General features: G+C 32.4%; 2 protein-coding genes across 3 annotated transcripts; one reads left to right on the top strand and one right to left on the bottom strand.

Moving 5' to 3' along the window:
- The first annotated feature begins 7,158 nt into the window (after positions 1-7,158).
- On the top strand, positions 7,159-28,443 carry LOC124819520 (kinesin-like protein KIN-7K, chloroplastic). Of its 2 annotated transcripts, XM_088097575.1 has the most exons (24): positions 7,162-7,565; positions 7,652-7,919; positions 8,007-8,104; positions 10,114-10,203; positions 10,993-11,045; positions 12,263-12,328; positions 12,413-12,466; positions 12,613-12,672; positions 12,885-12,963; positions 18,583-18,650; positions 19,043-19,105; positions 19,260-19,364; positions 21,227-21,331; positions 21,464-21,571; positions 22,354-22,497; positions 22,802-22,984; positions 23,136-23,294; positions 24,841-25,047; positions 25,781-25,921; positions 26,029-26,142; positions 26,228-26,278; positions 26,606-26,653; positions 26,740-26,943; positions 27,597-28,443. In XM_088097575.1, exons 2-24 carry the CDS (start codon positions 7,675-7,677, stop codon positions 28,113-28,115), a joined length of 2,964 nt encoding a protein of 987 aa, XP_087953701.1. In that variant the 5' UTR covers positions 7,162-7,565; positions 7,652-7,674; the 3' UTR covers positions 28,116-28,443. The 2 variants fall into 2 exon arrangements, with proteins under 2 accessions (XP_087953702.1, XP_087953701.1); XM_088097576.1 differs by lacking the exons at positions 26,029-26,142; positions 26,228-26,278 and having other exon boundaries at positions 7,159-7,565.
- Positions 28,444-40,351: 11,908 nt separating this feature from the next.
- LOC124819534 (uncharacterized) lies at positions 40,352-47,404 on the bottom strand. The gene is made up of 8 exons (XM_047291083.2): positions 47,017-47,404; positions 45,797-46,165; positions 45,462-45,721; positions 44,630-44,771; positions 44,123-44,494; positions 43,897-44,028; positions 43,019-43,147; positions 40,352-42,915 (listed from the first exon to the last, which is right to left on the bottom strand). The coding sequence occupies exons 1-8, from the start codon at positions 47,107-47,109 to the stop codon at positions 40,687-40,689; spliced, it is 3,726 nt and encodes a 1,241-aa protein (XP_047147039.2). The 5' UTR covers positions 47,110-47,404; the 3' UTR covers positions 40,352-40,686.
- Positions 47,405-60,948: the final 13,544 nt, after the last annotated feature.

The raw sequence follows: 60,948 nt of genomic DNA, 5'->3' as shown, positions 1-60,948 counted from the left end.
GATGCAGATGATGAAATTAATAGGTTAGTGAAGATGGTGAAATTGAAGAGATCTTGAATGAACCTTTGCCTGAAGGCGAATATGTCAATGACTCAACTCTTTACAAAGGCAAATTGTTTGACGGTAAATGTTTCTGATTTTTTCAATTGGGGCCAGAGAAAAGGTTGGAGTGAGAGAGATGAAAGAAAAAGGGTTGAGAGGAATGAGAAAGGTAAGTAAGGGTTTGGGTTTTTTTTTTTTTGAGAATAAAAATTATTAAAATAACCTTAAAACTTATAATCCATGATATATAAAGATATTTTTGTCTACTAAAACTTGGTACACATTATTAAAATATACCAACTGATACGTGCGTTAGTAAACCCACGTGTGTGTATATATATATATATATATATATATATTTGAAGGAAATTTATCGCTAATACGAGTTATAATTTAGTGACTGAATTTGTTGATGAAATTAACTATTAAACAAGCTACCAAAACAAATATATTTGTTAGTAATACAAATACTAAATTACAAATGTTACAAATGGATTTTAATAATAAAATTTGTCGATTTATTGATAAATTTGAATTATTTTTATACTCTTATTTCTGTTGATAACAAAAATTCTTATAATGATTAAGTGATATTGATATAAAAAACAACAATGATATTAACACAATACCATGATTAATTCTAGTACCTTAAACACTAATTTTATTTTTATATTTCTTTATCTATAAAATATTTAACTTGAGTATAGGAGTTGATCTAGTATTTATATAATTTATTTGAATTTTATTTTGAATCGTACACTCATGGAATTTAACACATATGTGAATCATTAGAATAAAATTATTATTCTTTCTTATAGAATTGTTATAAAACGATATGCCGATATGTAGAGTTAAGTAATGGGTGTTGCTCCCTCCACCTCCACAGCCTTCTCCCTCCACCTCCCCAATTATCTTTAATTCCAATTATATCCTTAAAGTTAAAATTTTTTATTTTTATTATTTTATTATTTTAATATTTTAATATTTAAATATAAACTAATATAAATATACATTATTAAAATACATTAAAAAGATATTCAAAAATAATAAATCAAAATATTAAAATATCTAATAAAATAATAACAGAAACATAAAATTAAAACAAAGCTTAAACGAATGACATCCTTCAACGGATGTCAACATCCGTTTAAGGCGAAACGGATGTCGACATCCGTTTTGCCTTAAACGGATGTTGACATCCGTTGAAGGATGTCATCCGTTTAGGCTTCGTTTTCATTTTACGTTTTGGGGTTAGAGGATTATTGGAGAGATTATTGGAAGGATTATTGGAAGGGTTTAGGGTTTAGGGTTTAGGATTATTGGAAGGATTATGACTACGTACCTGGAGAGGAACCACGACAAGCACATTACACCACAAACGCACTGCACCACGTACTGCACCGAAAGCAAGAGGAAGATTGCTTGATAATTCTTTTCACGATCACTGAGCTTTGCAGAAAAATATTTTACTCATACAAGGAACTACGTAGGTTATCAGTGAAATATGTTATAAATGAGTAAAATTAAAAAACAATAATTCTAAAAATAAAATTTTACTGAGGGGCAAAATAGTAAAGGGGAGATGGAGGGAGAAGGCTGTGGTGGTGGAGGGAGCAACACCCTTAAGTAATTAACTAACTATTTAATTATTAAATGAATGTGTTATTGGTTTGGGTTTTGTGTATTGTTACTGGGCTGGGCCACAGTGATGTCCAACCCATTATTTTTTACTGTCTTTTTTTGCACCTATCAAATTTCTTCCTGTACCGCACCACGAAAATATAGGCTTCCGGAAATTTGATATATGTAAAAGAAGTAAAAGAACATAAAAACAACAGAGGAAGGAGAGAATAACAAAAATCAATGAATGGGCATAAAGCATTAGCACATTCGAAAATACAAATAAGTTATTCAAATTTCATATTACACAAATAAAAAGTTTCAGGAAGAGTTAACTAAACATAAACACAATGAACCAACTTTCATAACCTACTTATTTGTTTTTATCAGCTGACTTAAAGATTGATTTTATACTTTTCCTTGAAGAGAAACATTAAGTAAACAATTTAATTGATTTTAGCTTAAGGCTAAATCTTCAAAGATATTATTTAATATAATATCCACTCTTCATAATTATAACCTATATTATTAACCTATATTGATTCTTATACACGACTTACAAAGTACAAATACACATATCACCATTACTTCAATGAATATTTCAATCAATCAGTGCTTTGACTATCATGGCAAACAACCAATCAATTTTTTTTTTCAGTCATTTAGAATAAACAAGAAAAAAAATGCTTATATGAAGCAAATTCAGGTATTCAAAACTAAGGTAGTTGAAATACATTAAGCAGGTACAAAAGCCACAAAAATCCTAATTTCTGTTATAAGTGGCAAATCAATCTCTAACTTACTAGCTTTGAGATAATTTAACCCTAAATCATCTATCAATCCTAAACTACGATACATTAACAATAAAAAAAACTAACACACTACAAAATATTGTATAAACAATCGAGAAGAACACATGAATGATCTACCTAAACACATCAAACCCAGTCATTGTTAAATCATTTACCTCATGAAAAAATGGGAATAGTCATCACCACATACTAATGGCGACTTAACACTAAAATCAACTTTGGTAACTTAGTCATTTCTTTATTTCATAGTTTTCTCACAATTATATTTTTTATCACGTTTTCTCTTATATATATCTTTTTTTATGTTTTGTGTTTCTTTTTCAGATTATCTCTTTGATACAATTTGAATATTAGGTGATACAATTTGGTGTCAGATGACATGACCATATTTAGGAAATAGTCCGATTATTTTGGATTTGAATACTTAAAAGGCACAAACAAAAATAAATTAAAGAATAACGCAAAATAAAACACACATAAATATGTCACAATAAATTGATAAATCAATGAAGATTTGTCATAAAGATTAACATCTTTGATAAGAACTAGAGCTAGAGATACCACAATCGAACATATTGATAAGAATTAGAGTTATAATCCAAGAATCAATACAACCTTCTCTCAATCAAAAACCCATTTTCATTTAATGACCATCTAAGTTATATGAAAATGTATTTGGTGTCTTTATATATAGGCACAAATGTTTAATCCATCCAAAAAATCCTAAAAGAAACCCCAAAGACATTGGGGAAAAAAATAACTTGAAAATTTAAAAACAAAAACAAATTATTTGTCTAGCAAAACACCTTTTTTTCCTAACAACTACTCGACATTCTCGTATAAAGTACATACGCTTTAATTGCTTAAAATTTATTCTAAAATTGTGTTCCAAGCCATGAAATTCATGTCTTCAAGTCCTTTAAATTGCAAAGGTTCATCCTCAAGTTCTTATTATATTGAATCAAAAGACAATTATCTATCATACCCTCCTTCTTGAAGAGAATTTGTCCTCAAATTTATATCACTTGAATATTTTTTCAACTTTGTATTGTATTAAGAGATAGTCCTCTATTACTCTCCTTATACTTTGTATACTTTATTTTGTTTGTTATGTTAAAATGACAAAATGATAATTCATAAATTTATTTTATATTGAAGAATTAAATAAATGTAGAAGTGTATGTTTATTAGTTTGCACCCACTTAGCCTTAATTTTAGTCCATGTGAGATCCACCACACTCCATCATGTCGAGACATATACATTTAAAATGTGAAATGTGTGATCTGATCGTGGATGGTACAATAACTCAATAACTCAACAAACAACAAATCTCTCGACAAGAAATGATGCAATAAGTTTAATAAACAATAAATTTCACTAGGATAAGTTATACTTACAACTTTGATAATATGTTAAAAAATGAATTTTAACGGTAATTCAATTTTATAAAATCAATTTGTAAAATGAAGTTTATCCCTAATTATATACTGTAAACTTACATTATTTGTAAAATATCCAACATTAGTACTACATTTTAAAATAATAATTATTGTTATCAAAGTAATAATAATAATCATGAAAATTTAAAGATTTTATTATTACGTTATTTTGTTAAAGAAGTGCCAAAATGTATTTTTCTAATATTTTGCACATTGAAAAATCAAATATGTCCGTTGCTATTGATAGAAGAACATGACATCTAAATAAAGAAGTATTATATCAACCTTATTAATCAATCGATACCATAATATTCTTTTCCACATTTATTCTTTAAATAATCGTTATTTTAAATTATAAAAATTATATTTAGGGTTAAATATGTTTTTAGTCCCTAAACTATTAGCCGTTTCTGGTTTTCGTCCCTTTTTCAAAGTAACGTACAATTTGGTCCTCATTCTTTTCGAAACGTTCATTTTAGTTCTCGAGAACTAAACACTGTTTAAAAATTTGGTCCTCATTTAGCAACAAATGAGGACTAAAACCAAAATTTTGAGGACTAAAACGAACATTTTGAAAAGAATGAGGACCAAATTGTACCTTAACCAGAAACGACCAATAATTTAGGGACTAAAAACATATTTAACCCTTATATTTATGTTTTTATTCTTTAAATAACCGTTAATTTAAATTTATTTATTTTATAAATTAAAATAATTATTTTACTATTTTATCTTTTTAAATTACTATTCATTTTACAATAAAAAATATATACACATATGTATACATGTAATGTGTTTTTACGACATGGAATATACGAAAGTAATAAAGACCATGACTTCTAAATCTTTTAGGTCTTTCAAAATCGGTATACTTTACTTTTCTGTTACTTAAAGTACTAAATCATAATAAAATTTAAAGAAAACGAGTAACTCATACTTAAAAAATTAACGCTCCAATTTTCACGGTGTTACCAATTATTCAATAAGTTTCAAAACTTTATTATAGTACAAAAATATATTTTTAAAACCTTAACATTCAAATGTGTATAATTTATTTAAAATATAAAAATTCTAAAATATTTGTCCAATAAAAATAACAAAGGAAATAAAATAACTTCACTTACATTGTCTTAAAGTTCAAACCTAATAACTTTAAATAAAAATTTCATGTTCATATTCTGTCATCTCTTGAATCTATCATGCTTCACTAACATCTTTAATATCATTTGCTCATATATAACACATTATACGATCATCGTCGATAATACGATTTACAACATACAAACACAAAAACGTATGAGATAAACTACCATTAAAACAATCATAATAACATGATATAAACACGCTGATTATATCAACCATAAACAATCACCCCACACATGGTACTAATAACAATAGGATTCTTAAACCTCTAACATAAACAATTCAATCATAATGAATTACTCTATCCCCGATCCCTGATCCTCAAACCTCGATCCTTCATCACTAACCATTGATGTTATCACTAGCATCTTACACACTGGCCCTTAATCTATCAACTCATTAACACCTACGCTACCTACTTACTATAACCATTATAATAACACCATTATCAAGATAGCATAACCTAAAACATCTTTAATATCATGATCATCATCATAGATACACCATCATTATGACTATTGCAATCATGAATATCACCATAAGCATCACCATACTATGAACACCATAGTGGAAAGAGTTAGACTCACTCTTGTACCTTACCTCACCCGCTTATAGCCACTCATACAGACCCATCTGTAGCTTCTCCTACAGATACACTCGAGTCATCCTTCTTTTGACTTTGACTTGTTCCCCTATCACACAAGGCGGAACATCTATCCCCCACCAAAGAAGATTCAACACTCGATTACCATTCTCTTTTTTACAACTATTTGCCAAAGAGAACACCACTCTCTTTTCAATAAACAATGTCAAAGAGAGTCACCCCTTTTCAACAATCAATGCCAAAGGGAATATCCCTCCCTTTTCAACTACATATGCTAAAGGGAGCACATATTCGCAGATAAAACTAGAATTTACTAGGTATAACTAGTAGACCTATCCATCACTTTCATGCTCATTAATCACATACTCAGGTACACCCTAACACTCACTCATGCTCCAATCTCAACCACAAGTCAAAATTCACTCTAAACATAACCATTAATCTCATTCTCTGATTATCATCACATTCCACAACTCCTCAAGCTTGGTCCACGTTCATTATTCATCAAAATGCATTGTCTCTAGTAAAAATACTCTAGGGATAATCGATTATCATAAGTGATAATCGATTACTCCTGAAACATACACATGTACACAAATTACCCTGTGATAATCGATTATCACTTAAGATAATCGATTATCTCAGTGATTCCATACAACAAAACACCATAATTCATCACACATGAAGGGATAATCAATTATAATCTCAAATATGATAGTCAATTTACCATATAAATCCCAAATTACGTGAAAATATGCTTAAGACATCATACATGCATTCCATCATCACAAATCATTGTAAACACACTACACATGCTTTACATCCTTTTATTCATCCAATCCCATCACTACACATATTATATCTCCAACAAAACCAAAAACAATGCACATGTTTATCATGCTATCTTTACATCACAAGTTGACAAGGTAAAACCCCGATACTATAACTTTGTTTCCCTTATCATTAATTCTATTATGGGATAACCCAACAAAATCATACATACATTCATATATAAATAAAAGTTTTGGGAAGGAGGGTTGAATTCAACTTTTCAACATCGTTCAAGTTATAAAAATTGTTCTGAAATTTAAGTCATCTCGCAATTATTTATTTAAAATTACAGTTTAATTGTAAACCATCACATCTTACTTCTAAATTAATTAGTATTAAAATTAATTATTCTAATTACTTACCAATAAATCTATTTTTCTTATCATCTTTTAAATGAAAGTTCACCATTCCATTAACAGAACAATCATACTATATATATTTCAGTTGACTTAACTAGAGGCGAAATTTAAAGAATTGAGTTAGTTAATTAATTTAATTTAATTATTGGTAAACATATGTCTCCACCCACACATTCTATGTACCATTAAAAAAAGAATAAAAGCCCCATTATTTTCTACACAGAACCAAGACAAAACAAAGCCCCACCAGTCTCAAATTTTCAGTTCCCACTTTCTATTATGCCGCAAGTTCGCCACCACGCTTTTTATCGGCTAAACATTCATTTTCTATCTGTCAGAAAAAAAGAGCCATTTGTTATAATCCATCTTTGACGTTGACTTCTTACCACCCAACCTTAACCCAATGTCAATGCCCTTTTCGCTTCATCACTTCCAAGCCAAGACTAATGTAGCTTAACCCATTCTTAAATAAAACTCACCGTTTCACACACACTCTCTCTTCCCTTTTGTTTAAGAAGTTGATGACCGATTTTTTCTTCTCCACTCTTGAATTCCTTCAGAGCAATTTCCCTATTTGTTCCCCTCTCCGATCCGTCTCCGATTAACCGGCTCCTTGCAATGCCCCTCTGATTTTCTCTCTTTCGAGAATTCCGGCGAAAACGTTTCTCTGGATTTCCTGCTGCGTCTTCATCTTCTGACTGTACCTGACAACAGGTTGAAGTAATTCAGTGATTCACCTAATTTTTCTTTATGGTTTTATGAAATCAATGTTTTCGTTGAGTTAACTTGTTTTTGCATAGTTTGTGAATTGTGGCTTGGAGTTATGGCGATGGCTTCGAAACGAAGCGCGAAGTCCAAGGGATTACGATTGAGCGGCTCCAGAGCTGCGAATTCGCCGACTTCTTCAACGACGTCGTCTTCAAAACAGTTTCTAGAAACTTCTGTGGATGGTCTGAGCTCGCCGGCGTCTTCTTCCGCTCGGAGCAAGACGCCGTATTCGTTTTCCGAGAGCGTGCCTTCGGACGCGAAGGAGAATGTGACCGTTACGGTGCGGTTTCGTCCTCTGAAGTAAGAGTTTGCGTTTTGGACTTCTGCGTCGTGGTTTTGGGTTTGTTTGGGTTTTAGTTTGATCGTGGTTTGTTTGTGGAATGTTAGTCCCAGGGAAATTCGTCAGGGAGAGGAGATAGCGTGGTATGCTGATGGAGAAACCGTGGTCCGGAACGAGTATAACCCGTCCCTAGCGTATGCTTACGGTAAATATATGCAAATTTGACGTTCATGAATAGGGTTTTTGTTGTTTTCTCTTGTTTGGTTGGTATGGACTGTGAAATTAGAATGTATGTGTTAGTAATTTACGTAGTTTAACTGATGAAACCAAAGCCAGAAGTATTAGTATCTTTTTTTGGGTTAAGAGGAATAAGCTTTTATAAGAAGAAAGGAATATTACTATTAAGAGAGGAAGAATGAGACTCATCGTATGGCAAAGCTAATAGGAAAGCCAGACACTATACATAAGCAAAACAACTAATCATACACAATAGCTCTCCAATTCCTTTCGAAATGTAGAATGGGAACTCCTGGGAAGAATCTGTGTATTGAACACCAAAGAAAGGCTAAGCAGATACATTAACATTCTAAGCTTTGGTTATTAACGACAGGTACCAAAGTACAGTGAGCATGTACTACTGAGACCTCTGAAATTAATGATTAGGAAAGGACAATTTTTCAGGACACATCGCATACTCAATTATCAGCATATGCTCCCAAGCAAGCCTCCAAATTTAGCATGCTGTTAGGCAATGTAGTAAATATTTTCCACTTTTTTGAATTAGAACAACACATTTGATTGCTAACCTGGGATTAAGCAAGTGTATTTTAAAAGGAAGTAGTTGGGCTTCAGCTGGAAGGGCCCATTTTGGGGTATTTTTCTGTTATGAACTGTATTACTAAGGGAATAATGGAATACTGTTAGGGGAGTTCTTTGAAACAGAAAGCTGTGAGGAGTAGACCAGACTTCTTAAAATATCTGGAGTCTCAAAGGGGAGATCTTCCCAATTATCCAATAAATATTGGTTTTTATTGCTATTTCTTTTGAGACTTTTACTAAAATCCGACACATGGTAATGGTAGGTCCTTGCAAGATCCGAGTCTGTAACATAACGTTAGCATTTATCTTATTGAGTACCTGATGAACAAAGGACTTGATCTAAGGAGTTGGACTTCTACAGGGTATGTCAAGAAAGAGATTTTTTCTTTCTTTCTTCTAGGTCTTTAGATGTGCGATATTGGTTGGGGGATGAATAAACTCATAAAGGACTCCAATTCAGAAGCCTTCTGCTTAATCCTAGTTAAATACATTTCCTAGAATTGATGGGGACCTGACTACTGTGACTGCAATGATATGGTGATGATCAAATGAAGCAATACTGAAGAGGCAAGGAAAAGCCTGAGAAATAAATATGCTCTACGTCTATTCTTCCAAAATCTATTAAGTTTCACTGATTCCTACTCTTCTTTTTTTTCAACTAATTATTGAAAGTGGGAAATAAGTCGAAATTTTCTGACGAAAAGCAAAACTGTCTTTTTAAACAGAAAAGCCAAACTTGCCCTAACCTTCCAAAGACCAGATCCCCCATTCTTTTAAGACCTACATCATATTTTCCAGCTGGTCCAATAGCCTCTTCCTTTATATATGTCGCCCAACCAAAGAAACTCTTACCTAAGCTTAATCCTGTGTTATCCTTTCGGAAATTATCAGAAGATGTTAGAAAGAGGAAGGGGGGACTGCACAACAAGCCTGAATCATCTTAATCTGACTTCCTAATGAAAAACAAAGGCACCTATCCATTATTTTTCTCTTTTAGATCTTTTATTTTGATAGGGTCTTAAAATAGTGTCACTTGAGGATTTTCTTCCCTAGAAGGGTCCTGAAATAAGAAAAGGAGTCCAACTGAGGAATGGCAGTGGGACCCACCTAACCATAGTAGTCCTGGAATTGAGAAACTGATTCCCTACTTTAATTCTAACTGACCCACTTTTGGTTCTGTTAATTTCAAGTAAGAATAGTTGACGTAATTTGAAGTTAATGATATAATAAGCCTATCATGATCCTCTGAGAAAAGATTCTAAATATCATGATGTTGTACAATTTTTGCAAATAAAATAATTTATTGTATGGATTTTTTCTCAGGAAATTATCTTTCTCTCCCTCTCTTTATTTCTTGTCAATATTGTTTATTTAAGTTTTTCTTGTTACTTGTAGATCGTGTCTTTGGTCCCACAACTACAACTAGGCAGGTCTATGATGTTGCTGCTCAACATATTATTAGTGGTTCTATGGAGGGCATCAATGGTAATTGACAGATTGAACTTATTGCTTCTATTTGATTGGCTAGATTAAAGTATAAATATGGTCTTGCTATGATCAAATTATCCTTGTTATGCAGATTAGTTTACGAATGTATGCTGTAGAATAACACTAAACACTGTTATGCCAACTAATTTAGAGTCTATAATTTGATTTGTTTGGTTTGGTATTTGCAATCAGTTGTTTGTTTGATACTAATGCTCATTAAAAATCAAGTTTGATATTTTGACTTTGGAACGTGTCAATGGTATTGACATTTGATGGACCATTGACAAAAGTTTATTAAGAATTGCCATCGAAAAAAATTTGTTCAATATGTGTAGAAGCCATATATTTTCTGGCTTCAATTGTTCACTTACCTTATGATTGTTGATAAAATAAGATTGCAAACTGCTCAGATTCTTGCTTAGGGAGGTAGCCAGATCATGATGTAACCTCTAGAGGTTTGAGATTCAAGATCTTAGCAACTGGTTTCATATAATGTTGTCATTGCATACAGTAATCAGTTGGCTTGGACCTTCACATGACCAATGCATAAAGAAAGTGAGGTAACTTGATCATTTGGACCATGGAGCATTCCCCCTATGGGTGATACACATGCAATTTCATTTATATGACAACCTATTTATAGTGGCTCTTTCTTCTTTAAGTTGGTCATTTCAACTAGAAGTAATCACGCATAGTGACTTATGTCTCCAAGGAACTAGAATTTTTGAATTGCATATTGGCTTATTGAGTAATTTACAATTGAACCATTCTTTGATTTTGTTGCAGGTACAATATTTGCATATGGTGTAACAAGTAGTGGGAAGACTCATACAATGCATGTAAGATCACACTTCAAAAGTTTTCTTCCCTCATCTTGTTGATCTTTTATTGGTAGAGATCAAATATATTTTGCATTGGAGAAATCCTAATTGAGTCAGGTAAAACCACTATCTGGAATTGTTTCCAGTGGAGGATACCTGTGGTCTCTTCCAAAATAAAAGAAAGAAATGTATAATAAGTTTATTTATATGCTTATTTTTATATGGCCTTTCCATGGGAAGGCATTTGCATATGGTGTATAGACATTGATGATCACCAATATTAATTATGGGAACTGTCATCCTCTTTCTTTCTCTTTCCCACTTAAATCCCTTATCACTATGACTATATAAGTTATAACAGACATCGTTTACAATGGTGATTGTCTGTGGTAAGCACGCATCATCATCACTAGTGCTGTGCATTAATAATCTCATCAGTCTCTAGTGTAGTACAACTAGTGTATGTCTGTTACAATTAGACTGGTAACATCATAGTATGCCTAAAACTTAAAACCACAAGATAAGTTTTTTGTATTCCTTCTTAGCTTCATAATAATTTATCACGGTACAATTTTTGATATAATTTAATTATTATCTTTTGAAATAAGAATAAATAATTTGATTGATCTTATTGACTATTGTGTTACACGATGATAGCACTTAGTAAGATAGGAATTGGGGATACAGTGTATAACATAACAGGTCCATTTTATTTACACAAAAACAAGGGACAAACATAAAAGTACATGATTAACCTTTGAATTTAAAGAGTTTTGGGACAGAAAACAAAAGGCGTTGGAGATGACAGAACAAAAACTTTTTGTTATTCTGTAAAAAGGGGGCAGCTTTTTGCTCCAAGTGCTAGATCCTTAAAAGAAAAAATTATGCATTCTCTCCTTCACTCTCACTCCTCTATTATATATGATAATTGATCAACAAACATAAAACAGCTCTGTATTACTACTTAAAATATATATGCTATATCATTTTATAATAAATAATTAAAATATATAATAATATACTATTTTATAATATTGAACAATAGTATAAGTTGTATTAAAAGAATTAATATTAACAAGTGTATTATGGTATTTTACATTATTTTGCTTGTGCTTTCCATTGTTCATCAAATGATGCTTAAGATAGAAATTTGTTCAAAAACTTAAATTTTTATGTTGTACCGAAGTATATACTAAAAACACCCAATATGCTTATAAAGCTCGTATTTTTCCAAGGGTGATCAAAGATCTCCGGGAATTATACCTCTTGCTGTGAAGGATGCTTTTAGCATTATCCAAGAGGTATGTTGAATGCCAATTTTCTGTTGCTTCTGTATTTTTGCTTCTTACTCTATACATTATAAAGTCGGATGATCCTTTCACCAGACTCCAAACAGAGAGTTTCTTCTTCGAGTTTCATATCTGGAGATCTACAATGAGGTAGTCCGCTTCCTGTTCTCTATCTTCTTGCTTGTCTTCATGTCGATATTGTCTTCCTCAAACTTTGTTATTTTATTCTGAGCTGTGCATGAAATGAAATTTAATGAAATGTTATTTCTACCCCCAAAACTTTGGTTTTATTTCAGGTGGTTAATGATTTATTAAATCCAGCTGGACAGAACTTAAGAATCAGAGAGGATGCTCAGGTGCTGATTTTATTTTTTTTCTTACCAAATTTTAACATATTCTGTCTTTGTTCTTGATAACTGATTGAGATTAAGATGCAATCAATATATTATTGGATACTTCATATATTCAAACAGAAGCACTCCCATTCATTAATTTCTCTCTGGAAAGATTCTGTTCTCTCTTTCTCTAAATTTCCCCCTCGAAGTTTGACTTGTTGATTAAAATGTAGGGAACCTTCGTTGAGGGAATAAAGGAAGAGGTTGTACTCTCCCCTGCTCATGCACTGTCCCTTATAGCAGCCGGAGAAGGTATATATGCCAGCTATTTTTTCTTCTGAATTGTTCTAGTTTGTTTGTTGGTTTGCATACTTTATAGTAGTCATATTTTGTTTTCTGCTTGTTTCTTTAGTGGATAGTTTTTGGAGTTTATGTAATTTTTAAATTATCACTTTTAAGACCCATAAGAGAGAACACATTTTCATTGCTTTATCATAGACAACAATATGGGTAAGGGCACTAGAGGGACTTGCACAGGCTGTAACAAATTTTCATGTGGAACGAAGTGTGGGAGGCTTTGAAGTAAAGATAGAGGCTGACTGATGGTTAATGGGAAGAGGGGGCAAGTGAGCGGTAGACAATCAATTCGGGTAGTTTTGGGTGGTTTTTGAAAATGGGCAAACGAGTTTCTCTTCTACATCTTTATTCCTAGCTCTCTATCTACTGCATTTTCCCTTTGCAACCAGAACACTTTTCTCTGCCATTTTCCCTATTAATATTCCATGGTAAATGTGAGAAATAGAGAAGATGGGGAGAAAATATCCCTTGTGTCTTTTGCATACACATAGGGTAGTTTATTTATAATGTAAGATATGGGCCAATGCCCTTAATACAGAATGGGCTAAGCCCAATTAACAGAAACACACATCTTAACATCTAACACTTCCCCTCAAGCTGGAGCATATAAATCATATGTTCCAAGCTTGTTACAAAGATAATCAATTCTAGGTCCTCGTAAGGACTTAGTGAATATGTCTGCCAACTGGTTGCTTGAGTTAACGAACTCAGTCTTGATATCTCCGGATATGATTTTTTCTCGAATAAAATGACAATCAACTTCAATGTGCTTGGTTCTCTCATGGAAGACAGGGTTAGAGCTAATATGGAGAGCAACTTGATTATCACATATAAGTGTCATGTGAGTGACATCTCCAAATTTCAATTAACTAAGTAATTGTTTAAGCCACACAAGCTCGCAAGTAGTTGATGCCATAGCTCTATATTCTGCTTCTGCGCTGGACCTTGCCACAACACTTTGCTTCTTACTTTTCCAAGATATCAGGTTGCCACCAATAGAGACACAATATCCAGAAGTAGACCTCTTATCAGAAGGGGAACCAGCCCAATCAGCATCTGAATAGCAAACGATTTTTGTATCATTGTTAGGACCATATAGCAAACCTTTTCCAGGTGATCCTTTAATATACTTCAGTATGCGAACAACTGCATCCCAATGGTCTTCACATGGGGAGTTTAGGAATTGACTCACCACGCTAACTGCGAAGGAAATGTCAGGACGTGTAACAGTAAGATAGTTTAATTTACCAATTAATCTTCTGTACCGTTCAGGATCTGAGAAAGGCTCCCCCTGATTTGGTAGGAGTTTGATGTTAGGATCCATAGGTGTCTCAACAGATTTAGAGTTCATTAACCCTGTTTCCTCCAAGATGTCTAACGCATACTTCCTCTGAGATATGACAATACCGGTATTGGATTGTGCTACTTCAATACCCAAACAGTACCGGAGTTTGCCAAGATCTTTGGTTTGAAAATGATGACAAAGGTGTTGTTTCATCTGAGAGATGCCAAGATAGTCGCTTCCTGTGAGAACAATATCATCGACATACACTATTAAGTAGATACATCCAGCACTTGAATGACGATAGAACACTGAATGATCCGCTTCATTGCGAGACATACCAAATTGTTGAACAACACAACTGAATTTACCAAACCAGGCCCGAGGAGACTGTTTTAGGCCATATAAGGATTTGCGAAGACGACATACCAATCCATATGACTCCCCTTGAGAAACAAAGCCAGGCGGTTGCTCCATATAAATTTCTTCATGCAAATCACCATTAAGGGAAGCATTTTTGACATCAAGTTGGTGAAGAGGCCATTGGCGAAGAGCGGCCATGGCAATGAATAGGCGAACAGAGGTCATTTTTGCCACTGGAGAAAAAGTATCACCATAATCCAAACCAAAAATCTTTGTGTAGCCTTTGGTAACCAGTCGAGCTTTCAGACGATCAATAGTGCCATCAAGGCCAACCTTGATAGCATACACCCACCTGCAACCAACAACAGACTTTCCAGATGGTAATTGGACAAGCTTCCAAGTTCCACTTTTCTGTAAAGCACTTAATTCATCCAGCATAGCTTGACGCCAGCCAGGGTGAGTTAAGGCATCACCCACAGACTTGGGAATTGACACAGAAGAAATGGAGGAGAGACATGTATAAAAAAATGGAGATAATCTATGGTAACTAAGAACAGTATAATGGGGGGAAGGGTTACGGGTAGAGCGTATACCTTTACGCAGGGCAATAGGCAGATCAGACTCATTTGCTGGAGTCGGAGGAGACACAGGAGGCGGCACTGGAAGTGAGTCATGAGGGAGACAATTGCGGCGACTATAAACCTGAAGGGGTGGTGGTGAAGGACGATCCTGTGGTGAATGAGAGTCTAAAGAAGGAGGAGACAAAATGGGTGGAACATCACTAGAAGGATCACAGAAAATAGGAATATCAACAGTAGTAGGTGGAGGTACAAAACTAGAAGATAGATGTGAAAAGTAAAAAGAAGATTCATCAAAAGTGACATCAGCAGAGATAAAATGACGATTGAGGGAAGGGGAAAAACACTTATAGCCTTTTGTGACTGTGGAAATCCTAAGAAGACACATTTGTGAGACCTAGGAGATAACTTATCAAGACCAGGACTAAAATCATGAACAAAACATGTAGACCCAAAAACTCTAAGAGGTAATAGATGTAGAGGGTCTTGAGGAAATACGATAGAACGAGGGATTTTGTTATCTAGGACGGAAGATGGCATGCGGTTTATAAGATAACATGCCGTGAGAACTGCATCACCCCAAAAACGTGAGGGTACTTGACCATGAATTAGAAGAGTACGAGTTGTTTCAATAAGGTGTCTATTCTTGTGCTCATCCACCCCATTTTGTTGAGGGGTATAAGCACATGAGGTTTGGTGAAGAATGCCATGAGAAGCCATAAAATGTTTAAAAGGTTGAGAAAGGTATTCACGGCCATTATCACTACGTAAATTTCAAATAGAAACCCCAAACTGTGTTTTTATTTCATTGAAAAATGATTGAAAAATAGGAAACAACTCAGAACGATTCTTCATTAAAAACAACTAAGTACATCTGGAATAGTCATCAATAAAAGTAACAAAATACTGAAAACCTAAAGTGGACTTAACACGACTAGGTCCCCAAATGTCAGAATGAACCAATGAAAAGGGGGACGACGCCCGTTGTGAGACACTACGAGGAAAGGAACTACGAGTATGCTTTCCTAACTGACAAGACTCACACGACAAACTTGATAATTTTGACAACCTCGGGACAAGTTGTTGTAGTTTGCCAAGACTAGGATGACCTAACTGAGCATGAAGAAGGGATGGTGACTCCATGATTACGCCAACATGTGGAGAAGGGCGAAGATGATATAGGCCATGAGACTCACATCCTGTGCCAATCATGTGTTTCGAACTCCGGTCCTGCAACCAAACAAAATCTTTAGTAAATGAAATAACACAATTAAGGGTACGAGTTAGATGACTTATGGACAATAAGTTGAAGGGAGACCCAGGAACATAAAGTACATGATCAATGGATATGGACGGAAAAATATCAACAGTACCAACACCATGAGATGAGACTCTAGACCCATCAGCCATCGTTACCGAGGGTAAATTATCCGGACATGACAAGGAAGAAAACAAGGACTTGTTACCAGTGATATGATCGGTGGCGCCTGAGTCAAGGACCCAAGGTCCGAGGGAGTGAAAGTGAGTCAGACCAACAAAAGGTGCACCTGTACGTGCAACAGATGCAGATGTAGTGGAACTAGAGTGCTGACGATCCTCATACCATTTGAGAAATTCGTTAAAGATTGCAGGTTTTTCAACGGTATTAGATGAAGTAGGATGGTCTGCAGACGGTGATCGGGGAGATGAATAAGAATTAGCCATTGCTACAGGTCGAGGAGGACGCCCATGAAGCACATAACATCGATCAATTTTGTGGCCTAACTTGCCCCAGTGGTCACATTTTGGACGTCCTTTACTTGGCTTGCGAGACCGACTTCGATCATCACGTTGGATAGCCATAACTGAGGAATCATCAATATGAGGAGATGTCTCAGTGACTGGATTGCTCGGTATACGCAAAAGAGTAGAACAAGTTGAAGTAAAGTTGGGTATGACAGGAGAAACTAAAATCTGATCACGGACATGAGAGACATCTTCAGAGAGTCCGTATAATGCCAACAACATGAAGAACTTTGATCGTTGTTCCAGTTCTTCAGCAGGAGTGGAAGCAGGAGGTAATATATCATTAAAATCATGAAGAAGGGCATGAATTTTACCCAAATATTCTGCCATGGGACCATGATTGCGCGGACCAATAACAGTTAATAGGTCCTGACAAACACCATAAAGTCGCTGAGTGTCACTTGTGTATAACAACTTCGCTTGTGCCCATACTTCTGAACATGTTTCATATGATCGAAACATTTGTTTCAATGAGGAGTGAATGGTGGACTTTATAACAATGCATAACTGAGCATCAATTTTCATCCAGCGGGAAGTGTCATCTGTGGTAGCAGTAGTCACATTTTGAGTAAGGTGATCTAAGTACCCCTGATTCTTCAACCAAAGTGTGATGTCGGACGCCCATGTTGCATGATTTGTGCCATCTAACTTGTCAATGGACAAGTGTACATTCACATAATTGGTGTATATTGAGGGATCAGAAGATGAGCCACCAACAGAGGTGTTTGTAGACTGAGGAAGATGCCATGGAGAAGGAGAAACCCTAAAAATCCAAAGTGCTCCGATTGACGCAACGACCACAGATCCAGAAAGAGGACGAGGAGGCGATCACGGCGGTTCTGATCGGCGACGGAACTCTCCAGCGACGCGCCGGCACGCGCGGCGGGAAGCGGCGGCCCCGGCGACTGTTGCCGCGGTGCGTGGATGGTCCGTTCACCGCGATTTTTGTACCACGGTGGTCGCCCGCTGAGACGATTCCGATGGTGTGGTCGTCGGTCGATTCTGGAACTCCGACGACGGTGGCGGCTATGGCGGTTGCGGTGGCGACAATGGCAGCGGCGACAGCGACGACGGCGACAGCGGCGATGATGTGTGCCGGAGACCGTGGAGTTGGCTGGAACTAATCCTATGCTCTAGATACCATGTGACAAATAGAGAAGATTGGGAGAAAATATCCCTTGTGTCTTTTGCATACACATAAGGTAGTTTATTTATAATATAAGATATAGGCCAATGCCCTTAATACAGAATGGGCTGAGTCCAATTAACAGAAACACACATCTTAACATCTAACTGTAAATTCTGTTCCTATCACTTTGTTTGAAAGTTTTCTTTTGTAAAATTTGTTATGCATTTAAAATACTAAGCATATTGATGGACAATTTTTAATATGATATTATCACTTAACACATTATACAACACATACAAGGCTTATGGGTGGGTGGTTTGTAAATCCTAATCAAACCTGTTTAACCTGTCCTGTTAATGATCTTGTGAATTGGATTCCTCTATAACACTACTTGGTGGTGTGCCACTGCTAAGTTATGTTATTTAATTTGATAACAGAGCACAGACATGTTGGGTCCACAAACTTCAACCTACTCAGCAGCAGGAGCCATACAATATTTTCCCTGGTGGGTTTGCGATACATTATAGGGTTGATATTATATATATATATATATATATATATATATATATATATATATATATATATATTTATTTATTTAATTGGCATCAAATTTCTTTTATTGTGTCCTAGCTTATTGACATTGATACTTGTTCTGTGTGTTTACATCTTGACACATACTTTCATGTAAGCATGTAATGCAGCCCTGTAATTAGTATTCCGTTCCTGCACACATTACTTGATCGAGTTACATTGGAGCAACTCTTGATGACTCATCCAAATTCCAAAGCTTTTTTATAATGCTCCTTATTCTTGACATTTTCTTTTCCTTCATATGTTAAGAGTTGCTTTTATTAAGAGATGATTTTACTGTTTCAACTTTTGGCTGTCTTGTGACAGACTGTAGAGAGTAGTCCATGTGGTGAAAATAGTGAAGGAGAAGCAGTAGCACTGTCTCAATTGGTAATTATTGAATTGTGTTTTAGAAAATATTTCCCATTCCTTCTCATGCACAGATGTTATATTGCAATATTTAACTTTTTTATTATTCATGCCTTACAATTTGCTATTGTAACTTACTTTTCTTTTGAAAAATATATTTTACTTATATATGCAGAACCTCATCGATCTGGCAGGTTCTGAGAGCTCAAGGGCTGAAACAACTGGCATGAGAAGGAGAGAAGGATCTTACATCAATAAAAGTCTTCTAACTCTCGGAACTGTGAGATCTCAAAATCTGTTAGCTGGTTCTATCAGATTCTCTGTTTTATTTGAGATATCTGTGTTTTTTCACTAAATTTTGCACAATGTTCCGTGTCTGTTGGATTTCTTTTTATTTTTTGTTGTTGTCTAGTTACTCATTTGTTATTGTCAATCATGAACTAGCATAGAATGTACCGGAATGAGATAGAAAAATACCAGAATTTAAGTTAAATCAGCCATCTGTTTAAATATTGAATCCACCAAAACTTGACAATTTAAAAGATAACGTGTCTAGAATCAACTAACCCACAAGTTTAAGCAATTGGGTGAAAATACATGAATGGATTTTTATTACATCTCTAACATACCCCTTAAACGAGCTTGTTGGACTTGAAATATTGATAATGCATAGGCTTACCTAACTTATGCTGAAATTCAAGTTTTCATTAGAAGAACAAAGAAGTTGAGTATTGAAGTCTAGATCACCTCGACATTAAGGATTTGAGACCATGTCTTGAACTAACTCTCTCAAGTTTAGGCTATTAGGTCATCATCATGTTTGCAGTTGTTGTGCTTGCTGAGGAGTTAACTTCTGAAAACGGTTATGAAATTTTTCTCAAAGTTCTTAGGTGTGTATGCAACCTAAAAAATTCATGAGAATCTTAGATGACAAAGATGATTGCAACCATGATGAGAGCATCATTTGATCCTGTTTTCCCAAACAATATCGTCAAGATTCAAGATTCAATTGGATTGATTGCAAATATGGAGAGGAAATCTGAAGCAACAACAATGGTTGTTTGGTTTAAGGGGAGGCGATATAAATAAGGATGATGGAATTAATTGGGTTGTCTGGGTAGGATAGAGATACAAAGGAGAGAATGAATAAGCGAGTGCCCCCAAACCAGTACTTTTGCATTCTTAGTCCCTTATGTTGCTCTTTCTATCTTTCTCACTTTTACTCTATTTCCATATTTCTTTACCTTTTTTGCTTGGGTCCTTGTGTGTGTAGTTCATCAGTTGATGTATCATACATCCTCCTTTCTTTCTTTTACCATTGGTCCCTGTTGAAAGCCCCACACTGACTAGAGATAAGACTAGTTTAGAGTATATAAGTGAGTGCAAACCTCACCTTACAAGTCGGTTTTATGGAATTGAGTTAGGTTGAAAATCCACTTCTTAACATGGTATTAGAGCCATTGTTAAAGCCTATCCTAATGAGGTTTATTGTTTGTTAGGCATATTGTTCCATCTACTATTGGGCTGCTATCGGCCCATTAATGTCTAGTCCCACGCTCGAGATGTATATACCTTAGCGGGAGGGAAGTGTTTGAAGTCTCACATCAACTAAAGATAAGACCAATTTAGAGTATATAAGTGGGTGCAAACCTTATCTTACAAAAGGTTTCGTGGGATTGGGTTAGACTTAAGTTCACTTTTTAACGGTCTCATTACCTTCATACACCTTCCTTTTTCTATATTCTTCTAGGATTTGGACTTCTTCTTTGCATTGATATGTGTTAGAAATATGATTTGTTTACATTAAATAGGGAGATGTGACATGATTTGATAGGGAAATATCTTACCAACTATTTTTGCATCATTAGATATTGATTTTGTTCCCTACTGTATCCCCTCTTCATTATAAATAAGAATACTCATGTCTGTATCTAAGACACGAAGTTCATTACATTCCTTCTTAGTTTCTCTCTTTTCAACATGGTACTAGAGCAATATCATCCTTCATGGCTTGTTTTTCACTCATCCTTTCAACATGTTTACTCAGTACATGTTTTTCATCCAAAACCTGTATATATACAAGGTTTTCCTGAATGTGCAATTCTTTGTATCTTTGTGAAGTGTGATTAATTCATTGTGCAGGTTATTTCAAAATTGACTGAAGGCAGAGCTAGTCATATACCTTACAGGGACTCCAAATTAACTAGACTACTTCAGTCTTCTCTCAGTGGTCATGGACGTATATCTGTAAGGCTTTACTTTTGTATAGATATCCAGAAATGTGATTATTTTATTAAAATAAATATTACTATGTTGATCTTTGTGGCACAAAACATGAAACATGGTTATTCTTACATTTTGAGGTCATTTAAAATACAGCTCATTTGCACGGTAACACCTTCATCAAGTAATGCTGAAGAGACACATAATACTTTGAAGTTTGCTCACCGGGCAAAGCACGTTGAAATACAAGCAGCTCAAAATACGGTATATTGAAGGTTTTTTTTGTTAGAATTTTATTTCTATACAACTTCACAGTACAAAATACAAATGCTGCTCCTAATCAGGGTATATTAGCATGCTCCCTTTGTACAATGCAAAGTACAATATACACTGTATTCAATCAGCCTACTAAGTAAAACACTCACACATGCAACACTCCACTTGCAAACCTGTTGTGTGATCTCTCCTCGTGGTGGTTAATCTTTGATTCAAAGCCAACCTTAAGATGAAGTTATTCTTGAGAATAGGAAAATAATTTCATTAAGTTTCTGTCAAGTAGAATATTAAAATTTACCTAGGGTATCCCCTAGTAGTGGATTACTTGAATATTACCTGTATTATTACCTACAGTGAGGTGGGCACATGTCCAGAGAACCTTATCCATTCTAGACCTGTCTAGCTGCATGCCAGAGTGCTTAATTGAAACTGGTTGCAAGTAATTTGAACATGAAGAATTTATGTGGGATGGTATTTTAGAATATTTTCTATGTTGTTGGAAGCAGTATCTAGTTGGAATGAGACGCATTAAATTCAGTCGAAAGCCATTTCATGTAGTTTTGAAACAACATTTTCTTGACTTTTCACTTTGTTGACCTGCCTCCTGCATTTCTTGAGGAATTATACCCTGTAAACATTTAAAAAGATTAGAAGTCTCTTTTATTTGATGTTTTTCTTTTAATGAAATCCTTCTATCTGGGAATCACATCCTGTAATGTCGTAGCATCTCTGCTCCCCCAACTAATTTACATGTTAAATTGAGTCTACAGATAATTGATGAAAAGTCACTTATCAAGAAATACCAGCATGAAATTCAGCGCTTAAAGGAAGAATTGGAGCAAATGAAGCGGGGTGTTGTCTCTATTCAGCCGAAAGAAACTGGTGAAGTTGACTTTGTGCTCCTAAAACAAAAGGTAGAAGATGTTATATTATTAGACTGTTTTTTTATGTATCTTTTCTTGGCTTAAAGATGGCTTTCAGAATTTGATTTTTCTATAATTGTTTTCTAGATATTGATCATACAGGCAATATAAGTAATTAGTTTTTAAATTGTTTTCGCTCTAAATGATATTATAATTATAGGTGGAATTGGAAATGCTGTAATTAATTATGGAAATTATTTTGAACTGAACTTCCTTCACATTGAGTTCATTGTTATTCTACAAAATTCAATATTCTGACTTTAAATAGTTACCTATTCTTGTGTGATATATAAAGCTAGAAGATGGTCATGTCAAGTTGCAATCAAGATTGGAGGAAGAAGAGGATGCTAAAGCTGCTTTATTAGGAAGAATTCAACGCTTGACTAAGTTAATTTTGGTCTCCACTAAACCATCACACTCAACTAGATTTTCTAACCGTCCTGGTCCTCGTAGAAGACATTCTTTTGGGGAAGAAGAGGTATTTCTCTTTTTAGATTAGCTTTCTCAATTTTTTCTTCTCTTTATACCAAGAATTTAAATTGTTGTTTTACAATTAACATAAGATGACGATACACTGCTTACTTATTTACTCGTATATACATTTTTCTAATTATCAATTTTGTCTATAGTTGGCATACCTTCCATACAAAAGAAGGGATTTAATCTCAGACGACGAGAACACTGATCTGCATGTTAATTTAGAGGGGAATGTGGAAACAGCTGATGATTCTTATAAGGAGGAGAAAAAGACAAAGAAACATGGGTTACTAAATTGGTTGAAGATGCGGGTAAGTTGTCTTTTGATTCCTCTGTTAACTTTGCTATCTATATATGCTTTGTAAAAACTAAATAAAGAATTATCTTAATCTGTGGTGAATATTCTCACTCTCAAGCTAAAGCTTACAAAGGTTTAAGCTTGTATGAAAAATTAGCGCTCTTAAAGGAAAATAAAGAACTACAAAGCGCGCTTCATAAAACATGGATGAAAAGAAAAGTCAATACTAGAGTATGATAGATGTGTATTGCTAGAAAGATACCGCAGTAGGGTGGTTGAATTGATAACTTTTTCTCATTATTTTTCTTTTTGAGAAATTTATCAAAACATTGCCTAAATTGATACGTTTTTTATATGGATATGGGGCAATTTGTTCTTTAAATTGTGGATATGGGTCATTTTCTTAAAAAATTACAGAGACAAATCGTGTCAAGCTGGTACAACTTCATTGTGAAGAACTTGTCAACAAATGACACGACTTTTGACTTGGGGAACTGAAGTCATGTACGCATAACACGACTTCTATGTTATTGATGAAGTCGTGAGGGTTAACTATGACTTCAACTATAATTAATTATGCTTAAGTAAAGTTGTGCAAGATGTGAAAAACTTCTATGCATCGTTGTTTGACCTAAAGTCATGGAGGCATGAGGTGAATTCTTCAAAACTTGAGTAATATTGAAGTCTGGAGGGTATTGACGACTTTAGTGTATTTTTCATTTAGTTAAAGTCGTTCATAGATGATATGACTTTGGTGTTTTTAATTTTGTACTGAAGTCCTGAGATCATCACATGACTTCACTGGTTCATATGTTTGCCTAAAATTGTGCAATGCTGGCATGAGTTTTTAATGTGTTATTTTTATAATTTATTTTTAAGATGCTTGGTTTTTGTTTTGAAAAAATTTGGGAAATATAATTGTTAATTGTGAATGCGTTAGAGTAGAGTTTGTAAAATTGTAACAAATATTTATTAACTAAATATTTATTTAGGGTTTGTATGAGGATATCATAGAAATATTAAGAATTCTAAGTACATTATATCTAACAGTTTAAATCAGATTCAGTTAGATTTATTATTTCTTTACTTTAGTTAATAATACTTTCCTATTGATTTTTATTTTGGTTTCCCCTTAGTTGTGAAATCGTGATTGGGTCTTCTCAAGTTTGTCATTTTTGCCTCTGATTCATGTTTATTATTTCTCATTCTAATTTTTGGAAGCACTTTTTTCTTGATCAGGAATTATTTTGAAGTTCATTTTGTTGGTTATACTTCACAATTGAGAATTTTAATCATCATTCATGAACTTTGTTGGCTGCATATAATCATGCAAGATTATAAGCCTTCTGTGCAGCCATGCATTTGTAACCTGAGTTTAACTTTCTAGCAAATATTTTAATCATGATTTAGCTATATAACATTTCTTCGTTGCATTTGGAAGTTCTTTGTACAATTGATATTTCTCAAAGTGGTATAATGGATTTATTTTGTTGTATTCGTATATGTTAAAGTCCTGTTTCTTCAAGTTCCTGCATTTCACTATTTTTTCTTTTATTCAGAAACGAGATACTGGGTTAAGTGCCTTTTCAGGCACCAGTGATAAATCATGTGGAACAAAATCTGTTAGCACACCTTCTACTCCTCTTGCAGAGTCCAGACATTCCCATTCTCTACCTGCACAAAGCTCTCCGGCAGATTTTGTATCATCAACAAGAGAGGACAAAGAAATTCACGAGGATAGAGTATTGGGACAAGAGACACCTTTGGTATGTTCTTGACTGCTTTTATTGTTTCTTTCTGCAGCTTGAGAAAAATGCTATTTCCTATGTCATTTGAATTTGATTATTTTAGTGAAATAATTGATGAAAGATTTTCGTATAATCTAAATAAATTAATGCTAACAGAGCTGGCAGTTGAAAAATCTCACATTCGCTTTGTTTTGCGAAAACCCATTAAGCAATTTGTAAGTCATTTCAATACTCTGAAAAATCACCTAAACATATCTCAGTTTTGGTAGCATTGCGCACAGGCACATATAGATGCAGAATCACATATTTTTAGTATCCAACTTTTTACTCAGTTAAAATTTGTGATAAAATGTTATTTGTATACTAGGAAAAAAAAAATTTTAGTAAATTTTTATTTTTTATTCCTGAGTGATGAGTATTGTCAAACATTGTTTATTTGGTTTTGGCCAGATTCTAGTATTGTAATGATTTTTATCTATTGATCCTTTTGCATATCTGAGCAAGTGCTAGACTTAGCTAGCTAAAAGAGTAGTATAGTAGTCATTTGTTAAGTCCCGTTTGATGAATCTTTCTTAAAAGTACTTTATTTGTGGGAACCTATCCCCTTTTTGTCGTAATCCAAATTGATGAAATATGGATATGTACATTTAAGTTATTGAAGTTCTTGCCATAGATGTGATCAGTTTTTGTATGCTATGGCCATATATACTTTTTCCTTGCTAGATTATAGTTTTTTTCTTCTAATTTGTAGATAAGCGTTAAATCAATTGATGAGATTGATCTATTGAGGGAGCAACAAAAGATTCTGTCAGAAGAAGTAGCTCTTCATTCAAGTACTTTGAAGAGATTGTCTCAGGAAGCTGCAAGAAACCCTCAAATGGATCAGATTCATGTACGTTACTATTTCAAAATCAATGTTTGTCTTGACTAGTATTATAACTTTCACTAATATGGCAGTATATCTGAGAGTTGATCTTTTTGTGCTTAATTTATACCAAGGTGGAGATGGAAAGGTTAAAAGATGAAATTAGGGCTAAGAAGGAACAAATAAATTTTCTGCAAAAGCAAATTGCTGATTCTATCATTGCCTCAGATAAGTTGGATGAATCAGGGGTATTGCCAGTGTGTTCATGTGACATCAATGTTGGTTTTGTTTCACTTGTTACTTTAATTCAATGCTGGTTGTTTTGTCCTGCAGAATCTCACCGAGCTAATGACACAATTAAACGAAAAATCCTTTGAACTGGAGGTGACCATATATAAATCTTGCTATGTTTAGTCTTTAATTGAAATTCAAGTATTCAACACTCAATATGTCTTCTTGTGGAGCTTTTTGATAGTTTAAATTTAAATCAGTTTTTGGTTTGTAACCAGAGTTAGTGTTGTTCAGATCAGAACAAAAAGTACGTATAATTAAGTTATTAGTTATAATAATTGTTTTTGTAAAATCCATGGTCTGATCACCCAAGAAGGCGTTGCTCTGATTATATTATTAGCATATGCAGTGTAGCTTCCACGATAAACATACATTGTTTTCTAATTAGTCTTGCGTCACCTAACCTTTTTGCTAATTCAGGTCAAAACAGCAGATAACCATATAATCCAAGAACAGCTTAATCAGAAGGTGAAAATGCTTAAATAATTTTGTACGAAATTTCTTGCCGTCTTGTTTTTGTGTTATTAGCTAAGCAAAAAATTTGACATTCTCAGATCCGTGAATGCGAAAGCCTTGAAGAAACAGTTGGCTCTCTGAAACAGCAGCTTGCAGATGCACTGGAGTTGAGAAACTTAAGGCCTATATCCAATCAATCTCAACATTGCTCTGTAACCAAAGGCTACCATGATGAACCTTACCTTGAAAAGGAAACTGCCACGATAAACAATTCTAACGAAAAAATTCTTTTGCAACGGCAGGTATATTTTTTCTTCATTGTGGAATCTACATTGAGTGGTGCTATTATAGTTTGGACAGGCTAATCCCATTAGATTTCTTAGTGTCACATTCCACTCCGTGAGTGTGATAATTAGCACTATAATTTCACATTAATCCAAAACCATTTGTCATTCCATAAACATCTTAAAACTAGCATAAATGTGTTTTTGAATGGAAATATTGACCATGTAGTCAGCACCCAATCTTGTTTAGGTTTTCTAAAACCTTCCACGCAAAATATGCGTGTTTGTTACTATATACCATATCAGTTTTCTTTCTTCTCTCCATTTTTGGTAATGAAATTAATCCCACAGTTTTAGTCATCATTGAACCGCTATACTTCTGAAACTACTTCCTTGTTTGCGAGTCATCTGATACCAAAGGAATTTTAACATCAAATAGAAAACTAAACTCGTGACTTGATTTAAAATTTTCACTTCGAACTTCCTTACAGTCAAGGGGAAGAAAATACAATTAGGCAGATAGGAAGCGTCTTCTATCTGAAAATCGCCAGTACTTGCCATCCGTTCTAGTGGTGCAGTTCTTTTTATATTACCATCGTCAACTAACATTTACATTTAGTATTTGTCATGTATTCGAGCTATTATTTCCATTTAACTGTACAATTGGTTAGGCAAGCGAGATAGAAGAGCTAAAGCAGAAGTTGGCGGAACTAGGAGAATCAAAAGAACAGCTAGAACTTCGGAATCATAAACTGGCAGAAGAGAGTTCATATGCTAAAGACCTAGCTTCTGCTGCTGCCGTTGAGCTTAAGGCGTTGTCAGAAGAAGTTGCGAAACTAATGAACCAGAATGAGAGATTATTGGCTGAGCAGGCTGTATTGAAGAACTCTCCTGGCCAACGTAGAAATAGTGGAACTGGAACAGTCCGAAGTGGAAAAAGAGAAAGTCATGTTAGAAGAAATGATCAGGGTGGATTAAACTCTGATATAAAGAGAGAACTGGCCTTGAGTAAAGAAAGGGAACTTTCATACGAAGCTGCTCTTTTAGACAGGGATCACAAAGAAGCCGAGCTTCAAAGGACGATTGAAGAATCAAAGCAAAGAGAAGCATACCTGGAAAATGAACTTGCCAACATGTGGGTTCTTGTAGCTAAGCTAAAAAAGTCACAGGGAGCTGAAACCGATGTTTGACATTTCATATGATCCTGTGTTAGTGAGTTTGAGTTACTATCCATTACGACAATTGGAGAGGATTGGAGAGAGAGAGAGAGAGAGAGAGAGAGAGAGAGAGAGAGAGAGAGAGAGAGAGAGAGAGAGAGAGAGAGAGAGAGAGAGAGAGAGAGAGAGAGGGGTGTGCAATGATTGGGATCAGGAAAGTCTGGTTTTTGGCATTCGTCCATGAAAAGGGGTTTCCAACCCAGTTTGTGTATACGAATGATGATTGCTTCCCACCTAGCTATCTTAGTGATTTTCCCCCTTAAAAGCCATTCTTAAAACAAAATCAATTGTTTTACTTTCACCTCCATAATTTCTTTTTTGCACATTGTAGCGTGTGTTTTGATAAAAAAAATACTTTTAATAATTTAAAATTTTTAAAACGATGATAAACTATATTTTAGTCAATGTTATGAATCTTTTATTGATGTTACTGATTTTTTTTTTAAGTTTAAGCAAATTTGAGTTTTCAATCAATATTGATAGAGAATATTCTGTAATTGATATTGTCAGAATTATTTTTCTATCAATGATTAATGTCATGTTTTGGAAGATGTTGATTAGGGTTTTCGTGGCCATTATTGAGGGGAATATCGTATATTAATGTCTTAAAAATGATCATAGCACACATAAGAAGATTTGTCAGAGAAAGAGAACTATCCTTGATCACATGGCATCACTAGCTAAGACGTTCAAGATCCTTAAATCTAGTCTAAAAGATATACTTAGAGATTTAAACAAATAACATTTTAAGCTTAATTTAAAAATAAAAAAAAGGGAACAAAGTAGAAATAAGTGATAGTTGCATGCTCAAATTTTCATAGCGTGATTACTGGCTATGCTGTTTTTCATATGAATTTAGTATAATACTAATTTGTTCCACTACTATTGATGTGGTGTTTTTTCGTTAATTGACCATGTCTATGCTAGTTTTCTAGAACTTATTAGTATTAATGTGGTGTTTTTTTTGGCTAAGTGACCATGACCCCGTTGAGTTGCATAACAGAAACGGTTGACGGTAGTGATACGACATAGATTATTGAACTTATAATCAATTTTACTTGGTGGATTCACTCTTTTGTTGCGTTGTGTAGCTTCTCTCTTCTAAACTACTTTTAACTTGTCATATCTTTTGCTCATATAAAATTGGAATTTGGCAATCATGATCAACAAAACCATCATAAAGTGTTTGCAATACCTTGTACTTGAAATTATGTTATTGAAGCATAACTTGTCATTTCAGCCTTTTGCGATAAACAAATTGGAATAATTGAAATAAGGAGTTGAAATCAACTATCCATCTGCAGACATAAACAAATGACTATGCAACATAAGTAGTTAGTTTCTCAAATGCCTACTTTTACTTGTCTCATCTTTAGGGAAGCACTTAGACAGACTGCCATTAAATGAGATGGGCCAGAGGGTGAGGAGGTGTAGGATTTCAAGGTGATTTTGGAAATTAGGTTATTAAATTTGCATAAACATTCATCAATGCCATTATTATGTCACTCATTTCCATTATGCAACTTAATGACATATGGAAGAAACACATTTTCATTTTATTACAAGTTAGTCTCTATGTTTAAACTTAATATTAGTCTTACAAAAACAATTAGCCATTATATATTTTGTATGGACGAAATCTGTGACTTTTAATATTAATTATGTCATTAAGTTTATATTAATATTAATTATTATATATTTAATTGAATTTTGGTTTATCCTTGTATTTTGTTATATTATGATTATACTATAATATATTTCGATAAAAGAAGAAATGTTTTTTAAAGTACACAATGCCAAGTTATTCTTAAGAATAAAGTGAGTTATAATTAGACCTATATTATGTTTTATTTATATTTAATTGAATATATTCGGTTTATGAATAAATAAATAATTAATGTGCAATTAAGAAAATATAATATAATTTCTATGTTGTGAATGTAAGAACCTAGAAAATAGAGTAATAGAGTAGATATGTGTATTAAAATAATGAGACAGAGCTTTTTACTTTTAAAAAAATAATCTTATAGAATAGATAGAATTTTCTAAAGCTCGATTCATTATCTAAAACACTTCATCTCTTTAAAACACTATTCTCTACTCTTTCTCTTGCTTCTCTCTAGGATTTCTCTCTACCGAGTTGTTTGATTGATGATCAGGAGGTACCCAGACGTCCACGACATAAAGGGCTACATAACTAACCGATCAGTTTCTTGATTTTAGTTAGTAAGTCGTTTTCCCTCTTTCTCTGCATGTTCTTAAACCTGGATCATGCAATTTCTGCTGGTTGCATGTGTCTTGTAGTTTTATCCTTCAATTCTCAGCTCGACTTAGGTTCTAAGAGCTGTTTTCTATCACTAATTGGTGATTTGTAGGTTTCTTTGAGTTCCCTTGCAGTGCATGGTACTGTTGGAGTGTTTCTGTGAGCTGAGCAGTTTATCTCTAAGGTAAGGGGAGCTAGATACTTTCTTTAAATTGGTTGTATGATATGTATGTATGATAAATTCTGAATTGGTATGTGGTTTGGATCACTGTTTATGTTTTGATTAGATTAAATTGTATGTGCTGGAATGTTTAATCTGTGAAACTGTATTGTGATGCTTATGAACTGATTTGGAGGAATTTAATTGTTGTGATTGAACATATTGGAGGTACTTGATGTGAGAAATCTGTTGTATTATTAACTAAATTAAAAGTATAGTGAATTATGCATGTTTTGAGTCTTTTTAGAGGAAGTAGAGTAGTGAATTGGAGAGTTAGGAGTTATGGACTCAATTAGACTGTTGGGACAGCTTGGGGAAGTCCATTGTGACTTGTTAGAGTCATCAAAATGATCAAAAACAGGTTCAAAGTGGTAGATTTGATTTTTGTCCATAAGCTGATGAATTTGATGTTTTAGAGTAGAAATTGATCCATAAACACTTTAAATTGATGTTAGGAATATTTAGAATCACTTAGACAAGTATAATCAAGTATATAAAACAATTTGGGAGTGTTAGAAGTTGGGAATGTTAGAAGTTGGGAAAAATAGTTAGAATTGGTAATTGGTGGTTGAGTTGCTTAATTCTGCAGAATTTCGTTCTACAGATTATGCAGACTCGTTATGCGAATCCATTCGCATAGCGAGTCACCCTAGCGAGATGCTCTCTGCCAGGGCATTCACACAACGAATGGGCACGCTGTGCGAATGGGTTGAGAGGGTTTCTCTCTGTTTGGTGATCTGCATGGCGAATTGGGGCGCTATGTGACTGGTTGGGGTCTGAAACTATTACCATTTATTCGAATAGCGAAAATGGGCGCACAACGATAGTTTGGGAAGTCTGAGCCACTGTTTGGAGACTCTCGCATAGCGATTGGGGCGCTATGCGAGTGGTTAGGGTCTGATGCAATAAAAGGGTTTATTCGCACAGTGAATTAAATCGCTGTGCGAAGGGTTATGAGGGGTGGGTCTCTATTTGAGGGTTCGCATAGTGAGTTGAGTTGCTGTGCGAGAAACCTCTGGACTCGTTATGCGAGAAGGTGCGTTGAGCGAATTGTTCAAGTCTAGTTTACTCTTTTCTTATCGGTTCATGAGTGGTTTGAATGATGGTAAATCATTGAATGCTATGTATGAAGGTGTATTGAATTATATGAGTATAAAAGGTATAAAATGGAAATTCAAAGTGAATGAAAGTATGATTTCAATGTGGTAAAAGTGAGTTTCAAAGTGGAATCTCTCGGTGAGATGTAAGTGTGTTTGAGAATGAATACAAGAAGCTCAGTATTGGGGGTTATCCTAACACTCTAATGAACTTTCGTTCTTACATGGAGATGATTGATTCATGTGGCGAGAGTAGTAGGAGGTCCTAGTGTAGACGTTACTTGGAGGTCTATTGCACGGAACAGACTAATCTTGTGTGTGTGGTAGGGTGAAACCCATGGCAATGGCTTTGCAAAGCAGTAGAGGCCACCACAAGTGTAAAACCTGCCATAGCTCGGTATTCATTCTCAGTCCGGACGGTCTGTTATAGGTCTTAACATATTAGAATGTCTAAACTAATTTATCTTGCCTGAGTTAGCATGTGCATAATCTATGTTCTATAATTACATGAATGTTTTTATATCTAGCTTACCCTTCTATTTTGTGTTTGTGTTGTATGTGTGGTGTTTCTCCTTTGCATTAATTATCCTGTGGGTGTGAGCAGAGGGAGATGAGATCTCCATGGAGCAGGCGCTTGATGAAGAGAATCCAGTCGTTCAGTTCGTTGTAGTGTAGTACTGTAGATAGTTTTGAAATAGATTGGTTGTATATAAAGTTTTAAATTCTATAGTTAATCTGGATAACTGTATAGATAATATTTTATATTTTAGTCAGATAACTGTACTATCTTATCATGCATATGATGACTCTAAATTATATAGTTTATACTATATATTTTTGGGATGCCTAAGATGTTACAAAAGCAATTGTTGATAATTTACTCTATCATGCTTAATTAAAAAAAGAAAAGAAAAATTGCATAAGTAAGACCAGGACACACTTACACACTTATAGGTTTGACTTTGTTTCTGGCATTCATGATAGAACCTTCCAGAGTTTTCACTTTCCAAGCTTAAAACCTTCAAATTTGAAATCAACAAATTCCCAGAAAGGAAAAATCAAGGAAACCCACTGAAAGCATCACATAAAATGATTAAAAAACGTAACATCATCACATGTACCATACTTCAGTCTTAAACTTTGGTAGATGTTGTTCCAAAATCCTCTTGTGCCACTTTAAAAGAATTACATTCAAATCATATCTAAAAATCATTAAGTGTAGACTAAACTTTCTCAGGAACTTTGAGAAAAAAAGAAGTAATAAAGAGGGATATTTACCTTCCAATATGTCATTGTCTTATTCAAGTTAATTTTATGATACATCACACCTTTAAATAGAAGCTTAAATAACTAAAAATACTGTTTCAAGCTCAAAAGTTTTCAACATTAGGCTACCCGTGGTAACATTGCCAAGTATTCAAGATTTAAAAATTTTATACCCTTTCACAAATTATATTTAAAATTTTGAAATTTATTTTTGATGAGAACAATACGAAGAATTTAACAGAAAATCTAAACTCAAAATTGTGACCATTTTATTATCAAGGTGACAAATGTTTCATGGTGTGTTTATGGTGAATAATTAGTAGAATGGGTTTTTGTGAGAATAAAGTAAATGGGCTTCTCGTTCTATTTCCATTAAAAAGTCATACTTTAATTATCAACACAATTACTTAATAAATGGATAGTTATAAGTTGAATGAATTTAAATGTGAAAAAAGGATTATATATAGATATTTTATTGCTCATTTTCCATTTGAGCTTTCAGAAGAATTCCAAAGAAGAAAACTCATAATATGTTGAATACAAACAAAGTTTTCTATTAAATAAAATAAGATATGAAGATAAGTTTATATATATATATATATATATATATATATATATATATATATATATATATATGATATTTTGATCATTAGTAAGAGGCTTTCTAGAGTGATATAAAAAACAAATCCGTAAAAACTTAGTTGAAAGCGGACAAAATTATTTAATATGATGATATTTTAGAAGAAAGAAACAACTTCAATTTTCTAGAATTTTTCTATTGAGTGGCTTGTACTTTTGAGTGTTAGGAGTTATAGATTTGGTGAAGCTTCATTTATATTTTTAGGTGCAGTTTGAGTCACACTAGTTATTCTTAAAGGAGAATACTACTATTTAATGTCAAAGTGTAATCAAAAGAAATTCCGGATGGGATACTATATTCACTTTATTAGTATCTAATTCATATGGGAAATTATAATTAGGTGTAAGAATTAAAAGAGTTGAAAGAGACTTCACAAACAGTATAATTATAAAAGAAGATTATATACTTATAGAGTTAGTGAAATTAATCTCCGAATACTAAATAAAGTATATAATTATTTTACATGAGTTATTATTAAAGACCAGAGGAGATAAGAGTCAGATAAGTGCAGAATCTTAGGAATCCATTTAATAAACTAATTTTCAAAGTTTAAATGAATTATGATAATTATATATTTTATCTTTGGTTTCTTATTGTTTAATAGTTTATATATCTCAAATGCTTATTTATATAATTTTTGTAAATCATTTAATATATTTAGATTATGATTTATTCTTATAAAAATTAGTTTATCTTTACATTAGTGTGTCTTTTTTTTTATTTTTTTTCCTATGATTATTATATATTATATAATGTACGAGAAGAAAGATAGGAGCGGATGACTATAAGACCACTAAAAGTGGAACTCGCGACTAAAAGAGTAGTATAATATGTTTTATGGTATCTTTCAGCCTTTTGAAAAATTGTATTTAATTTTTAGTTCATATTTTGTATTATGTTGATCATATTTTGAAATAAAATGTTCTCTAATTTAAAAACTGTAATGAAACTCAATTTAATTATAATTATTGATGTTAGTAAGGTGCTATAATATTATTTAAAATTAGTATGAGAATGTTTAGAAAAATGGATTGTTATTGTTAATTTTTTGTATAATGAAATAATGATAAAGTATTTATCTTGATATGTGATTAAAAAAGAAAAAGCAAGAGGAGTTTGTTAAAAAAAGAAAAAAAGTTTTCCTAATACTAAAGAAGAATTACATCTTTATTTACCCACATAGATATATAGTAATTACTAATATATATAGCCTATAATTAGCAATAGCTAAGGAATTAAAAGTTTTAGATGATGTTACATGTCAATGAATTGAATTTCAACATGTACTATTAGTTTGATCTTCATTTTTTAAGCTTAAATTAAATTAAATTTACTTGATTAAGGGTTGGGATACTTTTATCCTAATATCTTGTTCTTGTCAAACTAGTTTTCTTTCAGGCTTTTCTTATGATTCTATAATATAATACCGTTATAATAAAATATCTTATTTTAAGATTGACACACATTTTTTAAAGCGACACTCCTTACTCATTTGAGAGTAAAATTATAGTTTTAGTAACAATTTTATGTTCAAATAAGAAATTAAACTTCATACTTTGATTAATATAAGATATTAATGAGGATGCTATCAATCTAAGAATATAGTGCCATTTATTTACAAGAGTATATGTATGATTATGAATTTTGGTAACAATATTATGAGAAGAACGCACGAAAGCAGAAAGCAGTACAAAATTTATTGGATGTTACCAATCACCTTCGGTTGGATCTTGTATGGCAAAAGAAGAATGATAAAAAAATATTGTTTTCAGTAAACTTATTACACAGATAAGATTGACTTTAAAGTATGGTATAAACAAGACTTTGTGAAGAATAACATTGCTATTCAATTTAACAATCGATGGCTTTAATAGCTATTCAATTGTTTTCATCTTCTAAATTGCTAAAACAAACATAATTATCCAAAGAAGATGTAAAATATAGTAGCCCCTCAATCTATTATAAACATAACATAATATATAATTAAGAAAACTAACAAGAGTAACTAACAACTCTACATAATAAAAAAAATAGATTTATAGGTCTCCATATTTTTATTTAATGTAGAAATTTACGGTCACATAAATGTATTCCACATTAAAAAATTGATACTATCTTCAAACTAAAATTTTAAGAAAATAATTTTTTTTATCATCATGTAGTATTCAACTTTCTTATTTTTAAAAGCTTATACTCATAATTAGGTTCCTTTATTGTTTTAGCTATATAATTATCTATCTTGAGCTATTTTTTATTGGTGCTAAACTATGCATTGTAAACTTTTAGAAATTAAGGTTTTTTACCATACAACTCTTTTATGCCTCTTATTTATACTTGAAATGAAATAATTTCTTTCTGGATTTTGTTGTTGCACATATGTTTAACAATCAATCCACGAGGAAATTTAGTGAGTTTTCATTATAAGTAGTAAGAAGTTTTACTTCGACTAAAAGCAAAATCAATTTATAATATAATATATAAGTGAGTGTAAACCTAACCTTACAAACTAGTTTTGTGGGATAAAATTAAGTTTAAAATTCACTTCTTAACATGATATTAGAGTTATGACTTAAATCCTATCCTAATGAAGTTGATTGTTTGTTGGATCTATTATTCTATCGGATATTGAACTGTTATCAAACCACCTGTTAATATTTGGTATCACGTTCGATATGTATATGTTAAATAAACTTAAATTATGAAAGGGGCTTATTTGTAATTTTGAGAGAACTTTAATGAAGTGTCGTTTTGGTTAAGTAGATAGTTATATTTTTTATTGATATATTTGGCCAACTGTGATATTTGTAAGGCTTAGTTATTATTTTACTTATAGAATTCGGCTTAATAGATAAGTTTTTATTTATTTTGCTTCTAGTTATTATTATTTGGCATTTATGTGGCTATTAAAAGTCATCAATACTGAATAAAAATCAGACTCAATTTTACGAAAAATATTAAAGTGTGTGTGACGTGAGAATTTTAACAAAGTGGTATCAAAGCTTTATGCTTTGAGTACCGAGAGACAAAAAAGAAAGAAAGAGAGGAGAGAGTCAAACACCGTGAGAAAAATAGTGAGTGCTTGAGTTTTTTGTGAGAAAGGTGACAAAGGTTGTCAATGGTATGGGTGTGTCACAAATGATGAGAAAAATCAATTATGATAACTGGTGCCTATAGATGAAGATGTTATTCTGATCCCAAGACATTTTAGATATGATGGAAGACGGGTACATTGAACCTCATAAGGACAAACATTAGACAGTGGCACAAATAACCGCGTTGAAGAAAACATGTGCAAGATATAAGTCAACATAGTCTTTTCTCTACATTGCAGTAGATGAGTTGAGATTCAAAAAAATAGCGAATGTCGCATCAACAAAGGAAGCTTGGGAGATATTGGAGGTTGCATATAAAAGTGACAATCGCATCAGACAAGTCCGAATACAAACTCTCAGAGGAGAGTTTTAACAATTAAATATGGGGTCCAAAGAGCATATAACTGAGTACATAACTCGGGTGGAGAAGGTGGTCAACCAACTCAAATGAGAAAAAATGCCACCTAGCCAGGTTGTGGGAAAAATATTAAGACCAATCATAAAAGATTTTTGAAAGCATCGTGTGCGCCACTGAAAAATCAAAGGACTTGTCAGTTCTCACAATAGATGAACTTGTTGGGTCATTAGAAACCCACGAACAAAGGAGAAGAAGTTGAGATTATCAGATTGAACCTCTAGATCAAGCACTACAGGCATAGTTTGACTCGAATGAAACTCGAATTACTCAGAGCCAAGGTCCTAGCGGTAGAGGACGAGGAGGCTGAGGATGAGGTGGACGTGGTCAAGGTAATTTTGAGAATGTAGTGAAGAGCAAATCGATCAGCATAATTGACGTGATTGAGAACAAGGGAGAGGTCGAGGAAACCGGTCAAGAGTGGAGTGTTTTAAGTGTGACAAGTACGGTCACTACGCAAATGAGTGCAGATCGAGGAAGTGCTACAACTATGGTAAGGCTGGCCACATTACAAAGTATTGCAAGGCTGAGACAAAGGGGGAGACTAATCTCCTTACTGAAGATGCAGAAGAAGAGTGAGGAATCTTGTTGATAGCAAAGAACTCAGATGAAAAGGGTATGGACATGGAGAGCTTGGTCCCAACAATGGATGAAGTGATCTTGGTAAATGACGCGATAAATATGGAGAAGGCAAACCTGAAGAAGAAACTCAGACAAAAAGAAGAGATTCAGCGGATAGGGAAACTTCTAGATGAGGATAATGAGATTATGATAAACAGAGGGTTGAACTTGAGGAGCTGAAGAAGACAATAATTGATAAGGAGGAAGAAGCCTCTAGTGTTCTTGAACCAGATAAAAATAGGGAAGAAGAAGATGAAGAAGAGATGAGAATTTTGTTGTCATCAAGGATCTTAGAGTCGAAGGTGGAGAACTCAGATGTTGGATCGTGTTTGAGATCAGAGGCTGATGAGATTTCTACCAACTTGGTATGGTATCTAGATATTGTGGCAAGTAATCATATGTGTGGAAACGAGAACTTTTTTTATAAACTCACCAAGGTGGAGGCCAAATTTGTATGTTTTGAGAATGACTCCAAGGTGGCCATGAAAGGACGTGGAATAATCTGGCATATGCAAAAGGATGGAAGAGTTGAAGAGATTAGGGATGTTTATTATGTTCCCGAACTGAAGAGCAATATTTTAAGCATGATTCAGATAATTGAAAAAAGTAATTCAGTTTTTATGAAGGACCATGTATTGTATTTAAAGGATAAGCATGGTCGTTTAGCAACCCAGGTAAAAGCGAAGAAGAACCAGTTGTATGAACTAGAACTGAAGATCTTGCAGAAAAGGTGCTTGAAGCAATGTATGACTATCAAGAATTCGGATAACTCCAACTTGAATTTGATTGAAAGAAGCAAGTCCGGTGCAGAGTGACGCACATGGAAAGTCGAATAAAGGAAGAAAAATTTTAAGTTTATGGGATAATTTTATTAAATAAACTTAAATTATGAAATGAGCTTATTTGTAATTTTGAGAGAACTTTAATGTTGTGTATTTTTGTTTAAGTAGATAGCTATATTTTTTATTGATATATTTGGCCAACTATGATATTTGTTAGGTGCAGTTATTATTCTATTTATAGAATCCGTTTGAATAGATAATTTTTTATTCTACTAGTTATTATTATTTGGCATTTATGTGGCTATTAAAAGCCATCAATAGATAATTTTTTACTCTACTAGTTATTATTATTTGGCATTTATGTGGCTATTAAAAGCCATCAATACTGAACAAGAATTAGACTCAATTTTACGGAAAACATTAGAGTATATGTGTAATGTGAGAATTTTAATAGTATATACCTTAACATGAGAGACTGTGTTGGAAGTCTCATATCAACTAGAGATAATATCAATGTAAAATATATAAATAAGTATAAACTTCACTGTTACAAAGAGTGAGTTAAGCATAAAAATCTAGGTTTAATGTCTCAATAGGTCCCTATTTTTGTTCAGAATTTGAAATAGGTCCCTTTATTTTTTGGCGTCTCAATTGGGTCCTTATTTTTGTTAATTTGATGCAAATAAATCCTTTCCGTCAATTTCATCAAACGGCGTTAATGAATGTGTGACGTGGCCTGAGGACAGTATTGACACGTGTAAGGCCACGTCACACATTCATTAACGCCGTTTGATGAAATTGACGGAAAGGATTTATTTGCATCAAATTAACAAAAATAAGGACCCAATTGAGACGCCAAAAAATAAAGGGACCTATTTCAAATTCTGAACAAAAATAGGGACCTATTGAGACATTAAACCTAAAATCTACTATATACAAACCTTACACTAACCAACACTTTTAATTTTGATGAAGAAAAATAATATTAAAATATGAGATGTAGTTTTGTTAGTTCAGTTTGTAGTAACTCGAGTTTAGAAAGATTTATCAACAAATACATGAACACTTTATAATTAGATTATATAGTCTTGAAATTGTTGTGATAATGAATTTTATCGATATTAGAATTTATGTTAAATTCGTAATATGATTTTCTTTATTATATGAAAGCGTCACTTTTATTTTATAGTTGAAATAGTTTAATTTTGAAATATATATATATATATATATATATATATATATATATATAAATTTTAAATTCTATTATATATTAGAAGCTTTTTAATCAATAATAAATTTAATTTTATTTATTTTATTTTATTTCTACTGTGTATACGTATATTATACATATACATATAAGTATATACTATTATTAATTAAAATTATCTTATGAACTATAAAATCATAGAGACAATAACTAAATATAAAGTTAGGTTTATGAAAAGAAAATGGGATTTTTAGTACAATTTGATTAATAGAAGAGTGCATTATTAACATTTTCTTACAGGATCACAATTTTTTGACTCTCTTCCTTTACTAAACTATAAAAAAAATAAAATGTAAAAGAGTGTAAAGAGTAAAAAGGCTGGATATGTTCAAGTGAAATAGCTTATAGATGAAAAAAAAGGTCGATTTTATAGCCATTTACAATGAGATATATAGTGTAGGATAATTTTTTGGGGGTTGATGAAAAATAATTTGTTGAATTTAAAAAAATTAGTAAGAAAAGATAATCCGTCCAATAGATGGTTAAAAGAGGAGATGTAAAAGAAAAGGATTTAAATATGAAAGGAAAGATGATAGAGAAAGAGCATTTAACGAAAGTCGAATCAACATTGATGATGTCCACTCAAAATTCCCATTACAGCTTCCATTATGAAGCAGGTTTGGTTGAAAGGTATTTGGGGAAAGGGGAATTGTGATCTCAAGCAAGGGCGAAAAAACCCTTCAAGAAATCAGCACTCGCAATCTTTCTCTACATCAAAGAAAAGCACAAATTTGGTAACAATCGACTAATAAAACTATGGGCTAAAACAAGTTGTTGAAGGAAGCTTATTGTTTAGTGAATCACAGAGTACTCAAACCTCCATTATCACATGAAGGTAGAGACTGAATTCCTCAACAGCCACCTTGTACTTCAATTTCCTTTTAGAAAATTGAAAACCTCAAGGATTTACTTCCCGCAAACAAGTTGTACTCCTCCATCACACTCGTCTCGTTTTCATTCTGAACTTGATCTACAAAACTCTTTTTGTTGAAATCTCCTACATTGTCGCCGTCATTTGAAGATGCATTACGCAATTTATGACATGTTGAAAGGTCTGCAGGGCCACCAAAATGAAACAAGGAGAAACCAGTGTCTTGTGACTTGGCAGAATTACCATGTCCAACTTCCCCATTCAATGGTGCTTTTTGTGAATTAGCTCCGCTTAGAGAAACCCTTCCCACTGCAGATATATTAAGATGCTCTTGCAGCATGGATGTTTGCTTAGCTCTGGCAACTGGCTGATAAACTGGAACGGAAACGGGGTTAAATAAGGGTGTTGGTTGCTGTAAGCCACCATATTGCAAGCAGAATCTCGGATCTTCGTTTAAGCCATATCCAAAAGGGCTACTATATAAGTAGGGGTTTGGGTGCGGGATAGGCACCAACCCATTTGTGGGAGCAGCTGGCCATGAAACTGGATTGTGATGGTAATAGCCCACTGCCGAAGGAGTCTGAAACACTGGAAATTGTATATTTTGGTTTGGCACTGGAGGGAGCATGCTTTGAGATTGAGAACACACATTAAGAGGGGAAAAACAATTATCAAAATTATGGGCGGCCATTCTAACCACAGGATTCCCCAATACATCACCTCTTGCTGCATCCAAGGATGAACCAAATGTTGACATGCTGGTCAAGCCCTCATCATTTGCATTATGAATTTTCTCCATTCCAGCTTCATGAGAACCAGACAATCCGTTGTCAATGCAGGTTGATCTTTCTCTTACTTCAGATTGTTGGCTAGCATCTTCTGAATCAGATGTTGAGGATTCTGTATTCTCCTCACGGTTTGAAGAGGTGGTATTGTTATCACCCTCACTTAGGCATGATGAACAGTTATCAGAACTAGAAGTGCTACCATGATTGGGATCAGAAGAATTATTCAAGGATGACCCACCCATCAGAGATGTTCCAGGTTCCTCAGACGTAATTTCAGTGGAACTGCAAGATCCTCCAGCTTCAGCATCAAGATCATTCTGATAGCCTTCATCCACTCCGCTTCTTTTCAAATTACAATCCACATAATCAACTTCACCTGTACCACCAATATCATCGATAGATGACCTTACCATATCAAACTGAAATACTTGACCTGTGGACCCCAATGTAACATTAGAGTCTGAATTACTACGAGCATACTTCTTGTGGGACTCCATAGGCTCCCAAACTTTCTTTGAGTAAGGCAAATCCCTACTAGAATAGTTACCTGAGATGACCCTGCTTTTGGTTCTTCCATTACTCTCGGAAATGAAGTCTACATGATTATACTTGCTACCACGGTAAAATTGCTTAGATGAATCTACTGTGGATTCAGACTTACTAACAAGTTTTGTCTCCCAACTAACCCTATTCATTCTACTATTACAACTGCATGAATGAAAATCATATCTGTCGTTCACCCAGCTGTTGGAACTATAAAACCTCTCACTACACTTATGACCAATATTTCGACCATTGGATTTTGCAGCACTTATTCTAGATTGCCTGTTCAATCCATTGATTCCTCTGGAATGCATCCCAAAATTATCTTCACAGTGTACTGGCTCTGATCTTCCACCCACCACACCATTTTCTGAAACAACTGCATTAGGGCGTCTGTCAGACCACTTTGTTGGCGGATCCAGTCGAAATTCTTTCCTATATCTAAGTCTTTGACAATAAAACTTTGATTGCTCAACGGTAGAAGTATCATTCCTGTCTTGTGCATTTGCAATATCTCCATCACAATCATCGTAAGAGTGGTGTTGCACATTTGCAATGTCTCCCTCACAGTCATCGTAAGAGTAGTCTTGTACTCTCAAATTACTACCCTCTCGAGTGAAGTCTTCATCTTGGATTTTAGGATAATCATCTCCTGTTACAATGATTGAATTACTGCCTATAATAGAATTATTTTCCTCTACATCTGCAGCAGGAGACAATTCGTCCTTTGAGAGTTCAGGAGATCCAGGAACATCAATTGATTCAGAACACTTCCTTTCTGTATCTTTCTCCTTTCCTTTAAGTCTTTCCTTTCTCCGAAGTTTTTTCTCCCTTTCTTTTGTCCTTTTCCTCTCCTTCCGTTCTTCTTCTTCACGTTTTTCCTTTTCTTCTTCTTCAAGAAGTTTCATCTGTAAGAATATCGTATGTTTACGATTTTGGAACTAAAATTCTCAAAATGTAGGAGTTCAGTTTGTTAAAGCCTGTTCCTAATAAAAGCATAATAATTAAGACCTGTTTTTCTAATGTAATGATTTCTTTGCAAGCTACATGAACTCGTTCTTCCAGCAGTTTCAAAGCAAGACAAACGAATATGCTGTGTGCATTTTGACGTGCTGTTCCTTCTCTGAAAGCCTTTTCAACCTGAAAGGATAAGCCCTGGTTAGCAATTAAACAAGATAGACAGAAACACACACATATAGCACATGTTTGACAACCAAACGAAATAATCCAAACAACCAAAGAATATACTTTCACAGTTCCAAATAGCTTTCTCGGGTAGACTGCTAAATTTCAAGCATTGACATCACAGATTTTGAACCCATGATCCCTCCAAACCTTACCACATATCCTTTCATTGTAATTAATTAATCTAAACATTTATCCCATTAAATGGCAAGTTCATTTTCTATATTTAGAGTTGGACTACCAAATTATCTCCAAGGGAAATTTAACCAAACAATACTTATGCACAGCAAAGCAAAATCAATGGGACTTCAACGTTCACTATTCCACAACTCTCCGCTTCTTCTGGGAGTTATAGAAGAAAATCACAGGAACATTAACTCGAGTAAATACTCAAATTTTCTGTCACTATATACGTTTGTTAAGCTAAAATACCAGACGATAAAATTAAGAAAAGAAAACATTGTGTGTGGAAAGCACAAGAGTCCAATAGTAAGTTAAACACACTTAACACCATCCTATTACTTTACCAATACAAACATTTCATTCATTTGTCATATTGATTTCTAATTCCCCCCCTCACTGCACCAATCATATTATTTGCCTTGCGACTAAAGACACCATATTATACTTAAGTAATTAATATACAGATATCACAGGCATAAGAAATCAAGACTATTAAGCAGTAACAATAAAGCAAAACATGCCTGCTCTTTAAATATAACACTGGCGGCATCTAGAAGAAATTCTCGAGCAAGTTCAGGACTCTTTGCATGTTTTTGGGGTCGGGAACATTCTCCATCAAGCTCATTTCCATCTTCATCAACGAGATCGTCATCCTAGAGACAAATGTTGCATAATTAACAAATGTACTTTGACACAATCCCTCATACATGATTTTAAAATGAGTTTCCCTAATGAATCTTTAATTACCTCTTCTTCTTCTGCCTCTTCGGCATGTTCAAAGAATCTTCTAATACTTTCCCCTTTTGTAATTGTAACATAGCCATCCCCAACAATAAGCCTGCAATGTACACACCTTTGACCCTTTATGGCATGAGCTTTAACAGAATGTTCAGTACAGCGTCCGTCTAGCTTCCATGCTCGGAGGGTGATGAAGCATGCACTCAAACCACCAAGATCTAGGCCACTAACTTGTACACATCCATTCATTCCAACATTTTCAAATTCCAAAATGTCAGATTTTCCTTCAGTTGTCCCCACAGCCCACTCAAAGTGATGATACAATCCCACAGTATCAGCAAATGTCTGGCGCCAATCAGCTTGAATTGAGTCATCAGATACCTGACAAGAACAAATTTATTGAGTTTTGCCCTCAAATAGCTTGAAAACTAACATTTTCAAAAGAATGTCGGTATAAACTCTCATTGAAATACCAAATATAACATAATTCACAACACATAAATATAGAAGTCACACCTCGTACTGAAAGGTAGTATCAGCAACACAAAACCAGTTAGTGCATCGAGGTTCTCTTCGCAAGCGCTTCAACTCTTTTAGTTCCTTAAATTCTCGAATAACATTTCTTCTACAATCTCTGCAAAATCTCTTGCTATCGAACCTGCCAAAGGGAGTAACCTTTTAGTCAAATCTAATATATGACATGCTACACAGACAGCCCTAAAGCATGCATCATAAATAGTTTAAAATAAACTCATTCCAAGATTAAGGAAGCATTGCTAATATGTATTTTAATTAGTATGAGAGATGGGAAAGAGCTCACTCAAGAATAAAAAAAAATTCTTTTCTAAGTCTCATAGCATGAAGAACCCATGAGGTGACAAGTTTTCTAAGGAATTATTACAATTGTCTATTGTCTATTTCTAATCTGTCCTAATCAAGATTCAGGACAAAACCTTCAAATGGAGACAGGCTTAGACAACTCATGAAACACCGATCCAGCCACTGGCTTCCCCCTTGGTGGTGAGCTCGAGGACCAATTTGAACTAAGCTTCTAATCAAACCTAACTGAACTCCATGTCTGGGATAGTGTTTCACAATTCAACCTTTTAACATCTAGCAGATAGCAAATCCACTACAAATCAATTGCGTACCAATGGTTTGATTGTGGTGAAGATGCCACATTCAGTATATTTAAGCTCTTTCTGATGCATGTATCATATTTTCATCACTTGTATATCACTTTCAACTGTATCACTGCCTCTAATACAAGAATTTATATTATTAATCCACTTATAACAAGCTATCACTTATCTAAGTCTAACACAGAATGAGGAGTTAACAAAAACACCTGTACATTAGTCTCTCAATAAAATCCTCTTCCTTCATCCTTAGAAGAGATTGCCTTGTCTCATCTCCTAGTGCTGCCCAAAAATCCACTAGTGTATCACATGAGAGTCTGGCAGTGTGCAGGGCACAGGTTTCCCTGGTTCCATGCCCTCTGCCATAGCTCACAATTCCTTGGCTTATCCAACCACGGCCACCCCCACCACAAGCATCTGGATAAAGAAGTTCTCTTTCCCGCTCCCTAGCTCGTGCTCCATCAAATACCTAATAAGGAAAAGTTAAGCTACCAAATAGGGAAAAGGACTGCATCAGAACAAAATACAAAGTAACAACACTTACAACTTGCAGTCCTTTCAGAGACTTTGAATACAAGTAGCAATCCAGAAGTGTTAGTGCACCCTCACGCGTTGTGGTCAAACCACCCCAAGGATGGACACTTGGATCTTGGATTTCATCCTGGACCACATTACAGATGGATGATCCACCGTTATTTTGATTTTTCAAACCTCCAGCTCTGCTACAAGGAAAATGAACGACTGCTCCCTCTTGTTGCAAAGATTTCCCATATGTAACAATCTGCAGAAATCCTTCAAGAAGTAACCCATTGCACCTGGAGCAGTACATGTTTTTTCGTGCATGCTCAAAAAGGGTTTGTTTGTCTATCCTCAAGAGCTCCAACCGAGCTTGTGGTGACAGCTCACACCAAAACTACATCACAAGAAAGCAAAAACACATCCAGATCATTACAAATTGCAATTTAATCCAAAAATAAATTAAAGAAAACAAAACTGATGACATGCACAAAACATCCTCGTATCAAATTCTCTCTTTAATTAAGGTCGTATTTGAATAAATTTCTCCATGAGAATTTCTGTTAGGAAAAAAACAACAAAGTAAAATTTAGTTCCTCTCATAAGTACAAATGAACCTGTGTAAGTCAATTCTTTCTACCTTCTCCTATGAATAATTTAAAAGAAATCATCAAAACAAGAGTATCCGGTTCTAGTGGACACTCATTGCTTCCCCCTTTGTTCCCACAATTTCAGTGATGGCGCTCGTTGATACGTCATTTCATCAGTTTAAAAAGCATCAGGAATCTCAACCATGGGCAAGCCAATGCATGTTTACAAAGTGGCACATATAGAATATTGCTCAACTCGAAACATCAAACCCAAGTAACATAACATCAATTTTAACTTCTTTTATATACCTCCACCAAGCACAGAGACGCTCACACACAGTGATGTGAATAAAGAATCAAAACATTCCACTCGTCAAACACCAACAACCAAATCAGAAAAAGCAAAACAGTTGCATCCAACAGTCATAACACATCCCAACCCCAAAAAAATAAATTCAATCACCGAATTGTTTCGCCCGCAAGATCCAATACACGGTCTAGCCATTCACCATTAACAACACCACAGTCACAACTCACAACCAATACCAAAACAGTGATCCAGCACCAATTAACAAAACAAACAAAAGCCTCGGAAGCAATTAAAACGAACATTAACATCAAAATAAAATAAAAATGAAACAAAAATTGGATCCAGTACCTTGAGGAGTTGATTGTAGCCAACATCGTCTCGATTCTTCGACCAGAATCCATTCGCACAGAATTGATGATTCCCGTTCGGTAACGCAGGCATTTTCCCGTTCAGACTCCACAAGATTCATCCACTAACCACGCTCTCATTCCCTTAGGATCCGACCTGGTTGATTGAATTTCGTTTATCCGCAACGGATTAACAATTCACAGATCGAGGGAGAGCGAATTGGAAGAGATTTAGAGAGAGAGGGGTTATTATTGATGCTGATTGTGACCACGATGATGATGATGGTGATGAGATTTGGTGTTATGTGAGACCTGTGTTTGTGCTGTGTCATGTGTGTATATGTGTGTGAGATATATATATATATATACACACATATAATATATATATATATATATATATATATATATATATATATTATATAAATTGTAGAGAAGGAGAGAAGAAATGGAGGAGGATGAGAATTGCAAAACGGTAATGGTAATGAAATGAATGAAAGTGTGGTGTGGTACCAATGGCACTAGGCTTCACACCTTTAAAACTTAACCAGGCCTCTTTTCTTTGCTTTCTTCATTCACTTCTCATACAAATGCTACCAAATCTCAATTAATACTAATTATAATATAATTACTTTTATAATTTTTTAATTTTTTTTCTATCTTTGATATTTATTATTATTGTGTCAAAATGAATATATTTTCTTTAGTATTAAACTAGAAGTTATTGTTTTTCATGGAAGCGACAAGGTTAACCTAATGGCACGATTCTAGTAGGTTGGAAAAGATTTTTAGGTTAAAAAATAATAATCAGTTTTATTTATCTCACAATATATTGCTTGTAAAATAACTCATTTTAAAAAGAGTAAATCGATGAAAAAAGAAGAAAGATGTAGAAAGTAAATTTCAGACAAGTTATATTTTGTGCCAATATAAAATATTTAATCTTAATTTTTTTTCTCCATTTTAAATTTAAACCTTTTTTCTATTTATTACTTTCTAAAAACTCATCATTTTAAAAAATATTATAAATGAGTATCATCAAGTGATATAGTAGTTTCTACATGCTTGAGGAAGATGACATTTATATTGATTTCATAGTTTTTTGATTTCATAGTTTTTACGTGCTGGAGGAAAATAGAATTTATATTGATTTGGTAGATAACTTTATTTACGGAGATGACAACAATATGGAATTGATAGTGAAGTGGTGAAATATGATATATTATAAGAGAATTGTCTCTGTTTGCTAAAATTAGAGGGAGATAGACCTCACATATATCCACTCAACATATAAAACCAATGTTGTTGAATAACAATGATTATATGATGTTTTGGCTCTCTAAAATCATGGTCATTTGATCATTGTTTATTAGGATATGTTTATTAGTATTAAAAATGGATTATAATATTTCTATTTAGTTAATGTGTGTCATTATAATGAATCACACTTAATAGTTGGACTATCAATCTCGTGTAAACTTTTAGATGATGTTTAGAATCTTCAATAATTCAACCTTTATATTGTATTTTTGTGTTTCTTTTCAATATTGTTCAAATTCATCCATTTGTGTCATTTGTAAGAATGAAAAAAGAAAATAAAGATAAAAAATTGAGATATAACCATCTAGTTTTACATTGAGAAATTCTCTAATGAGAATGATTTCAAATTATATGGAAAATCAAGATGAAAATCATGATATCGCAAGAATGTATTATAATGATAAAGAGGTAGGTGAACATGTCATTTTTGTCATGGAGAAAATTTACATGATCAACAAATCCATTAGTATCATAATTATGTGTCTTGGATATAAAACATTTAGGAAAGTTGTGAAAAAGAAGAGTATTGAATCAATATGGAGGAAACTTGAGTCATTGCATATGACAAAATCGTTTGCACATGGGCTTTGTTTGAAACAATAGTTATATTGTTTTAGGATGACATAACCAAGAGCAATGGTAGACCAACTAATAGATTTTAACAAGAATTCGGATTATCTTAAAAACATTGAAATGGAGTTCGATAAAGATAAGGTTTTCCTGCTCTTAATGTTTTGTCCTAGATGTTTGAGCATTTTAAGAACAATTTATCGTTCAGAACCTTAAGTTTAGAAGAAGTTTAGTCCCAATTTAGAATAAGGAGATTCAAAAGTTTCAAGGGTCTAAGGCAAATGATAATGGACAAAGTTTAACTGTCTCAAAGTCAAAGGACAAGAAAAGAAGGGGAACAAAAATTAAAGAAGTCCAAACATGCATCAAACGATAGGGTAAAAAAGGAGCCTGAGTGTTGCAATTTCCATAAGAGATGTTACTACAAGAAAAATTCGTGTAAAAGGAAAGAAATGAGAGGTGAAGGAATTCTCATTTCCAAGGAGAATATGCAAATGTTGTAGTTACGTATGATAATCATGAGTTTGCTAAAGTGTTGATTACATCACTTTTAGATATGCATATGAGATCACGAACTTAGGTTACACTTACCATATGTGTTATATAAAATAGTTATTTGATCCCTTAAAATTAAAAGAAGTGAAAAAGTATAAGGTTTATCGGTCTAAAAAATGTTTAACAACCTAGAGATTTTATTGGAAGATGTGAGGTAGCTCAAAAGAAATTTGTTTTCTATCTAAATGTTTAATCTAGTGAGTTTAATAACTAAGATTGAAAATGATACTAAAAACAATTTAAAGGGATCTATAATTATAGAGGGAATGAATAGTTTTTACATTCCTGAGGATTCAACAATGATTATACAAGCATTTATGGCTAGTCATATAAGATAAGACAAAGTTGTGGCACTTGAGGTTTAGGGGAGTTATGTAATCAAAATATGCTAAGAGGTAATTATATAGGACAATTGGAGTTTTGTGATCAATGCATATTAGGAATAGGTTGAAGCTTAAATTGTATATATATATATATATATATATATATAGATTATTTGAATGTATTCATGCAAATCTTGGGAACTAACCTGAGCTAAGACTTTTAGTGGAAAGTATTATTTCTTTAATATCATAGAGAATTATTCAACGACAATATGGATTTATATATTGAAAATTAGGACATAAACTTTTCACATATTTAAGAAATAACATACAATTGTCGAGAATTACTGGGTAACCAAACTTTAAAGTGCTTACACTTAATAACGGATTGAATTTTTTAAGATATTAGTTTAGCAAGTTTCATAAGAAAAAAAGGAAGAAATATGCATAAAACAGTTTCTAATACACCTCAACAAAATGGTCTTGGTTAAAGGATAAATAATTATTTTGAAAGAGTAAGACGTAGGTTAATCTTTTAGGGTGAAGCTAAAAATATTTTTGTATATAGGATAAATAGGTGTGCATCATTTGCTTTAAGTTTTAAAACTCCCATGAAGATGTGAAATGGAATGTAGTGGATTATGCTAATTTAAGGATGTTTGATGCATTAAGAATGATAAATTGGAAGCATGGACAAATAATTGTACGTTGAAACCTAAAGAAGCGAGATGTTTCATAAGAGATGTCGCATTTATAAAACTCAAATGACTAAAATGTGTAAAACTATAGAGAGAAAAGAAAGGAGAAAACTCAAATTAAGTGAAGTCTCCTAACTTTGGATTGGATAATCTGGAGTGGTTGAATGATACTCAAAAGGGTAAAACATGCAAAACTTGGACTTCAACTATCAATTTACACTTGACAGAGAGAGGGTGATGATAAAAGCAACACAAAGGTTTTATATCTCATTTGATATGTGTTTAGTACAATTGGAGAGATAAAAGGTTCAAAACCTATAACTTTGGAGAGACATTAAAAATTATAGAAAGTTACAACATGTAATGTATCATGGAAGAAGAGCTTGAACCTTTGAAGAGAAACTACACATGATGCTTGTGGGTCTACCTAAAAATTAGAAAGTGGTTGGATGTAAGTGAATATTTAAGAAAAAGAAAAATTTACCAATGACGGAGGAAGAAGAATCAAGACAAGATTGATGGCAAAATAATTTAAAGAAATTAAGGAAATAAGCTATAAAGAAATTTTCTCAATGTGGTAAAACATTGCTTAATAAGGATCTTGATGTCAATGGTTAATCATTACAATATGATGTTAGAACAATTGGATATTAAAACGAATATTTGCATATGAACTTAGATAATATTGTTTATATGCAACAAGGTTCACTGAAGATGGATTGATGAAAGGTATGTCTCTTGTAAAAATCTCCATATGGTTTGAAAGAAAGTTCACAAGAATGATATAAATAATTGATTATTTATTATGGAAGATGATATTTAATAAATACAATTATGATATTTGGGTCTAGATCTTCAAAAGAAAAAGAGAATGTTGTTCTTATTCTTGTATGTGGACAATATCTTTATAGTTAACTAGTATAAAATTGAGATAAAATGACTTAAAAAAAGCTAAAAGTTTGAGATAAAAAAAATGTAAGTCTTCTTATATGGATAAATAAGATTATAGTCGTTCAAAGAGATCAAAACTAATATCAGTTAATACTACACTAAACTAAATTGTTATAAAATAAATGAACTATAAAAAGAAAATCTAGATTGCACTATTTTCTAATTTAGTATTTAAATTTTAACTATATTTATAATAAATCTAGTTAAGCATAACCAAGCTAACTTCAATTTATTAAATAAAAAAAAATTGAAGTATCATACTAGCTTAAATAATGCTACATTGCACATTACATCACCCATCACAAATTGCAATTGTGGAAATGCGTTAAGTGTTTCTAAAACCAATATATATATATATATATATATATATATATATATATATATATATATATATATATATATATAAAATACAACATTCTAATTTTATCTATATATATCATAATAAAAAGAATCACATTAATATTGAATTGACTCTGTTAAATTAAGAAAAATTAAGATTATGAAGATAACTTCATAGGACTATCGTACATATATATTCATAGACTATTTGATGATAATAAAATTCAAACCTTGTTTGAACCTTATAATTCGTTTGTTTATGGATAAAGAAGCATGAGTTCTTTTATGATTTAGAGTTAAGATAGAGAATTGTAATGCTTTGACTTTAAAATCTTAATCATTTTATAAAGACCACAAAAGATCATATACTAAGATGCGTCTAGTAGTGTTAAGATTATATGATCGTATATCTCATCTAACTAATTAAAACACGTTTATTATTATTGTCTAACACATCTAATGGTTAAATTGTCTACCTCTTATAAACTTTCCGACCCATGTTTCTCCATCATCTTATTTGTTTTAATGATTTTCTTGTTATATATATAAAGTCATGCTAAACTTTTTACAATACATAACATAATACATATATGTTATTTGTGTATATAGTCATCTATAAATAAGAATTCTCTTTCTATTTTATTTTTTTAACCCTATAGGTTTAATTTTAGTGAAAGCTAAAAAAATCTTTCTTATTTTCTTTGTTATATGATGGAGGATAAGAAAGAAAAACTATAGATTAGTTTATATCTAAATGTAATCTATAAATAACTTTTTTCTCTCATGTCCTAAAATATGAAGAAATATAATGAGTTACATCAGTGACATTTTTATTTTGGTCTTTTACAAACAGAACTTTAATTAATCTCTACAAATTCTTATATTATTTATAAACATTTATTAGGAACTAAAATTTTCACTATTAACTCGATGTTTATTATTGTGCTTAATTTAATATTGTTAAATTGGAATTTTGCACACGAATTTGTGGATAGATGGTAAGATTTTAATGGTGGTTTGATGATTTATTTTATCTAGGAAGCTATCTACTTACTAAAGATCTTTTTAACGTTTAAATGAATAAGAGTTGGAATCTTTGTATAATGAAGTGTATCAGTTTATGAGAAAGTGTGAGAATGAGTATTTCTTGAAAAATATTAACTATATTTATATGATTAACTTCTTGTATATTTCACTAGTGCAAAAAGGGCTTTAGACGTATGTTATTTTGGACTTTTAACGTCTGATCTCTTTCCCACGTCTATATTGGTGACGTTAATGAGACGTCAGATGTCTATATAGACGTCTGACCTATAGACGTTTGACCTATATAAGTCAAACGTCTATATAGACGTCCGATCCATAAAGATCAGACGTCTGATCCATACAAGTCAGACGTCTATATAGACGTTTGACACTATAGATCAGACGTCTAAAACGCCGTCGTATTTGATTGGATCTTTTTCTGCTTGAGGCCTCTCAAGTAGCTCTTGGCTCATGGTGATTCGAGTTTACAACTTCTTATTTTAGTTGAAGAGAATGTATTGTACATTTTTTTATATTGGATGGTTTTGAAAACGTAGTGGAAGGAATTGGAGGAGTACAAAACACAAGAAATCGCCGCCCAAGAACGCCGCCCAAGGACACGAGCAAAACTGCACCAAAACCCAACGAAAACACATTTTAATCGATTCAAATGAAATATAATGCATCAAAGAGTGATGTAATTGGAGTAAAATTAATTTAAAACGGTGCAAAAATGAGAAAATGAACCTGAAAAGCATAACCCGTAGAGAGAAAACGCGAGGAAGATGATGAACAATGAGTGTGCGTAACGGTTGTCTCGCGTTCGCGATGTTTTAATGCAGACATTTAGAATTCGGTTCCCCATAAAAAACGTCTAAAGGGCTTTAGAAGTCGGTTCCCCCCATAACAGACGTCTAAAGGGAGTTAAAAAGTGACTTTTTAAATTCCTAGACTGTGTGTTTAGAAGTCGGTTTCCCAATAACAGACATCTAAAGCGCTTTTAGAAGTCGGAGTGGCGGGATCAAACGTCTAAATTGAGTTAAAAAGTAACTTTTCAAATTCCTGGGTTGCGTATTTAGAAGTCGGTTCCCCCAATAACAGACATCTAAAGGGCTTTTAGAAGTCGAACTGGCAGGATAAAACGTCTAAATGGAGTCAAAAATTGACTTTTTAAATTTCTAGGCTGAGTACTTAGAAGTCGGTTCCCCAATAGCAGACGTCTAAAGGGCTTTAGAAGTCTGAGTGACGGGATCAAACGTCTAGATGGAAACAAAAAATGACTTTTTAAATTTTTGGGTTGTGTATTTAGAAGTCGGTTCCCCCAATAACAAACGTTTAAAGGGCTTTAGAAGTCGGAGTGGCGGGATCAGACTTTTAAATGGAGACAAAAAGTGACTTTTAAAATTTCTAAGCTGCGTATTTAGAAGTCGGTTTCCCCAATAACAGACGTCTAAAGGGCTTTAGACATTGCTTCCCCCATATCAGATGTCTAAATAGAATAAATAATTAAGTTTGTTTAACTTTTTTGTTTAGTTTTGACATCCATTCGGGGAGCCGACGTATATAAGTATTTAGAAGTCGGACCCCCATAGTCGACGTCTAAATATATATTTTATTTACAGAAAATGGCACCGATCATTTTTTACATTTGATATTCAAGGGTCGGACGTCTAAAGGGTGACATTAAAGACTTTTTCTGCACTAATGTCTATATTCTTTTTAGAATAATACGAAGTGTAATATAATAAATAATAACCTAATGATAAATAATAACTAACATATAAAAGGGTTAAATATGTTTTTAGTCCCTAAACTATCAAGCGAATTTGTTTTTAGTCCCTCTTTCAAAGTAAGGTACATTTTAGCCCTCCTCCTAAAGGAAACCTTAATTTTTGGTCCTCCAAAACTAACAGCGTTAAAAAGAAGGTGAGGTGGCTAATGGTGGTGTGCCAGGTTATTTTTTCTTTTCTGACATTGAGTCAATCTTTGACTGCTTCTCTCCTTCTCTCTTCCTCCATCTCTTTCCTTGCTTCTTCTGCTACATTTCTTTTTCCAACACCATCTTCATGTTCAGTTTCATCTTCTTCCAAGTCTGGTATTCCTTCTTCTTCTCTAACTTGTTTGAGTCCTTTGTATTCATCATCCATTGCAGCATGATCAATACTTTTTGCAGAATAGCCATAGCTGTCTAAAGAAGAAAAGGGGTTCCAAAAGAAATCTCATTGGGAAGCTTGAGGTGAAGGGGGAGGGATACTAGGCCTATTATTGGGAGAATAGGCAAAAATTGAGGGATTCACCAGTGAGGATTGCAGGTTGAAAAATCCATCAAAGTTATACTGCTGCATTAGAGGATAATATGTCTCAACACGTACCCTTTCTGGAGATTGAGGCCTTTCCTCAACTGAAATTGTTGGGTTACCACTAGGTCTAAGGTAATTCACTTTCAAAGTAGAGTTTGGTCTGATCCCAAACTCAATAGCTCCTGTTGTTGCGAAGGGTTTTGTTGATATAGGAATGAATCCCAGGCTACTTTTCTTCTTCACAAGTGTGAAAGGTGGGGTGATGGCATTGTCCAATGAGAACTCGCGAGGTTCATCACCTTCAATGTAATCACGAAGTGCTGCTGAAACTCTTTTTAGAGATTCTATGTATGTTATGTGTCTAGTGGCCAATCGAGTTCTTTACTCAAAGTAAAGTACCAGATGTAGTTAAGGGAGCTTAGAGATCAACAACTGGGGGTTAAGCCAAAATTTACTTACATGTCTCGTGATACGAATAAATTAAATTATGGGAAAGATGGAATTCAGAGTTTATCAGCTCAATCCAGATTGAAGATACAAAAGCATAAACCACAATTAAGATCTATAATTTCTGGGCGGATGGATGGAAGAGTTTTGGGAAAGATCTTGAAGATTCCTTCGGAGTCCGCCAGCTCTATGGCGGCATGCTCGGGCGACGCGTATGCGAGTCGTGGCCATGAAAGGCAGCGTGTTGGTCGTCGATATCTCCTAGACGAACGCTCGGACGATATTGTCGCTTTGGAGCTAACGTCGGATGGACGAATGGATGGAAGAGTTTTGTGATCTTTGAAAAGAGTTTTGTGATATGGCGGCGCGACGGGAAAAGTGGAAGAAGGAGGGCGAGAAGCTGGGCGTGAAGAAGAGTGGAAGAACAAGGGAGAGAAGCTGGGCATGAAGATGCAAGAAAAGAGATGGAGGAAGAGGGAGGGACAGTGTCAGAAAAGAAGAAAAGAGAAAATGACATGACACACCACCGTTAGCCACATCACCTTCTTTTTAACGCGGTTGGTTTTGGAGGACGAAAAACTATAATTTCCTTAAGGAAATAATAAAATGTACCTTATTTTGAAAGAGATACTAAAATCAAATTCTCTTCATAGTTTAGGACTAAAACATATTTATCCATAAAAAATTATCAAGATATTAATTATAATAAGTAAATATGACGTAAATAAATATAGATTTGAATTGTTTTATAATTAATAGATTTAATAATTTTATTGAAATGCGTTCTTTAATATGGTTATTAAATGGAGTAAAACAATTACTATGAAGCTTTTTATTATTTTATTTCCATGAGAAAGAGAAACGGTTTCTATTATTTTATTTCCATGAGAAAGAGAAACGGGTATTTGATTTGATTATCCTGTAGATTTCTTCTAAAATTAATTTAAACATTAGATTTTTCTCTTCGATTTATAGTAGGACTTGAACAGATGAAACATGGATGTTGTTATTCAATATTCAAAGTATAAGTTATAAATAAAAATATAAGGATCGATTTGATACCTTGTTTACTTATTTTTCCTATAAAATATGAAATTTTTAGTGCAAATAAATTTTAAATTATAAAGAATAAAAAATTATAAATTGTTTATTATTTTTCTTTTATTATATTGTATATTGAGTTTAAATAACTAGTTTATATGTGTGTGTATATTTATTAACTTTAGGTAAATTAGAAAAATATTTTTAACTTTTGAATGCCTGTTATATAATATATTTTGAGTATATATATATATATATATATATATATATATATATATTAGTAGTTTATGTAGTATTTATATAGATAATCATATACTTATCTCATTAGCATACTTTAGAATTTTACTTTGATTAATAATAAGGTTATAGTAATGTTATAATGAGGTGTAATTATCAATTTATTTTTCTCTGTAAAAATGTAATTTTTATTATATAAGCTAATTTTGTAATTTGAAGTAGACACAAATCTACTTCTTATAATTAAATATAACTATTCATTTAGAGTTTATTTTAATTAAGTACTTGACACAATTATGGTATTTTACGCTTGAGATATTCATTTTTCTTTAAGTTGAAAATCCTTCTTTATTAAGAATTGTTAGATTATGACATGCAAGTGAAATGCAACATTCAATTTAAAATTAATTTTATAAAATTGAATTAAACATAAACTTATTTCTTTAATAATATATATTAAATGTGAATAAATACCCAATAAATTCTTTAAATAGAACTTAATTCCTATATGAATAGATAATTACTTTCATTTGAAAGATGTAATGTAAAGTATGAAATTGTAGCATTATCTAAAGTATAAAATGGAGATAATGACTAGGATCACGAAATATTTAGAAAATAGTAAATTGTTAAATCGTAACATTAATAATAAATTTTATATTTTATCTTTTACAAAATCGTAATTTTTTGAGTTAAATATCAATTTTAACTAATAATATATACTTTTAAATACATAAAATAAAATATTCATTATTTGATTTTTAAATGATGTATTTTTATTAAATTAAATATTACTATTATTTTTATTAAATTAAATATTAATATGATAATTTTTAAAATATGTGTTTTTCATTACATTAAATATTAATATGATAAAAAGTAAAACTTAATGCATAAAATTGATAAAAGTTTTAATTTTAAGAAAAAGGTAATGCTTGAAATTTGGTGCAAGGATCAGATGACTTATCTATAAACCTGTATTCATTTTCAATTTTTTTTAAAGTTATAAATTGTTTGATAAAAACAAGAGAAACAAAAAAGTAATAAGTAGGTTTAATGTCTCAATAGGTCCTTATTTTTGTTCAGAATTTGAAATAGGTCCCTTTATTTTTTGGCGTCTGAATTAGGTCCTTATTTTTGTTAATTTGATGCAAATAAATCCTTTCCGTCAATTTCATCAAACGGCGTTAATGAATGTGTGACGTGGCCTTACACGTGTCAATTTCAAATTCTGAACAAAAATAGGAACCTATTGAGACATTAAACCTAATAAGCAGTATATATGGTTTTTTGTCAAAACAATTATTAGAGTTGGTAGAATGAATATTTTTATGGAAAGATGTGGCATTATAATTCAAAGATCTTTTATTGAATTTTAATTCTCAACAGGTCCACAAAAATTGCACTCATTTTACAAAACATTACATACATCCTATACTTCCTTCTGTTTAATACCTCTATGTATTTTTATATATTTTATTTTTTATTGTCCAAATTAAAACTGCTAAGTCGCTTTTAATTTTATTCATTAAATTAATGTTTAGCATTAAATATATTTTTAAATGAGCATGTGAAAGTCTTAAATTTAAACCTCTTACATTAATGTTATGCATTGGGAAAGGAAGATAAGTTCTAGGAAAGCTGTCAGAATATTTGTTTATAACTTTTTTTATTTATATATTTTATAATGTTTATTTTTATCTTTTTAAAAGAATTATATTTATTTATTATTAAAATATGAAATTAAAATATATGAAAGTTTTAAATAAATTTTAATTTTAAATTAAATTATAAAAACTAAAAATATATTTAACTTAATTTATTCAATGTGTCTGTTTAAGGTAATTTCATATTTTAAAATATCTACAATGTATCTGTTTAAGGTAATTTCAATATTTTAAAATATCTACAACTAAATTATTAATTATTATGTTCCTACATTCTATATAGATATATTATATCTTTTATTTTTATTTAAAAGTCAATACTTATTAATCTTTAATTTGTGATAATGTGAAAGGAAATACACAAATTTTATCTTTACCCCAACATGAATAACCTCTTTTTTTTATGATTTTTAATAGAATCACATATGAAAAACTAAAATTGTTTGAAATAAATATTATCTATAACATATAATTCTGTTCCTTATAAAATCCTAGAAATATAATATAACAGTTAAAGTTTACGATTATGCACTATCAATGTAAAATATTTAATTTTATTAATAACCTAGTGGTTGATATCAATTTTAAAATAATTGGAAAATAAAAGAAAAAGTAACTACTGTGAATGATGGTTTGTGATTAATATAAACAATTATTTACTTTGTCATTACATAGTTTATGTTAATTTCTATGTTTTTCAAATTTTATAATAAATATGGATGTAATTTGAAATCAATGCATTAGATAATATCCATTAAATATTAATTAATTATTAAAACAATAAAATTTAAAAACTCTTAAATTCTCATTTATTACTTATAAATAAATTTATATCATCATTTAATTATAATTAAAAACATTTCAACTCTAATTTATTTTATGTCATCAGTTATTAACATAGTTCAATTATGAATAATAACTTTTATAGGATTGTAAAAACTATTATTTATATTTAATTATGACAATAAATATCCTATATTCATATTCTAAATAAAGTACTATCATACAATTAAATGGTAAGATATATTTATATACAAAGTTTTTCTTTTTTCATATTTGTTTGTTAACTTTATCTTTTAAATACATATGCTTTTAAATTAAAATAATTATATTATAAATTTTATTTTTGAGTTAAATATGTTTTTTTTTTCTTTTAACTTTAAGTTAAATAAAAAATAGTTTATTTTCAAAACTTTCATCCAATTTAGTTTCTTAATTTTAGAAAAATGTAAATTTAATTTTTTAATCAAATTTTGTTAACTTAAAATATATATATATATATATATATATATATATATATATAATTTATATTTTTATTTGTCAATTACATTCTTTAAATATATTTTTAAATTAAAATAATTATTTTATTAATTTTACTTTTATATTTTTTTTTATAAAATATAACTGTTTATTTTGATTTGATCGTTTCCTAAACTTAATATTTTTTTAATTATAAAAACAATTTTGAAATAAATTAAAATTATTTACAATAAATTATGAAATTATCTGTTTAATTTTAGAATCATAATTATAAAAAAATAATATTATTAAAAATATATTTAATATTCAAATACTACTTAATTAATTAGATAAAATTATATTAAAAATGTATATACAAAATATGGTATGATATCACATCGATAACTTTTACCAATGCAACTTAATTAATAATTTAACAGAAAAAGTAATTTCTTCGATCTAAAATATATGGCTATGAATAAAAAAAAATTGGAAGTTAGTTTTATTCATCTAGTGAAAACGCATTTATATATACTATTTTATAATAATAATTATTATAATTTTAAAAAATATAGATAACTTTTACAATTTTATTGGAGATAAATTTTGTAAAGATCTAGAAAATGGTGTTTTCGAAATAGTAATGGTTTAAAAATAATGAGACTCGATTATTTTAATATTAAACGATTTTATTATAAATAGTTTCGTTATAAATGAGTTTTATTATTTTAAAACACACTATTCCTAGAAACCACTTTTCTATAATTGTCTGATTTCTTTCTAGGAGTTTTTCTTCTCTACTCAACTGATTGAAAAACTGAGATCGTAGGAGTGATCCTGGCTCGACCTCTTCAATTTAGAATGATTAGTTTCTCTGTTTGAGTAAGTTAAGTTTTAATTACTTTTCCTCTTGTCTTTTCTTTCTTTTGTTGCATGTGAGTCTCACTCATTTTGCATGTAATGTCTGAATCTTCTATAAGACTCTATGTTGGTATATCCTGATCGTGTTTCTGTTATCTGTAGGTATAGATAAAGCTCCTTGAACTATGAGAGCAGAATAAGATTCTTTAGAACGATGGTCTTAAAAAAGTAAGGAAAGCTAGTGTTTTCTTTTAATTGAATGATGAAGTATGAATCGTTATTTAATAAGTATGTGAGAGTAATGCATGTTGACTTTTTTGTTTGAAATTATCGTTCTTGGTATTGAGTATGTTTGAATGAAT

This window comes from Vigna umbellata, chromosome 8 (genome assembly GCF_029865625.1).
Source record: "Vigna umbellata cultivar VRB3 chromosome 8, Vumbellata_1.0, whole genome shotgun sequence".
In the NCBI taxonomy this organism is placed as follows: Eukaryota; Viridiplantae; Streptophyta; class Magnoliopsida; order Fabales; family Fabaceae; genus Vigna; species Vigna umbellata.
The sequence above is the reverse complement of the archived record's forward strand: the minus strand, read 5'-3'. Positions and strand labels throughout refer to the sequence as shown.

Bases quoted from the DNA above. Each gene is read 5' to 3' on its own strand.
- LOC124819520 (XM_088097575.1), top strand. From the start codon at position 7,675: ATGGCGATGGCTTCGAAACGAAGCGCGAAGTCCAAGGGATTACGATTG. The intron at 26,279-26,605 runs GTGACCATATAT...TTGCTAATTCAG, and splicing joins AAAAATCCTTTGAACTGGAG to GTCAAAACAGCAGATAACCA. The intron at 26,654-26,739 runs GTGAAAATGCTT...TGACATTCTCAG, and splicing joins AAGAACAGCTTAATCAGAAG to ATCCGTGAATGCGAAAGCCT.
- LOC124819534 (XM_047291083.2), bottom strand. From the start codon at position 47,109: ATGCCTGCGTTACCGAACGGGAATCATCAATTCTGTGCGAATGGATTC. The intron at 46,166-47,016 runs GTACTGGATCCA...CTTGTGATGTAG, and splicing joins GCTACAATCAACTCCTCAAG to TTTTGGTGTGAGCTGTCACC. The intron at 42,916-43,018 runs GTCTTAATTATT...ATATTCTTACAG, and splicing joins TCATTACATTAGAAAAACAG to ATGAAACTTCTTGAAGAAGA.